Below are 64,354 nucleotides of genomic sequence, written 5' to 3'. Positions count from 1 at the left end.
TTTCTAATTCATGTTGCATTTTCTGAACAACTCCAGACCATACTCCAGTTTAGATGACACATATTAGGGCTTAGTTCAGCACAGCAGCAAAATGACCAGGAAGGAGTAAAACAGGCACAGTCTTCTGGAATCCGCATATGTGCACTATGTGTAAACCAGGAGTGTCAAATACAGCATCAGTGCTCAAAAAGTAAGGCCCAAGCTATGCATGATTCTCACACAGCAGTCCTATGCATTTCTTCTCAGAAGTAAACCCCACTGAGTTCAATAGGGCTTCCAAGTAAGTGTACACAGAATTGTAACTTTGTTTAACCCCCTTCCCCATTTCATACCCTTTCTATTTTTTGTTATTAATTTTAACTAAAACCATCCATGATACTGTTTTAGCAGACGACTAATAGGATTCTCCTTAATCCCTGTTCCGACTGTTTTTTCCTCACTCAGAATTGCCTCCCAGCTGCTTTTTGCCTCACAAGGAAAAATAGGTGGGTACCACTATTTCCGCCCCTGCATATGGATATGAAACATAGGGGAGATATCTTCTGCAGAAAAACAAGGGGAAGTGAAAGGTTTAAGCTACCCTTTCACCTGGCATTCCTCTGCTCTAATGCACTGGAAAAGTGGAGTGTGAGGCAGTGAGTGTTAGATGAAGCTTGGACCAAAGTCCAAGAAGCCAGCATATATATTTTTTCAACTTTACCCTCAATACGTTATCTTTCACCTGCTATTTTAAAGGCCAAACAACAACAAAAATCCTAGTAAAATCAATGTATATTGATTTTTTAATGTAATCATTCTTTTTTTTCTGTTGAAATGGGTGGTGCATACTTTATACATAAATGTCAATGTAACAGGTTTTTCTGCCCTGAGGACTGTACTACATGCTGATGATTATGTATTCAAGCACTAAGCTGTGTGGCTTTACCTTTCACCCAGTAACTAAGAGAAACCGGTTGGAATTTTTACAGCCAGACATGCAAAAGGTATTTTTTGGACAAATATTTTGTGGAAGCATCACTCTATTCTAATAAAGTATTATTTTGAGAACTAAACCATTATTTTAGGTAGCCGTTTGTACCTTGGCCCCCAAAATATTTAGATTCTCTGCCAACAAATTGGTCAAGACTCACTAGGTCTTAAATGTGATGCAATGCACTCTAGATGCAGCAACACTCATGGCTCCATTATCTCCAGAGGTCTTGCAACATTGCCTTTAGGGTCATATCGTACTTTTTGGCTATTAAAGCAATCAAAACAAAATGTTAGCAATGCACTGCTGAAGTAATTATCTGCAAAATAATTTATCCTTGTTTGACTTAGATATAGGTGGAACCAATAACAGACCAGGAGAAAGCACCCTGCACTTTAGGCTTGATCATTCAAAGCTCTGTCAAGGTTCCTGACCACAAGAAATCTCTGAAATAAATTATTCCCTATATGATTATGATTATGAAACTGTAGAACTAATGTATCTTTTCTGCTTAGACTTTGGTTTGGTTTTGTGGGAATGGGCACATTTGTGCTCAATCCCTGCTAAATTAAAATCTAGGATTATTCCATTGATTTCTATGGGAAACTCACTTCTGTCCCTGGATACATTTAAAAATACTGTAACTTTGTTGTGAACCAGGAAATATGGCCAGACAACGAGACAGTTCTCTGTACACTTTTTATATAGAAACATCTCCCCCCCCCCACACACACACACCCTGCCTGATTTTCTGTTGCTCCCTTGTTTCCCCACAGTCACTCAGCATTCTATACCTAATAAGCACGCTCAGTCCTCACTGGGCTATTTTTCTTCTCCCCACCCTCCAAAATAAGGTTCCTCCAAATCTGCCAATATATCCCCATTTTAGCTGTGTAAGCGCAAGGACCCTGAAGGCTGGAAATATATCACAAAGACAGCCTAGCAAAAAGTCATCAATGAAAGAGCATACAGTGGTACCTCAGGTGACATACGCTTCAGGTTACATACACTTCAGGTTACAGACTCCACTAACCCAGAAATATTACCTCAGGTTAAGAACTTTGCTTCAGGATGAGAACAGAAATTGTGCTCTGGCGGCGCGGCAGCAGCAGGAGGCCCCATTAGCTAAAGTGGTGCTTCAGGTTAAGAACAGTTTCAGGTTAAGAACGGACCTCCAGAACGAATTAAGTACTTAACCCGAGGTACCACTGTACTTGCACTCTTCAAATACATGGTAGAGAGGGATGGCAGAGGCAGGAGAATTAATCAGGCACCACCCAGAGGAAGTGGACAGAGACATTTTTCTCCCTCACAAAAAAAGGGAACCAACTCCTTCACAAAAACACTCAGAACCAACCTTAAACTTGGTTCGCAATAGATTCAGGATGCTCAGGATATAATTAAATGTGTGGAACTGGATACCCCAAGCTGTGATGGGGATCACTTGGTAAGATTGCTTTGAAGGGGACTGAGAAATCTTACAGCTTTATGAAACCCCTAGCTATAAAGGCAGTACACTCCTGAAAAGCAACTGCTGAGGAGGAGCAGCAGCAGCGACTTGCCTTCATGCCCTACTTCTGGCCTTCCTAGAGTCAATTAACTGCTATGGAAAGCAAGATGGATAGAGTAGATGGACCTTTTGGGTCTGATCCAGCAGGCCTTCTCTTAGGCTCAGCTAAAGAAGAATGTAGTATAAGCAGATGGATGCTACTCATCAGCAAATTCACAATTAAGGCGAACAAGATGTTTCCATTTTCCATAATATACATCTGCACAGAAAAGCATACATGTACCAGGGGCATCAGTGTAACTGAAACCGTTCTTGGGAGCAGATTACCACAACCCACTGAGCTTTGACCTAGATTTATATGTTTAGGATTACTAACTCCCCCTACTTTTAACTTTCTCATAAAATCTTGCCCTTGTGCTCTTTTTTTATCTAAATCGTTTTATCCAAATGCTTGATTATCATAGCCACATGCAGTGCCTTTGATTTTGAAGCAATGTTGATCGGGAACTCAGCCAGAACCCAAACACCCGCAGATTTGGTTGCATCATGGAAAAAAGAGGTCACATGTCTCACGATGTGAAAGCACTTCAAAAAGAAAGGAAAATGTGAATATTAGTCATGGATTTGTTTCAAAAACAAATGCTGGAACCTAGAGAGATGTGAACATGGGGGGGGGGGGACACAAAAAGAGCTCAGAACATCTGTGGCACCAGGCACCACAGTGTATATTATGTTGAAATCTCATATCATTTTGATAGTTTGAAAGAATGTCCTAGTGCTGAAACATGGTCACATTAAAAATTCCCTATATTGCTAAAATCCCAGCACAGTGATTTTAAAGAAATGAAATTCTGAAGCTGACAAGTGCATATACAGAGCTACCGGCTGCTTATACCATGAGTGGGGAGTTGCAAACCCAAAGTCTGAATGAAGCCCTCAGGCACTCCTAAGGTCACCCTGTCCTGTTCCAAACCCTCCTTATGTGCTTTAGTCTAGCTGGAATGTGTCATTGAAACCTGATAATGCCTCTTGCTTGCCTGCATAGAAGATAGAGAAGTGTTTATGTGTGTAGAAACTTGACTGTTGTGTAGCTGGAATACAGCCTACTGTACAAAGGCAAGTCACAAATATTGCTCCACCCACTTTTACCTCTGGTCCTGCCCACTTTTGCTTTTGGCCAACCTGCCACTGGCATGCAGTCTCCAGAAGGTTGCTTACTAGGAAATGTGGCCTGGTTTCCAGTCCCTGTTTATATGACATTTCTGTAAAGCAAAGCAGCTGGCTACTTACATGAATGTGCATCTATGTCCAAAGAAAGTTGGATTCTTGGCCAATTATCAAATGATGACATCACTTTTGCATATTATTCTGTGCCAAATTAAAGCTACTGCCATGTTGGATATTTACTGCAAGATAAAGACTACAACCCCATTCCCAGCACACACACTTACTAGTGAGGAAGCACCATTGAACACAGTAGGATTTACTTCGGAGCTAAACCTGCAAAAAAAATTGTGTTGAGTGACAAAAATGTTTTCAATACAATACTTACATACATACATTATCTGTTAAATTGCCAACAGGCCATATTTCTCCCCCTTCATTCTCCCCTGACCAAGCCTTTCATCTTCTCCTTAAAAAGCCTGATTCTTTGAAATCAAATTGCACAAAAAGAAGGTTTCAAATGACAGGACTAATTACTTCAGAGATGGAAGGCCTGCCTTTTATTTTACTTTCTCAAGTACTGAACTACTGGTTTTTCCAGAAGTGAAACAAAATACTTTTCTGTATGATTTCATCCATCCCCTTTGTATCCCTTTATCCAAGCAGCAGAGTAGTATACAGATAGCTCAGTTTATCTTCACAATAACCTTATGAGAAAGATGAAGTTGAGAGAAAGTAACTTGCCTAAAACTTTGCTGGCTGAGTAATAGATATCTGATTTATTATTTATTTATTTATTTAATAGTTTTCTATCCTGGCTTTTAGAAGAATATCATCACAAAGCATTAAACATGATACACAAACTAAACAGCAATCAATAAACAATATATAAATACACCTTAAACATTTAAAACACTCAAAATTTTTAAAATACCAACATAAAAAATAGCAAAAACAACATGAATATAACAAAGTATAAAGAACCCCACCACTGCTGCCGCCCAGTTAAAATCAATCCATGAAAGCAACAACAAAGATGTTTCAGAGGCTGGTCAAAAAATTATGCAGAGGGTACTCTATGGGACCACCTTCTGCAAGTGTGGGGCTATAGCAGAGAAGGCCGTGCCCCGTGTTGCCCTGCCCAACACTACCCAGGCCACACTGGAAAAATAGAGCACTGTTCACCTCAGGTGCACTCAAAGTGCCAAACATACACAACACTCCCCCTTCCACCAAACCCCATTTTAGCCTTTGCAGAATTTGCTCATGAAACCCATTTTTCTTTATGAAAATGAATCCACGTTGAATGAACACACTATAGACCCAGGAAACTGGAGGGAGAGGGCACATGTTCAGTGTCCCTTGTGAGAGCGAAAACCCATTCAAAGGTATTGATCCAGGGCTAGTCTCTGCTGACAGTCAGGATCCAGGGTGACCTCCTAAATAATTATTATTATTATTATTATTATTATTATTATTATTATTATTAGCCACCCATCTGACCGGATTGTGGCTTCCAACCCTTATAAAACCAGGGCAAAACATCAAACATTAAAAACTTGTGTGGCTAATTATCTGCTGGAGCTGCTCTCGTCTAGTGTGTTTGAGGAGTTGCACTGGCATTACATTCCGGGCCTGTACGGCCGACGTAGAGCTCGACGTCAGCGTTTCTCCGGGCCGGCTGCGAGGCAATGCACATATTGCCCAGACTACGGTGCGGTAACCGAGCTCCGGAGCCAGCTTCTTCGCCGAGGAGGCCGCCTGCATTACAAGTGACGGGAAATGCCGAAAGCAAAAAGAGACCCCGTAACTAGGCTGGCCGCCGCCGCCTCACGCGCGGGGACGCCGCGGCCTCCGCCTTGGCTCTGGGCCCAGCGCGACTCTAGGCCTTTGTGTACAAACCACACCCACCCGCTCCCCGTGCGAAGAAGCACTTGCTGCTGCCGGCAGCCGCGGCCGCACTTTACCTCATAGCGGCAGCGGCGGCGGCAGCGGCTCGCCTGTTCCCCGCCCAGGCCGAGAGAGGCTGCGGCCACATGTCGTAGCAGACGGCGGCTCTTCGGCCCTCGCTTGTCCGTTGCCGGCCGGCCAGGGCGCACTCGCTTTGCCCCCCCCCCCCTTCCCGCCTGCCCGCTATGTACGACTACGACCAGGGCACCGCCTTCCTGGGCGAGTGGGGCCCCTTCCAGCGCCTCGTCTTCTTCCTGCTCAGCGCCAGCATCATCCCCAACGGCTTCAACGGGCTCTCGGCCGTCTTCCTCATCGACACCCCCGAACACCGGTGCCGGGTGCCGGCCAGCGCCAACCTGAGCCGCGAGTGGCTCAACGCCAGCATCCCGCTAGAGGAGCGCGGCAGGCGGCAGGTCCCGTCGCGCTGCCGCCGCTACAGCCTGGAGGCCCTGGCCAACTTCTCCGCCCGCAACCTGGTGCCCGGGAGGGACGTCAACCTCAGCCAGGTGGAGCAAGAGAAGTGCCTGGACGGCTGGGAGTACAGCCGAGAGCCCTACCTCTCCACCATCGTCAGCGAGGTAAGGAGGCAAGGAGGGGCGGCTGCTGGCGAGGTGGCCTCTTCTGGACGGGGCATGGAGAGGAGAGCGCGTGCGTGGGACTTGAGCGGCGCTGGATCAGCCCTGAAGTTCACGGGGTGACCTTGGGCCAGTGGCCGGATCACCCCGTGAACTTTCCTAGCCCCACCTCGCAGGGTCGCTTTAGAAACCTTGGACGCCTCTCGGGGCTCCTCAGAGAAAGGGATCGGAGGGCACAAACCCAAGAGTCCTAAGGAGAGCGATGCTTAGAGAGAGAAGCCTCAGTTCGTTGTAGCACAACGCGCACCTGCTCTGTTGCCAACTTGACATGTCTTTGGCATTTTCCCTGCTGTGGTCGTTTCTTAAAAAAATTAACCTGCCAGGCACTTCTTTGCACACTTGCAAGATCTCCTCTTCTTCTAAAACTCAGGTATCCATAAAATTCCAAGATCGCCCTGGCCCATGCGTGATGGGGGGTGCGCTTTCTTCAGCACCCCTCTCTCTTCTCTAGGTCACCTCCCTTTTAAAAGTGAGCAAATAAGTCCAAACTTGCTATCTATTCCTATGGTGCCAAACATGACCAGTGGCTCCTTAGCTTCTCATGTTCATGACAGATACTTCTTGGTTTTTACCCCCAGGCATTCAGGAGGAAGGAGAAATAGCCTGAGTGACTTCTGCCACACAGGAAACGGAATGAGAAGTTGGTAATGTCCAGGCTCGTTGTTACAGAAAGCTTTAACACAATAACATAAACAGAGACCTGCTGGACCAGGCCAAAAGCCCATCTATTTCGGTCTTCTGTTCTTACATTGGCCAACTAGATGCACTTCTGGGAAGCCTACAGGCAGGACATGAGCGCAACAGCACTCTCCCTAGTTTCCCTTTCATTCCTATGTTGACTCTCCCTGCCATTAGGGTCCTGTGACTTTTATGGAGAAGTAACTTTTAGAGGAAGAAAAGAGAACCATCGGAACAAAATTGGAATAATGGCAATATTATCTCCCAGTGAACACATTATTCTTAGTTGACAGTGATTCTAACTGGCTTACTTTAAAGTTACGTTAAAGTAAGCTACATCATATATTTGCATGTAGAATGCTTTCTTCTCTCTCTCTCTCTCTCTCGCTCTCGCTCTCTTTCTATCTCTCCCCCTGGCAAACAGAAATGAGTGCAATTTGAATTACTCCAGTCAAGATTTTGTAATTGTTGTCTAGTAGCTTGTCACACAGTGTGCACAGGTGGAACTGCTGACAAATTGCTACAGATTTATGGCAGAAGAACTTAATAGTAGTATGATTTATGAAGTCACATAACAAAGGTCAATGTTCCAAACATTCCCTGGCATGTGATGGGAATTGAATTGCCACTCATTTTAGGGTTCATTTGGGTGCTGCAGTTGGGTTTAGAGTTATTAGTAGATTATCAGGGTTTGGACTGTGACCCTCTTGGCTCCTACCAACTTTACCATTCTGTGATTTTACCTACCTACTCATTTATTTGTATATCCAAGAAAAGCATGGAAAATATAGTGCAGTATTGTCCAATAACAATGAACACATCCTCACATACAATTGTTCTATTACTTGCTAAATTACTGCAGGTAATAGCTTCCTTCAGTACAATACAGAGAAAATTTGCGTGCTACCTTCTTTTTGGAAAATTGCAGAAGGAGCAGAGACAGTAGAACTGGCATGTTACTTTCCCATACTTAGAAACATGGGAAGCTGCCTTATAACAAGTTAAAGCATTGGTCCATCTAGCTTCCTGTGGTCAATACTCATTGGCAGGCTTGCAGCAGTTCTATTGGATTTCAGAGTGGGGAGATTTGCATCTCTATCTGGAGATGCTGGGGATTAAATCTGGAACCTTCTACATGCAAAGCAGTTGCTCTACTGCTGAACAACATCCTGGGCATTTCATATTTCTATTTTGTTTTTATTCTTAAGAAATTATTTAGCTCTTTAATTATATAATAGTTGTAGTCAACCTTAAATTATAATTGTAATTAAATGGGTTGAAATGGTTAAAAGAAAATTGAGGAACATGCCTTTCCCATAGCTTTGAAGTAGTTTAAGTTCTTATGTGCTTTGGGTTTAATTATCTCAGATTAAAATAAATGTGTTCTGGCACATCACTCTTATGTCTATTTACTTGAAAGTAAGAATCACTAGTTACAGTGGAACTTACCTCAAAGTGTTATGTTAAGGTTGGATAGCGTTATAAGTTTCTATAAACAAACTTTCCCATGTGTAGATGTGTAGCATTTTCTGAGTCAGTACTTTTAAATGCATAGTAACTTAGTGAAATATTTTACTAACATATGCCGAAAGTTTGCATAGTCCATAGCACTGCTTGAGAGTATCAGATCTATGCACTCTAGAAACTGCTCTTGATTGACCCTGTATGCAAAACTTGTTTTGCACAATCACAGGAGTTGGAATGGACCAAAGGTCTGTTTCGCTCAAAACCCTGCTTCAAGGCAAAATTGTTCCCGCTTCCTCCCACCTCCATCGTACCTACGTAATTCTGACTGCAGTGTCCACAACCAGGGAACAAGTGCTCTTCAGGAAGGAGAAATATGTTTCAGTTCAGACCATTAATACTAGCCTTAGTTGATAGAGGTTCAGGGCCCATGGGCGTAGCTGGGGCGGTAGGGGCAACCCCCCCCCCCCCAATCAAGTAAACCAATGCAAATAATTAACTACTTAAAAAACTGAGGTTCTGCCTCCCCTAACATAAATCCTGACTATTCCCATGTCAGGTCCCCTTGTTTGGTGGTGACTACTAGTCATTACAAAGTGCAAGTAGATAAATAGGTGCCGCTCCGGTGGGAAGGTAAACGGCATTTCTGTGTGCTGCTCTGGTTTTGCCAGAAGCGGCTTAGTCATGCTGGCCACATGACCTGGAAGCTGTCTGCGGACAAAGGCCGGCTCCCTCGGCCTATAGAGCGAAATGAGCGCTGCAACCCCAGAGTCATCCGCTACTGGATCTAACGGTCAGGGGTACCTTTACTTTTACTAGTCATTACTGTATGGCTATGCTCTGCCTCCATTGTCAGAGGCAGTAATATGAATGCCAGGTGCTGGGTACCCCCAGAAGGGAGAGTGTCCTTGTGCTCATATCCAGCTTGCGGGTTTCCCACAGGCATTTGGTTCAGCGATGTGAGAACAGGATGTTGAACTGAATGGGCCATTGGCCTGACCGAGCAGCTCTTCTGAGAGGGAAGAGCAGTGGATCAGTGCTGATGCCACCACTGACCAGCCAATCACCACCTCCAGCCCAGCCCCTATGATTCTAGGGGCGCTGCTGTCACATTGCTGTTGCAACACTCCTAAAGCATTTCATGTGCCTCACTCTGAAGAAGGGTCCTTTCTAAGAGTGAACCATTGTGGACAAAGTGGCCTGGAGAGCACCTGTTTGCAGTTCCACAGTTTACTACTGGGAAACCTCAAACTGTATTTGTGACTGCAAAGTGACATCAGTCCAGGCACATTGTGGGACTACCTTGCTCATGGAGGAAGGGACCCATGTTCCTTAGAGCAAGACATGGGTGAGATTGCCCCAGTGGGCCTTTAGAGCATCCACAAAGCAACAGGAAGAGCATATTGTGGCAGTGGCTGTAGAAGAGGTTGGTGCATGGAGACGGGTTGATGTCGTCTTGCATACTGTTAAATTCAGGTTACACAATTAAAAGTGGACCTGATGCTCGTGCACAACAAACCAGCTTTTATTCAGGGGTCAGGACCTGGACTTTATTCAGTGAGGAAAGTGATAGGAAACTGCACTGGATATTGTAGGACAACAACTGCTTGGCACGACGTCCAGGCAAACAAATTGGGTTGTATGCTCAGTAAACAGACAACATCATAATAACCTTTCCACAAACTTTATTGAACATTAGGTCATCTGAAAGCAACCTTTGTATTCAGAAAGGATCACATACTCAAAAAGCTTGCAAATTGCGGTCTACTAGGTCCCCTGGTACCAGCAAATGTATGCAGTGCTCACACTGAACACAGTAAGTCCTCAAATTCCATGGCTAGAATCTGGCTCAGAAGTTATTATGTTTGCTAGCTAATCCTTCTTGCAATTCACTGTAGGAGACCATGTCAGTGCAAGAGCCAAGAAGGCAGTTCATACTAAGGATAGTTCAGTGCGATGAAATACAAAGCAGGCAGTTCTGATCCAAAGGCTATTTGACTATTCACTTACTAGAATAATTCAAAGTTTTTGGGGGGTGTATTAAAAAACACCTCTTAACCAGGTATGCAGCGTTCATACTTTTATATTATTTTTGTTATTTTCTTAATAATTCCAGCATTATATTTGCTATGCTTCCACGATCTGTGGCCTTTTTCAGATCCAGGGCCCCACTGTTAACTGCAGTCTGCAAATGAAGCCCACATTTACCTTTTTAAAAATATATATGGCCACCTTCCTGCTTTTCTTTCTGAGGGCATGAAGTGCGCTGTATGCTTGTCCCATATAGTTCATAACATTGTGGACGATCCAGGGAAGAATGAATGCCATTTTACAAGAAGGAGTGGCATCAGAGCCTCAAAGGATACTGTAAGACTACTCATGAAGAAACCTTCTTAGGATCTGGATTTTAGGATTTTAACGCCTATTGGTTTGTCACATGTGGAATGCTCTTCCCAGGGACTCTTACGCTCCTTTGTATCTGACCACCTAGAATGACTTAAAGAAATGTTTTCGTAATATTTACAGGGCTTGTGGTAAAATATAAATACCGTAGTACAATTCAATCCAATAATCCCTCTTGTATGTCCATGTAAGACAGAAGATTCCAAAATTACATACATACACACAGACATTAATGCAATATTGGGAGGGTTTTTTTGCCCCACTTTCACGACCTGAAATCTACAAAGGTGAGCTGGGCAAAATATGTACAGTATATGCCCAGCATTAATTTAAGGAATTTAGCCTTCCCTTATTGGAATACAGTACTTCTAGAGTTCAGTCCTAAACACATTTACTAAGCCCCATTGAACACAATGGGACTTACCTTCAAATAAATATTCGTGGGATTATGCTGTTGCACTGTGTAGTCTCCTATATTACATTCCTTTAGTAATGTTTTGGAAATATGAACTCTGCTTGTCTCATAAATAGGTGAGACAAGCAGATATAAATAATTTACAGTTTGCCATATTCCATAGAATCTTAGTTTGGACCCTGGAGTTTCGTCAAATAGGACAAAGCCTAATATGGGTCGCACACAATCTTAAGTAAAGGGACTGGGGGAAAGGTGCATTATATGCCCATGCACTGAATTCAGCATAGTGTATAAAGATAACATAAAAGCATCTAGGAAACACAGTTCCCTTTAACCTACTTACATATCTTCTTTCCTGTAAAGCCATGCCCCACCCTACATACAAGTCTCTACCCATAAGTAATATATGCTCTTTGCCCTAGTTTTCAGAACTTCCATATACCTACTCCTATCCTCGCCTTAAATGACACTTATAAAAAAAACAAAAAAAAATTGTATAGCTAGGTAAAAGGACAGTTGGCAATTCATAGCCAAAGATGTGGAGCAACTAAACACTTTATAAAGGTGTTGTGTTTATGTTGTCTGGAGCAGTTGCATAAGTGGCCTTTCACCTACTTTCCCACTTTCAATTTTAAATGTGCTTAACTCTCTAATCTGTTGGCTCAGTCCTATCTTGCCTTACCTTGCCATTTAGTCAGGGTGACCTTTGCCTGAGATTCAGCCTTACAATAAATTTTTCGAAGGGGTGGGGAGTGTTCACGTTGGATGAAGAATGAGTCCCATTATCTGCATCCATCAAAGCCCTCTGTGCTCTACTGTGTTTAAAGGTCACTAAGGATACCAGCGTTGGATTTCTATGACAGGAAAGGAACCCTCGCTGTGTCAGATCTTAGTCCTTATATGTGCCAAAGTTACACACGTGGAGAGTTCAGATGTCATGATAAGCCAGGCCTTCATGGTTCCCTTCCCCTTTCCTCTTCCTCTGTAACCATAAAGAAGAGTCCAGAACTTTGGCTTCCATTTTTGATTGAACACAGTTTAGTGTTTCATCTGAACCATAAACGCTTGTTACTTTTAACTATGTTTTGTTGAAACAACCCTGCTTCATAAGTAATGGTTTGAAGTTGACCTGTTTATTTATTTATTTATTATGAAAAAAAGGTTTTCTAAAAAATAGTAAAGGTCTTTCTTAAAAAGGAAAGGAGGAAATCTGCTGTATTTCTGTTACAGCATTTCCTAATGTCCAAATGTTCTATAAAGTGAGACTGCTATCCTGTGGACAGTTACATTGGAGTAATTATAGTTGAATTCAGTGTGACCTATTTCTCTTACAGATAGGTAGCCGTGTTGGTCTGCCATAGTCAAAACAAAAAAAATTCCTTCCAGTAGCACCTTAAAGACCAACTAAGTCAGTTCTTGGTATGAGCTGGTATCTGAAGAAGTGTGCATGCACACGAAAGCTCATACCAAGAACTGACTTAGTTGGTCTTTAAGGTGCTACTGGAAGGAATTTTTTTTGTTTTGACTATTTCTCTTAGTTAGTAAAGATGCATAGGATAAGGATCCCAACCCAGTTCCTGATGGTTGGTTATCCTGCTGCTGACTTAACACCAGGCTATTATGTCTTTCTCCCTCCTGATCTAACACATGCACAGTCTACAAAGAATCTCCACTTCTGTCATGCATCCTATACATAATTAGGTATATCTGAGACAATTTGAATCAATGGGTTTAGGCATGCCTAAATCTGATTGAGATCAGTCTGTGAAAGTGTCTGTCACTGTCACAGAAAGTGTCATTTGGACCCAGGGAATTCAGGCTCACCAGACTGAAAAAACTACTCTTTGTTGAAGGTTTCCACTGAGTAATGTACCGTTTCCCCAGGAACTTGCTTTCTCACCTTCTTTTTCAGTGGCTTTAAACAGCCCAAATAGCTTATGATAAACGTTGGTAAGAGTGGGTCACATTTTACAATGCAATATTTCCTCCACACAAATGTAAAAATCTAATAACCTGGTAGTTCGATAGTGACTATTACCTTACGTATGATTCAGTGCTGTATTCACCTTGCGAATATCCACAGTGCATGTTGGCAGTGACCATTTTGACGATTGACCTTAGTTACTTACCTGTACCTAGGACTGTCAGTAAACAGATTTTAAAATTGGGTGTGTGTGTAGAAACACGTTATGATAGCAGGGTGAAATAAAAATGAATATATCAACAGCATGGTCCTAAGGTTATTTACTCAGAAATGAATTCCACTGAGTTTAGTGAGACTTACTTCCTTGGTTGAAAGCTCAGTTTTGAAAACATTTCCTGTTAGGTTTAGAATGAAATCATTTGTATGTCCCTGAAAATAGACATCACATACTTCAGTGATGATATTCAAGTTTATGTCATCAGGGTGGAATTGAATATTCGGAGGCCATTCTTGATACTATGTTTATAAGAGCTGCACTATGGAAACGTTTGTTAATATCAAGGCCACATTCTGCTATGCCGGGCCTGCAAGTTTTGTAACCTGAGAAATAGGTCTCCTTCAGGAGATGCCCTACACATCAGACCAGTGCTGTGCCACAATGCTTCTGTAACTTTCCAGTCCAAGGCAGAAGTGATGCAGCCCATTCTGTTAATTTATAGAATGAGAAATTTTTGACCATAGCCCCTGTGGAAAACCTGTTTGCGTAATTCAATCCGTAGAGTTGCAAGATGCCCATAGTTAATACACCCAATAGCTTGGCTACTGTGGTCTTGGCACTGGTGACCCCAAGACTGGAGTGCTGCATTGTGCTCTGTGGGGGGCTTCCCTTGGGTTTAACCTGGAAGCTGCAGCTAGGTTATTGACTGGGGACAACATCATCTAACCCTTAATAACTTGGGACCAGTTCACCTACAAGATTGCCTTACCCCATATGTGCCCACTTGACCACTTCGATTGGCGGAATTGGCACTACTACAGGTGCCACATAATAACTGTTCTGCATTTGTAAGAACTCAATCATTTAGTTTGACAGGATCTACACTTTGAAACTCCCTGCCTATTGATATCAAGCAGGTGTGACTTCACTGTATTCTTGTTTAGGCAAGCCTACACAGATGCTTAGAAATGCTGGTGTGAATTTTAATCTGTTTTCATATTTTAACTTTTTGTATCTTTTAATATATTGTACATTTTTCTTGATTTTATTGTTTTGTAAACTGCCTTGATGGTGTGTTGTTGTTGTTGTTTTTAACAATCAAGCAGCATACAAATTTTGTGAAATAAATAAAATAGATAAAAATAACACCCCTGTTGAGGGAACTGCTCTGGCTGCCGGTATGCCACTGGGTGTAGTTCAGCATTTTGTTTTTAGCATTTAAAGCTCTAAACAACTTGGAACCAGGTTACCAAAGTAACCACCTCACTCTATATATCCCTGCCTGGCAAGTGTGTTCCTTAGATGGGGCACTGCTAAGAGTACTGCTTGCCCAGGAGCTGTGCTTGTTCTAGAAAGAGGTATTTTAGTGTTGCAGCTCCAGCCCCATGGAATCAGTTACCAACCAATATTTGACTGGCACTCAGTGTCATGAAGTTTAGGCACCTACTAAATGCATTTTTGTTTAAGAAGGCTTTCCCTGAGGTGTGACCCAAATATTTCTTAAATATAAATTGTACACTTGTATTAATGGTTTTGCTGTTTTTAGAGTTTGTAGCCCTGTTTAGGGAAGTTTTTAATGTTTGATTCTATTTTTAATACTCTGTTGGGAGCCACCCAGAGTGGCTGGGGAAACCCAGCCAGATGGGCAGGGTATAAATAAATTATTATTATTATTATTATTATTATTATTATTATTATTATTATTATTATTAAATTGATTTTAGAATTTGTATTGTGTTTTGTTTTATCTCATTGAACCCCACTTTGATGGCCTTCCACTATCCCACATTGTCAGTCTACGTTATGAAATTTGTCTTTCATCTTAAGTGGAGTGCCCTGAGATACTTAATTAAGTGGCCACCACATGCTGAATGACTTTTTGTGTCACACCTTGCAGATAAAGCATTATCATCATGCGCAACGCACACTCTTCTAATCCTCTCTGACAATGTTTTATGCACTATCTGGCCTGATACACCAAGTAGCAGCTCTTGTGATTGTTAGGATTTGACATGCCTTTGGCAACTTTGAGTGGATTTCATCATCTGAATTATCTCGGTGGCAGGGAATAGACTAGTATGTGAAGGTCAGGAAAAGGTAGTCAGGTATATATTTTTCTACTGCTAATGATGTTACATGCTCAGCATAAGAAATGGCATTACATTTAGCATTATGTGAGACCTGCAGCCTAGCTCTGTGAACTTCAGTAACCTTGCCTAAAAGGTATCGGAGAATGAAAATAGCTCTTGCCTGAGTTGATTTGCTATATTCAGTTCTGAATCTGTCCCAAGTAATGCTACTAGGCTACACTGCAATTCTAACTGCTGCTGAGCTAAATACATGCTAAGCTTACACGGAAACAGCACAGTCTTACCTGTGCAAACACAACTTTGGGTGGCATTTAACGCCGATTCCCCTCCAATTTCAGGGCAGATGTCTCACTGATGCAGATTAGAAGGCCTTTGCACGTGGCAAAGTCAATATAGATAAGGCGTAAAAAAGCAATTTGAAGTTGTAACAAAAGTATGTTCTGTGGGCTACAATTCAAGAAGCATTTCTATGTGCCTTGGGGAAAATCCAGTGTTCATATTCTACAAGAGAGTTGGTTAATCAGGGGGTGAAAACTCAACCATAATTTGCACCCCCTAAAGCGGAGGTATATATTCTGTGGCTCTCCAGATATTGTTGGACTCCAGCTTCCTTCATCTCTGACCATTGACCATACTGCCTAGGAGGGCTGCAGGTTGGTCACCCTTGCCCTAAAGTGTTAAGCATTGGTCTCAGACTCTGCTGTTCTGACAGTCTGTTTTCAACTGTTCTTAGGAAAATGTGCACATTGCTAAAAAAAAAAACACATACTCACTGGCTCGGATCCTAACAGCCCTTACATGAATATACCAGAGTTTTTGTTCACAGAACAGGGCTTTCACACCTCTCACCTTCTCTCTGCATCCCCTGAAAATCTGCTCCTGGGGATTGGGGAAACCCTTGAAAATAATGTGTGATAAGGTGGTGCAGTGTGAGGCAGTAGTTGGCAGCAGTTGACTTCCCCCTTTCATGAATGGAGGAACAACTTAGGATCCAAGGCATTGCGCTTGCTTGTGTATCTAGGAATATATTGTCAGCAATGCAACATTCAAATTTAAACAAAAAAATCCTTTAAATTCCACTCATTTTTATCTGAATCACCCTATGCTAAGAATTCAGCTCTGTAGTTCAGCATCTGTAGAGCCTTGTTCTTTGATGGTTTAACCTAAGGCATGGGTAGGCAACCTAAGGCCTGGGAGACGGAGCTGGCCCAATTGCTTTCTAAATCCGGCCCAGGGACGATCCAGGAAGCAGCGTGTTTTTACATGAGTAGAATGTGCCTTTTTTATTTAAAATGCATCTCTGAGTTATTTGTGGGGCATAAGAATTCGTTCTTTTTTTCTCCCCCCCCCCCAAAAAAAAAATATAATCCGGCCGTCCACAAGGTCTTAGGGACAGTGGACCTGGCCCCCTGCTGAAAAAGTTTGCTGACCCCTGACCTAAGGCCTCAACAGATAAACCAAACAGGCATTTGGTGTAAGAGATTTTAGATTCAATCAGCATTGAGTTCTGATTTACACATAAAGGTACTTCTTAAATTTAAAAAGTCCATTCTAGTAGTAATCTGGTAGGTTACTGTTTGGTTGTTGTAGAAAATGGGCCATATATATTACATGCATGCCAAAAATATTGAAACTCTCTCTCTCTTACAGTGGGATCTTGTGTGTGAAAACGACTGGAAAGCACCTCTAACGACCTCTTTGTTCTTTGTGGGCGTACTGATTGGCTCCTTTGTATCTGGACAACTCTCAGACAGGTATATATTAATGGATTTGTGATTATTATTTTTTAGACACAACCCTTTAAAATTCAGTTAGAGCTAGGTTTCTGCATTGCGTGGATTTATTTTTCAACTGTAATGAATTAGCTGATTTCTAATTAGGTAACACCAAAATGCTTGGTTCTTCTTGCCATAATTGCATGATCTGTGATGGACTTTGAGAGCACAACATGCTTTCCATAATTATTATTTTTTGTTTCAGTTAAGCATGAGGTATTTCAACAAATTTTGTATTTACAGTAGTATATCAAACAATAATTTGAGTGATGCCATCTTTCCACCCTTGAGCAATCTTAAACAATCAACATAGCCATCAATTTAAGCTGCCAGCACAACAGAAACTAATATATTTGATATTTTCCTTTATCGTTCAGATATGCTTATCACAACTATGAATGATGCCATTTTGACATTATGAAATAAGTAAAACAAAATTTCATTGTGATGTGTTTTATGGCCAACCTTTATCTTAACTTACCTGCTTAGATATCTCTGTGTATGTATGGAATGCAGTAGCTCTGATGAAAATGAAACTGGATGTTATGTACTGAACATATTTAGGATACAATTGTACTTTTCATGCCTGAACCTCAGCTTAAATTCTACACCCGTTTTTTCAAGGGGCCAGGCAGGACATAAAACACAGTGTAAAGTGATATTGCCCTTGAACATTCAAATGTAATAATGCAACTTAGTATCTGCATAGACAACACAATTTTCTGTTTGGAGTACATGCAGCGCAACTGCCGCTCCCATTTTTCATCCCAATCCAGTTCACTCTCACAACCTGTTAAAAATCACTTGATAACAAGATACATCATAAAAGAAGTACTCAGGAACAGCAACAATGTAAAAACATCATATCCTTATTCTGTTTGAGTTTTCCATCGTATTAAAAAAGCAGGGCAAATTTGGTTAAAAATAAAATGTTTCCCTTTGGAGAAAAATGTTTACTGAAAATGTAAGAATTTATCCATAACCGTTAAAGCAGTAATTTGAAATACCTGCATATGTTTAAATAATTACAGAAAACACATCAAAATAGCCATGCTTTGTTTAAAAATAAAAGCAAGAAGTCATAATTCATATCACACCTGAAATGCAAAGTAAACATTGAATACATTGGACAGATGACAATTATTGGATTTTTACTCTAGTGCCAACCTACCTTACAAGTTGCTTTTTTATCGTGGCACAAGCCACAGTGTTTCTCAAACTTGGGACCCCAGTAGAGCAGTTTAAAGTAATGGGAACAAAAGTTTGAATCCAGAGAAACTTCCTCTGCTTCCAACCCAAAGAAATGTTTTGGTTCTCTTTAAGAACATAAGAAGAACCCTGATGGATCAGGCCAAAGGCCAACCTAGACTAGCAATCTCTTCTAATAGTGGTCAACCTGGTGTCTATGTTTAGCCCACTGAGTGGACCTGAGTACAACATCATTCTCCCCACTCACAGTAACTGGTATTCAAGGGCATACTATCTCTAGTAGGGGAAAGGGTCCCCATCAACCTACGGTTCCCATCAACCCCAGCTAATGCGGCCAGTAGTCAAATATTATGGGACTTGCAGTCCAGCAACATCTGGAAGGCACCAGATTGGGTACCCCTGATGTAGAGAGAAAACAAGGCTAAGGGAGATGTGATCAAGAGGACCCCCATGAAAGTTAATAGATATTAATTCCCACAAATATACACCCCAGACCCTAGATTTCTACTATTTTCATGTTTCATAAACTAACATGATTTTTATTTATCTTGGTCCCATGATAGGTTTGGAAGGAAAAATGTGCTGTTTGTCACAATGGGAGTCCAGACTGGCTTTAGCTTCCTCCAGATCTTCTCAACAACCTGGGAGATGTTTTCCATCCTGTTTCTCATAGTTGGAATAGGGCAGATCTCTAATTATGTGGCAGCGTTTGTACTTGGTATGTAACAGTCTTTAAGCAGAGTATGAATTCTCAGTATTGTTGCCAACTTTCTCAATGAGTGATGTTATGTTTAGGGGATCTTCCTCCTCCCACAATACATTCCTCCCTCTCCCAGTGGATGCTAAGCCATTATAAAGATTGGGCAAGCTGTACACCAGGGGTTGGCAAACTATGGCCCCTGGGCCGGATCAGGCCCACCTGGGTTCTAAATCCAGCCCGTGCCACAAAGCTGAGACTCCCGGTGATGGCAACAGGAGGAAGAGGCTGACCAGCGGCGGCTCTGCCACTCAAACACTGCGCCTGGTTTACCTCTGCAGCGTTTGATTGGCAGAGATGTCCCCATTCCGCGGCATTTGATTGGTAGAGCTGCCACTGCTCAGCCTCTTCTTCCCGTCGCTGTCGCCGCCCTGGTGCTCCTGTGGGCCAGAGAGTGGAGCGGACAGGCTCGCTGTGCCTACCCACAAGAAGCAGAAGCAGCAGCGATGGCGGCAGCCCCTGGGAAGGTAAGCGCAGCGCCTGGAGCTGGGGGCTGGGGAGGAGGACTACTTGTCCCCCTCGCCTCTTCTTCCAGCTACCACCCCCCCCCCCCCCGGTGCTGCTTTTCTGGCCCGCCACAAGGTTTGAGGGACAGTAGACCAGCCTGCTGCTAAAAGATTTTGCTGACCCCTGCTGTACATGTTTCCCCATCCAGCTCGTTCTCTTCACTCTGTGTAAGACACTCAAGCTCTGAGTTTTAAGTTACCAAACTGAAATGGCAACAGAGTCTGCAGTGGAAGATGTTAGGGTGTGCAGACCTTCCAGTCTTCGTAACAGCCCAACATACACATTGAACAGATAGAGAAGACAGGGTTTTATTAAACCTATAGCAGTCTTCCCATAAGCTAATTGTGCGTTTTGTCCTGTGGCTTCAGTCTTTCATGCTGTAGAATTGAATGGGATTTAAGCAGTGTAAGGGTCAAATTAAGTATTACGTTATAAAGGTATGACTGCATCCCCAGTGCCTTTTTATTTTTTACTGGAAAGATATCAAAGAGGCATTCACCCATCTATTTCTTTCTAACCGAATGAATATACTAGCCTGAAGTACTGGGAAAGATTAGATTGTGAATCCTTTGCTAACCATTCATTTGGTCTTGCATCCAGTGGCCATTAGAGAGTTAATAAATATCTTATGTGAAGGCTAGACTGTCTTTTTGAACTGTATTTCAATATAATACATCCTTTTAACCCAGAATATTATGTACTATCATATACAGCAAAATGCTTGATCATGAGGAACTCACACATCACTGTCAGTCTAAATAAATACTCTTCTTTATGCAGGATCAGGGTCAGAAGTAGAGGCATATCTTAAATTGTTTCCTGCTTGGCAGGGGGTTGGACTCGATGGCCCTTGTGGTCTCTTCCAACTCTATGATTCTATGATTCTAAATCCAAGGAAGATGAACTGGGCTTTTAAAAATGTTTCCCAAACATATTTGGGCAAAACAAGAGGGCTTTTTAAAAGTTAAAAGGCTAATCAACACTCCCTTGTTTTGAACAGGCACAGAAATACTTGGCAAATCAGTCCGTATTATCTACTGCACATTAGGCGTTTGCATATTTTATGCGTTTGGCTACATGCTGCTGCCACTGTGCGCTTACTTCATCAGAGACTGGCGGATGCTGCTAGTGGCTCTCACTATACCTGGCCTGCTGTACGTTCCACTGTGGTGGTGAGTGTATTTTAAATAAAAGTGTTCACATTTTGGAAGCTACACCAAAAACTAGTGCTAGCTAATGCCTTTATGGGGGCACCCTCTGTTGACTTAATTTTTTTCAGATTACATACATACATCATTTTATTTGTATACTGTATGGCCTTTCCATAGTTCAAACTGTGCTTACAACATGATAAAATGCACAGTTCCAACATAACAGAAGTAGTGGAAAATAATGAATAAAACATAAAAAATATACAACCAAACTGAACAGTTTCCACAGAAATAATAAGATCTGAAATAAAGATACAAAAAATTAATATCAATGGCAGCAACAATCTCCCCAGCAAAACTCCCAGCCCAAGTGTCAGTTCAACAGCCTCAGATTTTGTAGCTGGAGTCAGTCTGGGCCCCATGCTCCCAGGTACAGTGGAAAAGGCCTGCAAGACAGGAAGCAGATCTTCTAGGACTCACAGCCAATATATATATATACCCTTTTATGTTGCTAGGTTATTTAATGTATAGTCACATGTTAGAATTAGCAGGGTTGTTGCTTCCTGTAACCTCTGCCAAAAGCCCATTCATATGCATAGAATAAATTGCTACTTTTCATACAGGTTAATGACGCTAATCTTGCTCTGTTTATACACTGGCTCTTCAACATGCAAGGAGGACAGAGGATAGCATTGCAGTTAAAGTCTTTTTGACCATGGTGGTTTGGGATGTAGGCTTAACAACCCTGGCTGTTCTGTTGAAGTTACGTTGAAACATCACAGGTTCATTCCAGAATCGCCTCGATGGCTGCTGTCCCAAGGCAGGATTAAAGAAGCAGAAGACATCATTCGGAAAGCTGCAGAAATGAACCATGTTGCTGCTCCAGATGTAATATTTGACCTCAGTGAGGTAAACTTGCCCATGTGTTGCATCTGTTTACATTTTCTTCCCTGTGTCTGGATATGGCAGTGCCCATTAAAACGTTCTGCCTCATGAGATGAAATCTAGTTCTCCAATAATGAACCTATTGGATATACAATCATTTTCAACCCGTTTAATGTTATATGAAGAGCATTTTATACTGTGGGTTGACTCCAACTAAGTTATACTTAAGAGTGGACCCATTTAAATTAATGGGCCTCCATTAATAATGTCTTAGTAACTGTCTACTCTGAGTAAGATTAATATTGGATGCAATCCTATAATTTGTGATTTGGCAACATCCTGGATTTGCTACTCAACTCCTTTAAAATGCAGCACTCTACTTATTCTTTATGTTAGGCTGGCATATATGTTAAGCTAGGATCTTTTTAGATCATCTGTTTATAGTACAACAGGTGTCATTTGTATTTATCTTCCCTGTTTCAGGGATATTGCATTTTTTCAACAACACACAACTCATAGTAATTGTTACACGTCACAGTGGACTGGTCTCCCCTGTAACCCACCTTGCTTGAGATTCCTCAGGATGCCAGGAGATTCTTGCTTCAGAACAGATCTGGTAGGCCCTTGGTTCTCAGAACTCAGGAGCCAGCTTCATCCTTCCTATCGGCTTCTCCTCTCTTCCTGTGCCTAGATTCTTCCTCCATCCTTCTCCTAGCCTTCCCCCTGTGCACAATTAACACAGAAATTACTAGTGCTCCTTCCCTCAATACCACCCTCCTGCGTCCACCCCACCAACATTCCTTTTGACTGTTAAGAAATGAGGTTGCCACCCTCCTGCTTAGCCAGTCACCATTCTTGGCATCTACAGCATTGAGGTAGAGGGAACCACCCTCTTCCTTGTCTATTAGGCATGAACTGTGGCTCTATAATAAAGTACCAAACACCATGGGACATTTTCTGCAGCCATCTCTTCTTCTGTTCTCTTCCTCTATTTCTGTTGCCCTCAGACTCGCACTTCCGTCTCAGCATTTCTGGTTAATTTCTACATGCTGAGAGAGGAGAGAGGAGATATGTTATTGCTGCAGAAGCTTCCCGCAAGGACTCACCAGTGCCTCCTCACAATCCTGTTCTGCAAAAATGTAAATTCTTCCCAGTGAAGAGTCCATTATGTTTTGATGCCCTGAGTGAAATGAAGCTGTTCTTAGTTACTGCCCATAACAGTGCAGTTCTACTATGTCCATGTTACGCTGAGACTCAAATACCACTAATCATTTCTTCGGACTCACTGCTGGGGTGAATCTGATAGGGAGTTCTTCATACTTTACAGTGAGACAGTTTTGGATCTTTTGAGTGCCCTCTTTGCTGCTCTCCTGTTCTGGAGCATACAACCTCCAGCCTTTTATTTGCAAGGAGTGGCTCAGAGGAGCGACCCACCTACATAATTACACAAGGCAACAAAGCTTTCACATCCATTGCACGTGCACATGATGTCATGCTGTTAGCTTTTATTGAAATTGCTGGATTGTTTTACACAGGAATTTGCAGTTAGGGTCGTGGTTTGAACTTCTCATTAGAGGAATCCCCCAGACAAATAATTGGCAGTTCATCTTCCAACCCAGACATGGCAAGTGATGTTTAATAAGGCAGCTGACATGTGCCTGAAAACTCACACTGACCCTCCTGCTGGCTCCTGCCTGTGAATACTCTGGATTTTTGGCATAGTACATGAGATGTCATCTAATTGATTTATTTTTGGATCAAAAAGAAATGTCAGCAAAAATCTAAAGCTTCAGGATAACAGTACAAGAGAACAAGGCAACCGTGTTCTTAAAAAAAAAAATACACACCCATGACTTTACATTAAAATGGAATTAAGTTGAAAATGTAATTGCTATATTTAGTTTTACTAAATATATATTTACAACTGAAGGCAGCCCTGTTCAGGGAAGTTTTTAGTATGAGATGTTGTGCTGTGTTTTTACTATTTTTTGTTGGGAGCCGCCCAGAGTGGCTCGTGCAACCCAGTCAGTTGGGCAGCATATAAATAAAAAATATATTATTATTATTATTATTATTATTATTATTATTATTATTATTATTACTTTACATAGTCCCTTTGCAGTCACATGATTGGGTTAATATTAAGTGCAGTTGAGTATTTCAGTTGAAACTATATCATCATTTGCTAAGTTCATTTTTTTCTCCCCATTTCCCTCTAAAATTTGGACTTCTGTGATGCAGTATAACAACAGCATATTGATATTAGTTGTATTCGGAAACATTCTTCCGATATGGAGCCACTTGAGTTCTGCACTGTTTCTGAGGCTTTTCTCGTTGAGCCTTCTCTGGCTTAAGTGCTGCCAGTGAGCATGAGAGGTGGCTATTTCAAATGATGCCTAAACTATGGAATAGCCTTCCAAGAGAGGTTCATCAGCCCTCTTTGCCTGCTTTTAAATAGGTTCCTAAAACTGTTTTTCTATCAGGCATCTGGCCCTTTGATGTGAAATGATTTTAGTTGTGAATATTATATTTTGTGATGCTGAGGTTTTTTCAGGGGACTTATAAATAAGCCTCATTGAGTTTGATTTTTAATCAAAGAAATGTGAAATCTAAATACACGCATAAATAAATAAAATAATGGATATTGTTAAATAGTACATTTATCTTTTTCTAGTATTAACATGGGTACTTTTACTTGAAATGCCCTGGATTTATACATAAATGAATCTTTATAGCAGGGTTCATGAAGAAGATCCAACAAGATCCTTAGGTTCCCCACTCCTAGCAAATCAGTTTTGACAGGTTCACCCACCTGCTGATCACCTGATTCTATAGTAACATCAGGTGATTGACACATGTCAAAGTTTAAAACAGGTGGCTGTAACAGCAGTTTGGAAGGGTTAAATTTAGATTAGGAAAATGTAACAACACCACTCCTATCAAAATCAGAGAGCCACTGCTCCTCCATTTGCATTTAAGTAGAAAATAGAATTCTTGGGTGATCCAGTATTTTGTACTTTAGTCCTGAGTCAACTCCTGTACAATTTGTTGGCAGAAGTGGAATGAACTTTAAACTACAAAGCAACCTGCTTAGAATGCCAGGATGTTCTGTACATTGATATAAATTAGTCACACATGTACAGTTTTATGACACTTCCTACTGAACAACCTGTGGTTTGCAGCCTAAAATCTTGCAAATCTTCTACTGTTTTATTCAAAATCCATATATTAAACTTGCACACAGTGACTACAGTTAAACTTGCTGGATACTTTATACTGATCCCCAGGAGAAAGCCTGAAATATGGAAAAAAGACTTTTCAGTACAGCAATGGAAAATTAATATAGTGTCAGTCACAGAAACCAGAAAATGTAGTTTCACATTTATACTAAACAAATACCAGATCACACTACCTACGGCAAATACCAACATTTCCAGGAGCTGTCATTCAAATTAGCAGTGGCCGCTTCTGCACTGAATCATCAACCATATAATTTTTTTTAAAACAACAGCACTTAATGGCAAAGATTCCTTATTTACCTTGAACATGCAACTGAAATTTCCTGCTGCATGAAATGCCACTTTATTTTAGAGAAAGAAAACAGGTTTTCATGTGTGCATCTGTAATTTTTGTCTCTAGTTACAAGATGTGAATTCCCAGGACCACCGGTCATACAGCATTCTGGACCTAGTGAGGACCCAGAATATCCGATCGATCACTATCATGTGTGTGATTTTATGGTAAGCAGTTGATGAACAGACACAAAGCTTTCCTCTCCTTATGAGACAGCTGATTCAGAGCAGCTTCCCCCAAGCTGGTGCCCTCCAAATGTCTTGGGGACTGCAACTCCAATCATCCCTGACCACTGGCCATGCTTCCTGGAGCCGATGGGAATTGTGGTCCAAAACATTTTGAGGAAACCAGGTTGATTCACAGTAGCTGAGACTGTGGCTGTAATCACACACCTATAAACACCCAGCAGCCACATTGCATAACATTATTTACGTATAAATGCGTGTGTGTGGCATTTCACATAGCAGCATATTGAAATGTCTCTGCTCCAGTCTAAATCCCAAACTCTTATCTATTATTCCAGCTAGCATTTGCTTTGAGAATGTCTATCAAAGATTCACTCACCTTGGTTTTTTGTGTGTTTACTGCAGCAGATAAATCCTGCTGTTTTGGAGTTGGACGCTACGCTGTCATAACTAGCTTCACATAATTTGTCTGCTGCCGTTTTGCTTCCAATGGCAAGTTTAAATTCACATCCACATTAAAAGTTTATATATTAATATATAAAAACTAACATGTCAGGGGGACACTTATGGGCTCCACCTCTTTGATTTGCATATTTTGAATGTATAGGGAGATTTGTACACGAGGGAGCATTCAGAGACTGTGTTCCCCACCTGCAATCAAAAGTGGTGCAATCTGGTAACATGTGAAGCTGCAGATCCTGTGTGTGAGGTCTAGGAATCCCTTTAGTTCAGATACCTTAAGAGAAGTCGGTGGTGGAACTGGTATGTGTACCCATGCTCTTCACAACACAACTAAAATACCATTTGAAACGAGCAAACTGCCAGGAGGTCTAATTAATGCAATTCTTATGCCTGATCAGATTACTACAGATCCAGACCTCTGTTGGGTGTCCCCTTCTCATGCCACTTTGAGTGGTGGAGAGGAGAGGAAGGACATGTTCCCTCCACACTGTGAATGAGCCATTACCCCTGGCAAGGTGTCTGAGCCCCTGGGATTAATACAGTTGCGACTGGACAATAATGTGAACGCCAACAAACGGAGACAGATTGCATTTCTTTCTACTTGGGAACACTTGCTATCATGTGTAAATGTATGTGCGTTTCTTTTAAAAAATCTGTTGATTTTATCAATATTTTGATGATTTCATTATGTTTTTAAAGCCAGTTTTATTGTCATTTTTAATGAACATTTGATACCATTTTATGCAAACCGCTCAGAGATTTATTTATTTTTTATTAGGCAGTGTATAAATTTTGCTAAATAAAACAAAACATGGTTTTCAAAGCCTAGTCCAATGCAGCTCTTATTCTGAGGCCTCCCAATATTTATTACAATATAGCTCTGTCTTTCAGGATGGTCATTTCCATTGGCTACTTTGGCCTCTCTCTGGACACCCCTAACCTGCACGGAGACATCTATCTCAATTGCTTCCTTTCGGCAATCATCGAAGTCCCAGCTTACACCATCTCTTGGCTGCTCCTCCATTATCTTCCCCGGCGGTATTCAATGGCAGGAGTCTTGTTCTTAGGAGGATGTGTCCTTCTCTTCATTCAGTTGGTACCTGCATGTAAGAACATTTTGCTTGATGTGAACTGTCCCCCTCCTTTTGGAGATATAATCCACAAGGTCAAGCAGGTTGAACTGTGGGCATTACAGGTAGAATAGTGTGTGGGTGACTGTACCTGTCCATTAGTGCACAGTTTAAAATAGAAGCCTATTCTGCTTCTGTTCATTATATCTGAAGACCAATATAAGACAGAAAGGGAGCTTACAGTGCTGAGAATATGCTGTCAGATTTGGGGGTTTTATGTTTGATTCTGTATTTAAACTGTTTTTACACTTATTTCTTGTCAGTCTCCCAGGGACCATTATAACATGGCATGGCATACAAAGTTTGTACATAAATAAATGAGCTCTCTCATTTGTTCCTATTATACCAGCAACTGAACACTAATCTGACAATCTTTTTATTTGGGGTGGGGTTGTTCTATCAGCCACTTCATATTGTGATATCAGCTTTTGAAAAGAACAATATTGGATATTCTTTTTGAAGTGCCGTGTGATTCATAGTCTAGGTTTTGATTTTGGCTTTTTGCTGCAACAGACTAACATGACTAGTCTTTGTGAATCTATTTATTTATTACCGTATTTTTCGTCCCATAGGACGCACCGGCCCATAGGATGCACCTAGTTTTTTTGGGGGGGGGGAATAAAGGGGGAAATTTCCTTTATTCCCCCCCCAAAACCAGGTCGGGGAATCCAAACCAGGTCGGGGAACATCGGGATGGCGGTGCTCCGCCTCCCCGCTGTCCCCCAAGCTTGTGGGGCTGGCGCTGGGGAGAATCGCGCTTCTCCCTAGCGCCAGCCTCCAAACCAGGTTGGGGAACAGCAGGATGGCAGCGCTGTGCCTTCCCGCTGACCCCCGAGCTTGTGGGGCTGCCCGATGTCTGCCCGAAGTGCAGGGCGCTCTGCTTCAGCGCTCCCCGCGCTCCATGCAGCAGGCTGCTATCCGCAGCCTAGGGAGCCCTGTGGGATCTCCCACAGGGCTCCGTAGGCTGCGGGTGCGTTCCCGAAGCGCTGGGCGCTCTGCTTTCAGCGCGCCCCGTGCTCCGGGAAGCAGGCCTAGGGAGCCCTGCGGGAACTCCCACGGGCTCCCCAGGCTTGCTGATAACTTCCTGAAGCCTGGAGAGTGAGAGGGGTCGGTGTGCATCGACCCCTCTCACTCTCCAAGCTTCAGCGAAAGCCTGCATTCGCCCCATAGGACGCACACCGATTTCCCCTTCATTTTAGGGCGAAAAATACTGTACATATATGGACCACTTTTTCCTCCAAGCAGCTCAAGGTGGTGTACATGGTTCTCCAACCCAACCCAACCCAGTTTTGTCTTCACAACAACTCTGTGAGGTAGGTTAGGCTGAGACACAGTGTCTGGCACAAGGTCACCCAGTGAGCTTCTTGGCTAAGTGGGGATTCGAACCCTGGTTTCTCAAGTCGTAGTCTGACACTCTATCCATTACAACAGGCAGGTTTAAAAGAAGTAAGATAAAGTGAATGGCAGAAGGCAGATAAACTTACTGACACTTACACATAGCTTGATTGTCATTTGTAGACCTCACTGTGTTCTCCGTTACGCTGGTGATGATTGGAAAGTTTGGGATCACAGCCGCGTTCTCAATGGTTTATGTCTACACTGCTGAGCTCTACCCAACGGTTGTGAGGAACATGGGAGTTGGTGCCAGTTCAATGGCCTCCAGATTTGGCAGCATCCTTTCGCCTTACTTTGTATATCTTGGTAAGTTCCCAGCTATCTTATTTTCTGCCAGGCAAAATACCACTACTCTCCCTTTTAGTGCTACAAAGCCACTCAGTTCAGTATTATTGCAGGGTACAGTGAATAGTACAGGCAAAGTTGTACCATTAACCGATCTTTGTGTTGAGAGGCTCCAGATAAGCTTCCAAGCAACCTTAGAAGTCCTCAGAACACAGTTTGCAAAGAACTGGTCTGTGCAAAACATCGTGACAATAACTACTTATTACTTCCCTTTCCCCCCTGTGCTTCCTACCAGGTGCTTATGATAGATTTCTTCCCTACATTCTAATGGGAAGCTTGACAGTGCTAGCAGGAATTGTCACCCTGTTTCTTCCGGAAAGTTACGGCATGCCTCTCCCAGATACCATTGAACAGATGCTAAGAGTTAAAGGGTAAGGAGAAACCATTTCATCCATTATTTAAACAAACAGGGATTGCAGCCAGTATCATTGTGGGTCATGCTGTAAAAATGTTGGGAATCAAATTATAGAAGAGATTAGGACAGTATAGAAGAGATTATAGAAGGGATTAGAGCAGTATAAAGTGGTACCTCGGGTTAAGTACTTAATTTGTTCCGGAGGTCCGTTCTTAACCTGAAACTGTTCTTAACCTGAAGCACCACTTTAGCCTCCTGCTGCTGCCGCGCCGCCAGAGCACGATTTCTGTTCTCATCCTGAAGCAAAGTTCTTAACCTGAAGCACTATTTCTGGGTTAGTGGAGTCTTTAATCTGAAGCGTATGTAACCTGAAGGTACCACTGTATACAGAGCAGTCAGTAGTGTTGCTTGGAGATCTGAAAAAGAGGTTTCAACAAGATATAATGAAAACAAGAAAAACAGATGGCTTAATTCCCGAGAAACAGTGGGGTGGTATGCCAGCTAGATAAATATTAATTACTTGTCTCTATTGTAGCTTCTTAGATACAAACCAAACACTCTAATTTTAAAAATATGCTCAAGCCAACCAATTTATTATGAAGGAGAAGCAGGCGATTGGATCCCTCTCTGGGTCAGAGCCCCTCTCCAGTTTCCCAGTGGAAATTCACCGCACCCCCCTCCCCGATGCTGTTTGCCTCCAGAGATGCAATTGGCAGTAGCAGTTTAGGGGGTAAATATCACCATGGCAGGGCGCAGGACAATTTTCAGAAAGAAGCTGTTGTAAGAATCTAATCTGGATTGGTGCTCCATATGAAGTGGCCAGTTGAAGCATACTTTTTACAAATTAAAGGTCTGATTAATATACTATGTTCTTTGGGCCGTGGGGCTAACCAAAGTCAAAGTTTGGTTTTACATGTAGATGACAGATCTGCCTATTGAATGATACATTTCCTTGAATGTAAATGTGAAATGTATGACAGCATTATGCAAGCTTTTGCTTTAACAGTTTCCTGTTTTTCTTTCTATTTATTTACAGAATTAATTACAGAAACGCATCTAAAAGCAAAAAGACATTAAAGGATGATGAAGAAAATTCAGTGATTATAAAAGGCACGACTTTCTGATCAAGCTGCATACCCTGTTATGAACTAAATAGTACCTAGACATACCCTTCAATTTACTTCCAGAAAGGACTAATGGAAACACTTTTTCTATAATCAACTTATTTATTAAACGCACATTCATTTTTGTGAATGTAGATACTGTGTATCCCACTGTGGGATCTCTGCCAGTAATTGTACGGGTTACAAGGAACAATATCCGAAAAGGTAGGGGCAGGGAAAGCCTGTTTCCCATTAGGACTGTTGGCAAATGTCCTTTTTGTAAGATTAAAACATGCTTGAAGTTCTAGATAGATGGACTGACTTTACTATTCGGTTCATTCAGTGCACAATGGCAAAAGGTGAAACATGTTACTGAATTTAAATATTGTTAAGTGTCGTCACCCAGCTTGGGATGCTGCTTCTGTTCAGAAAACCTGAAGCTTGAAATTATGTGGATGCTAAATACTAGACAAATGATTTTATGCACTGCTTATGCTGGTTTTTAAAAATCAACATCAGTTTTAGAAATGGAGAGGTGGTTTTCATGTGCAAAACATTGGCAGTCTAGTTTTGCTTGCAAGCCTACTTATTTCAGATGTAGTTTTAAATATTAACCACTAGATGCAGTTGTTTACATCTGAGAATGATGCCTTATTTAGGCTTATATTTATTTTTTAAGGATTACATTGCATCTGTAATCCATCTCTTTCAATGTTCCATTAGTCGATTTTTCTATAATTTGCCTCTAATTCTGAAAGGCACTGGAAACTAATATATATCTGTATTTCCAAATAATTTGGTCTTTTCCCATCTCTGCCTGAAATGTCTTCAGTTACATACTAGGTATGTAATAAAGTTACTTTATAATACAGAGCTTGCTCTAAATGTACCAGTCAGGTGCCTTCAGCTTGCTTAAAGACATAACTGTTGCCTTTTGGGAACAAAGTGCATTATTTTAAATGAGTATCATGAATTATAAAAACAAGTTTTGTGTGAGAGCAATTGTGTCAAGTCTACCAAGAAACACTACCCGTTACTGGGGAAGGAGTTACCTTGATTACGTTTGTTACTTTACATTATGACACAATTTAAAAAGTATGATACAAATATGGTGCATTTTAAATAGTTTGATATAAAGTCACATGATATTGTATTATTGTTTTAATAATTTGTTAGCTGCCTCAGAGGTTTTTAATGACAGAAAGGTGATACATATATATCTTAATATAAATAAAATGTGATTTTTATAACCAGAGTTGCTAGACAGCACTTACTTCTTTTAACACAGCTGTTTGCAGACATTCCAGAAATTGTGATATTATGTGAAAGTTATCCTATGAATGTAAAATTCTTCCCAGTTCTTACCAACTGCTGCTAACTCCACTTTTGACTGATGCCTACTGTAGTGCTGTCCATGTGATGGTAACATATACAGGGCCAGCAGACAATTTTTGGTACCTTTAGGGTATAAGTATCCTAAATAAATGGTGAGGGAGACTGTAAATTTCCCAGCACTCAAGTTTCTGATTTTCTTAAAACTGGCATTCTTATCCCAGAGAGAGCAGCTACCTACCATACTTCTTTTATTGTGGAGATAGGAATTGCACTAGTGTTAACGTTACCTGCAGAATGGTACCCAGAAGGTCACTGCCCGTCCTTCACTTGTGGAGGATGGGGCAATGGCAAGTGATGTAGGATGTTGTTTATGGAGCTCCTCAGCCTGCAGAAGCAATCTGGCCTTCACCTGGAACCTTTTGAGGCCCACCTTCAGCAAAACCCCAGGATTCCAGACTAGTCAAGCTGGCCAGCATCCTCTGGAGTACTTAACATTTCAAACTTGTTAGAGTCTTAAAACAGAGGAGTGGCCTGCCAGCTCTTTATAAGGACAAACAACAATATCCACAACTCAGAAAACCTCAAAAGAGGCACAAATGGAGACTCTTGAATATAGTGCTGATGACATGACTCTCAAAGAAGAAAATAGTGGAGTGGATGGCTGAGATATTGGACAAGAAACTGGCAGAATTGAGGACCTACATATTTGGCAAGTGTATCATTCATGCCACAAAATGACTTCTTGCAAACTCCTGAGCTGTAGCAGGCAAGTTAAGATTTCTGGGGAAAGTGAACTTGGTGCAGGTAGAGACTTCAGATAGTGGGCATTGGATTCCATTCCTAGACACAAACTGTGTTCTTTGCTGTACAGTGTGGCAGGCAAGCCACAGCTAAGCAACGATGCGAGAGGGAGGCTAGGAACTGTCCTCCATGACACTGGTAGAGGAAGAGAAGTGGGGATGCCCTCCCAGCAAAGCTCTTCCATTGCCATCACATGAGCCCAAGGCAGTTCTATTCTGTCCATGGTATTTCTTCTAGTCCTTGTAAGATGTTATCTCCCCCCCCCCCCGCCAATTGTTGCTGTTATCTGTCATTCCTTGGGCAGAGCTGATACTGCATTGTTCCAGAAATTTCTCCATCGCTCTGTCCCGTGCTGTGTTATTTTGCACCAAGAACTTTTAACAACAGCTGCAAAAGTCACTCTGTCCCAGTAAATAAACTGTTTTCACCATTTTTTCTCTCAGCCTGGGAAGAAGAGTGGTCCGTCGAACTGCACATGACTCAATAAAGAACCTTAGAACCTTATCAGTTCCTTGACAGCTCACACCTCTCCCCCTACACACATCTTTTGCACCAAATGAAGTCTTATCTCAAATTTAAACCTTAAAGTCTTCTAGCACACACCTGTACTTCAGTCCAACTAAGCTCTAATTATCAGGAGAGGCTCTGCTTCTTAATGGCGGTGCTGGAGGATTTTCAGCAGGCGAAGTGCTTTTTCATTCAGCGCCTCCCTCCCCCCCCCCCCCCCGGATTCCATGCTGGAGCGAGAGTCAGGTACCAAGATGAACTGCGATTGAAGCCCGTTCCCCCCCTCCTTCCCTGGGGAGAATTTGCATGGATAATTATCCTCAGTCATCCTTGTTTTTCCTTCGCCTTTGATCTCCCACTGTCGTGGGGGCTGCCTCCATTAAGACAGAGGAACCGGAAATGTATCCCTCACCAACTTACAACCCTTTTTATCAGCAGATGTTGTTGCACAAGTCTCATCTTCATACCAGGTTAAAAAAAAACTTGTTGAATGTCTACTTCAGTTTCTAATGAATTTCTGCAACTATGAAAGGCACAGGACACCTTCAAAGAGAAAGATTGGCAAGCCTACCTATCCAACACTGAGCTACAAGGAAGTATACTCATTTTGTCAACACCAGATCCCAAAAAGCCTATTGTGTATTTAATATCAGCCAGGAAGGGAAAGAGCCCTTGTATCAAATCAGGCCATTGATCCATGTACCTTAACTTTACTATGATGGCAGTGGCTTTCCATGATTTCAGGCAGGAGCCTTTAGGCCTACTGAACATTACATGGCCGGAAAGGAACTCTTTATAAGCCAGAGACCCAAATGGTGAAATCAAATTATTACATGCAGTCAGTGGCTTTTGTATCAGACTTCGGTATCCATCTGATTTCTGGTCATTGCATTTTTCTGTCTATGTTTTGCATCTCAGTCTCTACACATTTATTAAATACAGTGGTACCTCAGGTTACATATGCTTCAGGTTACATACGCTTCAGGTTACAAACTCCGCTAACCCAGAAATAGTGCTTCAGGTTAAGAACTTTTCCTCAGGATGAGAACAGAAATTGTGCTCCGGGGGCGTAGCGGCAGCAGGAGGCCCCATTAGCTAAAGTGGTGCTTCAGGATAAGAACAGTTTCAGGTTAAGTACGGACCTCCGGAACAAATTAAGTACTTAACCTGAGGTACCACTGTATATATTTTCTTCTAACCCTTTATGGTGCAGTTCTGTGAACACTGTATTTTCTTCCTAATCCTTTCTTATTCATTTGCTTTTCCCCTGTTTGCAGTTTCAAGGTAAGTTCTGGATGGAGGAGAACACAAGGACAGGAGAAAAGTGTTGAATTGGGCCAAAGGCTAGCATTTTCTTGCCGACAAAGGTCAGATAGATGTCTCTTAAGAAGTCCACAAGCACAGCATGGCCTGCCCACATCATTTTCTCCCACACATTGGGTATTCAGAGATATACTTCCTCTGGAATTGGAGGCTCCCCTCAACAGCAATGTCTAATGCCACTGACAATGGCTAATGCCACTGTCCTGGAAAGCCTTCTCCTCAATACCAGTTCTGTAGAGCTGGGATTAGTTGCTCTGTTATGAGGAAACAACACTTTGCAGATGCTCAGGAATTATAATCTTTATTGTAATTTTCCATCACCCATTTTCCATCATGGGTGACTGCAGGGGAAAGCACAAGAGGAGGCACATGCCCCCTCCGAAATTCTAAATGCTGTTGTCTTTATTCCATTTTGTACATTGCCTTGAGATATGTATGTGGAAGGTGACTGCTAATCATCATCTTAAATTCAGTTTCCACATTTCCAAAGCAACTTGCCATTAAAAAAAAACAACTCATGAAAATTTGTCAGCATTTTAAGACGAACGTATCCTAATAAGCAATTTTTTGTATGCAATTTTGATGAGTGTACACATTTTTGCAAGCAATTTCCCCTAATACGGGCATTTTTGTACATGTTGAAAAACTGCATTGCAAAATTCGGAGAAACGCAAAATTCCAATCAGAAATGTGTTTCTGTTCAAGCACTGGTTTGAGAAGCAGGTGTTTTCCCATTCAAGTGCAAACAAATGTAAATTTAATAAACAAAGAACACCAAGAATTATGTTTGTGAACATGGCAATCTTGTTTGCCCATAGCTGAGCATGAGTGATAAAAATAAGTTTTGAAACTAGCCTTGACTTGAGGTATACACTTTTGCTTTCTCAAACTACTCTTTTCCTCCATTATCCCAGCCTCCTTTTTTCTCTCTCTTTCATTTGACGTTAAGGTCTGAAGCAGAGCAGAAAGAAAAGTGAAAGCGATAGTAATATGCTTTATGTTTGAACGGCAACCTGAGGTTTGAGTGCATTTGTTATGGAAGATGGAAGCATAACAGAGAATGGGCCTTTTAATCATCTAGAAATTGCCAAAACCTGTAAGTTCAGCAAGGATTGCAGTTGCCAGCTGTTCCTGTTTATTCCCCACCCCTGCCTGACCAGCTAAAGGATATTTGAAGACTGTTGGGGGGAAAGAAACAATGCCTATATTGTGTGGTACTAAGGCTGAAAAAGGACACAAGCATTATTCTGGAGCTGGAAACCATCTTGAAGAGCTCTGAACCAGAAGAAGCTCTAAAAAGGTAAGTTTTGTTTTTTATGTTTTTTAGTAGATCCAGAAATGGGAAAGGGGGGGAAAGCAGGCAAGCTTGAAAGCCTGACACAGACACCCACCGACCCACCCCCCAACTTGCTATAGTTGGAGGCCTATCCTTGAGACAAAATAATTTTGTGATGCTCAGAAGCTAGCTCATTGTTTTCTGATGTTCAGATGATTCTGACCACAATGTGATGGTCCTTTTCCTCTTTGGATTCTTTCTTCCTGTAATCTAATTGCATGGTGTACAAGAGTACATAGCAGCCAGAAAGCCTTTGTCACTGTATTTCTGTTTTTATTTGAGAGTATGTAAATCATTTTCTGACCTGATAGTTACTTTCTAGCCTTTGGAGCCAAGTTAGTTTTTTTCAAAGTGTGTTCATTTGCTCTGTCTGAACCATGTGTGTGTGTGTGCGCGCGCGCTTCAAGTATAAAAGAGAGGAAGGGCTCATCTATACTGTTGTATAATGTGGAGAATAAACTTCCTGTATTTCCATTAATTCCCAGTTGTCCATTTTACATTCTCCTCCAGCCTTCCAACACTATTCCCTCCATCAATCTTGATTTTCTCTCTCCTTTTTGGAGTATCCTTAATATGAGAAAATCCAAATGGAGAGATTTTATCATCTGTAGCTTTTATATTTTACTTAACATTCAAGTATGCAGCGTTCTTGGCCTTTGTAAAATGATTTGAGCAGCTTGTCCGATCAAGCACCTCGGGTATTTGCTTCTTTGTCTACGTGGCTTACAACTGGAGCGAAGCATTTGCTTCAGATTCTGAATCGTGGCTGGAGCAGTGCCTAATGTTCAAGAATAAATCTTCTCTGTAGGCTGCAGACCCATGTGTGCAAGGCTAGGCCCACTGGGATGAAAGCAGAAGGGAGAACTGTCAAAACTGTACCCAAAATTAAAAGGCTGGTGGGGAAGGGGTTAAGCAGCCTCTTCTCTCCACCCACCTCTCCACTTTTCTATATAAATATTTAGAACTGTTCCCTCGAGATGCTGCTTTGCTTTTCTCAAACCGGCTGCCAGGGCTTTGTTTCCCTATCTGACATTGTATGTTAAAGGTTCTGCTTTGCTCCATGACCTCTCTCTTGAAGCAAATAAATATTGCTTGAGTCTAAAGAGAAAGCCCAGGCAATCTGCAAACAAGTGAAAGTGGCAGTGGGCACAGTGGCAAGATTACTGGCTCTTTCTAGGGAAATGTCTGGAGTGTGAAGATTTGCTATGTTTTGCCTGAGGATGGATTTGGGACTCTTCCTCTCTTCATCTAATAAGTGTAGCTCTGCTGGCTGGAGTATTGTGTGTGATGTTAATTTGCCAGGTTGTGCTGCACACTAGCACAGCGCAGGGTGTTTTGTGCAGAAAATGTCCGAATAAATCACGATGCCGGCATTCTTTTCTAAATGAAATTACAGTGCTGAGAACTGTGCTGTGTGTTGTGTAAAATTACTGCTGTACTGTGTTCTTTCAGCTCAAAACACAAGGTGTCAGACATCACAGAGCCTTTCATCTGTTTCCAACAAGCTTTATGATTAGACGTATTTTAGGGGTAGGTTATTTGTTATCAATTTTAGCATTTTTTTTTTCATTTGCAATGAAGCCTTCAGTCCAGAGTAGGTTTCTCAAGCCTGAGTACAGTGCTACCTTGGCTTACAGACACTTCAGGTTACAGACTCTGCTAACCCAGAAATAGTACCTCGGGTAAAGAACTTTGCTTCAGGATGAGAACAGAAATCGTGCCGCCACAGCGCAGCAGCAGCAGGAGGCTCCATTAGCTCAAGTGGTACCTCAGGTTAAGAACAGTTTCAGGTTAAGAACAGACCTCCGGAACGAATTTTCTTAACCCGAGGTACCACTGTAATAGCTTCATTCTCCATTGGTAATAACATTTCCAACAGTCTGCTCTTCAGTAAACAGTAGCAAAACATAACAGCTTTAAGTAGTTAGAAAACAATTATTCTCCCTAACATAAACCAATTCTCTAACACACATCCAGTGCTTTTGTGAAATGCACATGTAACATGTAACAGTTTAGGAGTGAAGCCCTTACTTCTTTCGTTATCTAACTCTTTTGAGAATGGAGCATTTGCTTTTTATCAGCACTCTTCTGTTTACTAGAACTAGAGAAAAATACTGGGATTATTTATTTTCTTTTTCTGGCATTCCAAATGGCTTTAGATGAGGGGCGGCCAACATGAGGTTCTCAAAATATATTGGACTACAGCACCCATCATTCCTGACCATTTCCCATGCCGGCTGGGGCTGATGGGAGTTGTGGATCATTTCCAGACAACCTCCTTCTTGAACATGCATCCTGATTTATTTGCACAAAGCTCTCAAGGTGATGGAACATTGGCTGTTTAATGAGCATTCAGTCTGATTTGTTTGCAGGGTGGTTATATGCTGTTGCGCCAAGAAAATCTTATCCCACACTTTCCAGTGCATTTTCCTGACACTTTCCTTATTGCAAAAAGTCTGTTTTGAATTTGCTGGTATGTGATTGAATCCCACCCTGGCCTGAAAGTGCCTATAGTCCAAAACTATGTTGACTCCCCCTGCTTTCAACCCATTAGCTCAAGTCAGTCATCGCATTACACCACGGTTTGTGCTAACTATACAGTGGTACCTTGGGTTGCAGACGCTTCAGGTTACAGACTCCGCTAACCCAGAAATAGTACCTCGGGTTAAGAACTTTGCTTCAGAATGAGAATATAATAATAATAATAATAATTTATTATTTATACCCCGCCCATCTGGCTGAGTTTCCCCAGCCACTCTGGGCGGCTCCCAATCAGTGTTAAAAACAGTACAGCATTACATATTAAAAACTTCCCTGAACAGGGCTGCCTTAAGATGTCTTCTGAACGTCAGGTAATTCTTTATCTCTTTGACATCTGATGGGAGGGCGTTCCACAGGGCGGGCGCCACTACCGAGGAGGCCCTCTGTCTGGTTCCCTGTAGCCTCACTTCTCGCAATGAGGGAACCGCCAGAAGGCCCTCGGCGCTGGATCTCAGTGTCCGGGCTGAACGATGGGGGTGGAGACGCTCCTTCAGGTATACAAGACCAAGGCTGTTTAGGGCTTTAAAGGTCAGCACCAACACTTTGAATCGTGCTCGGAAACGTACTGGGAGCCAATGCAGATCTCTCAGAACCGGTGTTATGTGGTCCCGGCGGCCACTCCCAGTCACCAGTCTAGCTGCCGCATTCTGGATTAATTGCAGTTTCCGGGTCACCTTCAAAGGTAGCCCCACGCAGAGTGCGTTGCAGTAGTCCAAGCGTGAGATAACTAGAGCATGCACCACTCTGGCGAGACAATCTGCGGGGAGGTAGGGTCTTAGCCTGCGTACCAGGTGGAGCTGGTAGACAGCTGCCCTGGACACAGAGTTAATCTGCGCCTCCATGGACAGCTGTGAGTCCAAAATGACTCCCAGGCTGCGCACCTGGTCCTTCAGGGGCACAGTTACCCCATTCAGGACCAGGGAATCCTCCACACCTGCCCGCCTCCTGTCCCCCAAAAACAGTACTTCTGTCTTGTCAGGATTCAACCTCAATCTGTTAGCCGCCATCCAACCTCCAACCGCCTCCAGGCACTCACACAGCACCTTCACCGCCTTCACTGGTTCTGATTTAAAGGAGAGGTAGAGCTGGGTGTCATCTGCATACTGATGAACACCCAGTCCAAACCCCCTGATGATCTCTCCCAGCGGCTTCATATAGATATTAAAAAGCATGGGGGAGAGGACAGAACCCTGAGTCACCCCACAAGTGAGAGCCCAGGGGTCTGAACACTCACCCCCCAACACCACTTTCTGGACACGGCCCAGGAGGAAGGAGCGGAACCACTGTATGACAGTGCCCCCAGCTCCCAGCCCCTCTAGACGGTCCAGAAGGATGTTATGGTCGATGGTGTCAAAGGCCGCTGAGAGATCCAGCAGAACTAGGAAACAGCTCTCACCTTTGTCCCTAGCCCGCCGGAGATCATCAACCAGCGCGACCAAGGCAGTTTCAGTCCCATGGTGAGGCCTGAATCCCGATTGGAAGGGATCCAAATGGAGAACAGAAATCGCACAGCAGCAGCAGGAGGCCCCATTAGCTAAAGTGGTACCTCAGGTTAAGAACAGACCTCCAGAATGAATTAAGTTCTTAACCCAAGGTACCACTGTAATGATTTGAGTTTGAGACCCATTACAGTGTGAGGGTTGGTTAGAGCATCAGACTAGGACCAGGCTTCAAATCCGCAGTCAGCAATGAAGCTCACTGGGTGACCTTAGGCCAGCCACTTCTTCTTAGCCTTACCTCCCTCATAGGATTGTTGTGGGGATTAAACGAGAAGGGGGAGACGTGTATATACCACCTTGAACTCCTTGGAGGAATAAACAAAGAAATAAACATACAATGAGCAAACCGTGGTGTGTGAGTAGGTGTAATGATAAACATGCTTGTCTGCTTGCACAGAGTACCTGAAATCTGCAACAGCACTGCAGTCACCCAGTTTTCTGGGCTTTGTGAAGAACTGCCCACTATCCTCTTTTCATGGAGTGAAATGATAAGACCTCTGCATTCTGTATACAAAAGAAAAAAGTGTACCTATACTGCACACCAAAGAAACTTCAAGTAAGCTTTAAATCGAAGAGTGTGTGGGTTGTACTTAGCACAGGCCCTCCGACTGTTGTTAAACCATCATTCCCATCCTCCCCAAACACTGGCCGTGTTGGCTGGATCTGATCAGATCCACAGGATTCCTCACCCCTGACTTAGCATGATGCTTATTCTGCACTCAGCAGATGGGCATTCTTCTGTGGGCATGCACTGTGAAACAGGGGCACAGTTTTACCTCACCTAAAAAATGTTGTTTAGCTGAAGTGGCTAATCAGAGGCAGCTGCTGTTTTCTCCAAGGGTTGCATAACAGTCCTTGCTTAGTGTAATCTAAAGTAAACAGGAAGGATCCTCTTGTTGCATTGTCATGCTGGCGGAGGCCACAGCCTGGAGAGGCTGAAGGCTGCTGCACACAAACACGCATTTCCTCCACAGATACTGTCGCCTCCATGTAGCAGTAATGCTTTATATACACCATCATGTGTTTGGTTCTGTGGGTGTAGCAGGCACAGCAGGGGGGCTTTTATGTGATAGTACGGCAAAAGAAGAGAGAGGTACATAGTGGTCTATGGGGAGGTTCTCCCACATGGCGAGGAACTTGGTATAAAAAGGCATATGATGAAAAACAGGCCTAACTAGCAAATTGGCAGAATCCAGGCAGGAGTTACATAACCTTTCTGATTAAGAAAAGGTGCTTTAGTGGGTGGTCCGGCTAAATCATTCTGCAGATATCAGGCAGCACATTACACAGCCCACAAAAACATAGAGCAGTGTGGGTTCGGAGGAGAATCCCAGTCTGCATAGGGTGGGCCTAAGGCTGGAGGACTTGGAGGTGGAGAAAAGATGCCTTGAAATGGCATGTTCTCCCCTCCCCTATTCTGAAGGTAAAGGGAATCGTGGGGTTGGGAAAGAGGGGTTGCTAGATGTTGTGGTTAGACATCTTTGAGAGAGGTGGAATAAAGACCCCTTAATGGCATTTTGGTGTCTTAAAATATATATATATACACCAGGCATGCCTCCCTGGAGAGAGCATTCCACAGGCCTGGAACCACTAATGTGAAGGCCTCTCATTAATGGTTTTGCTTTACTGACCCTGTGAATTTTGTTGCAATAGAGCAGTAGACCAACACAGGAACCTGGCTTTTAGCTATGCGCTTGTAATGTATTTGAACCAGCAGGTGGCAGCATCCAACCATAATTTGTATGTAGTTTGTGCATGTGTGTCAAACGTCTTCTGAATTACGGGTTATTTGAGTGAAACAACCCATAATCCCTTGTTTGGAAATAATGCCAAGGGTCAATGTTTGCTGCATGCGGAGGACCAAAGCAAGCATTCATGATACTCTATTATTAAACACTGCTTACCTGTAATATGTGAATGAGGCCAGTGTGTGGTGCATGTATGTAACTGAACACAGCATGTCATGCATCTGGACTGCATTCCATGAGATCTTGTGGCCTAGTAAGCCTGTTAGTCTTCAAGGTGCCGTAAGACTAATTTTTTTATTTTCCTTCAGCGTCTTGTTCTCGGAGTGATGAACCAGATGCTTGTGTTTTTTTTATATATAAATATTTATTAAGATTTTTTGTGAAAGAAAAACATAAGTAATAAACAACATTGCTTATATCATAACAAAATTTCATAACTTGTTTAGACTTCCTCACGTCTCCTGCTCCTATTTACATTGCTTAAAAGTTTTTTCAAGCAAATTATCATCTTGTTTGCAATCTTATATCCACTCATTTAAATATAATCTAATAGTTCTCCCAAAAGGTTTGTCTTTTCCTTAATCTCACTTATCATCAAATTCCAATCTAATTTAGTGGAGGCCAATTATTTATGATCAAGCATCCTTCTTAACATTCAATCAAGTTACAATATTTTTGTAAATAAATTTTAAATTTCTTCCAATCTTCTTCAATCCTTTCTTCTCCCAGGTCTCGGATTCTGCCAGTCATCTCTGCCAGTTGCATATAGTCTATCAGCTGCGTCTGCCATTCTTCCAGTGTGGGAAACCCACAAGCAGGACCTGAGTGCAAGAGTGCTCTCCCCTCTTGGGGTTTCCAGCATTTGGTATTGAGAAGCATTACTGCCTCCGACCAAGGAGACAGAGCTTAGCCATCATGTCTAGTAGCCACTAGTAGCCTTTTCTTCCATGAATTTGTCTAATCCAAACTGGTGGCCTTCACTGCCTCCTGTGGAAGCAACTGTGGAGTTCGTACGGAGCCCCCAGTCGTCTCACGGACTATTGACCCATACACCACTAATCCGCTGCCACCAACCAGGTCCTCCCTGGTAAAATCACTTCAGTCTCAGTCAAGTTCTCAATGAATAAAGAAGAGTGTATTTTATTTCAGACACAAACAAACTTTTACAGCTTTCCAAACGTTGTTGCTCTTTACTTTCTTAGTCTTATTTCCCTCTCTCTATCTCTTCTACCTCTCCACACTCAAGAACCCACTGCCCTAACTGTCTCTTTATTACCAACTGCCTTTCCCAACCAGCCAACCCACTAAAAATACCCACCAACAACTCCCAACCAACTCCTCCCAGAACTGGTTTTATAGTCCCACTGACTCCACCCCACCGGGTCCTGTCTGTGCAACCTATTTAACTATTTCCCCTCCAGCACACTCTCATATATGTTAACGTCACAGCAACTTCTGCCACTTATGTGCTGTGTGAAGAAGTCCTTTATGTTAGAGTTTGTAAGGGACCCTGAGGGTCATCTAGTCCGAGCCCCTGCAATGCAGGAATCCCCCCCCCCCAATGTGGGGCTTGAACCTGCGACCATGAGATCCTCATGCTCTACCAAATGAGCTGTCCCAGGTGACTTCCAGTCTCTTAGGTATCCTGGTCCTGAATTGTTTAGAGTTTGAAATGTCAATAACAAAAGCTTGAATGTTGTTTGATGGCTGGTGCAGATCTTTCAACCCTGGTGTAATATGTAATATGTAATAAAGCTGGGTGTTCCACTGAGCATCCTAACAGCTACATTTTATACTAACATCACCTTCTAAACCAACAGGAGCACTCAGGAGCGCCCTAACTGTGGATCACTGTGGAAACACTACATTGAATTGCAGCACCAAAACCAAATTCCTAGGATCAGAATGTGCTCGGCCTCAGAGGCACCTTGTTCCTTCATTCTCACTATGTATCCCCACTTGGTAGATCTTGCACTTTAAAAAATAACAAGAAGACTCCGCAAGCCTCAAGTCTGCCCACCTTTGCTATGAAGGGAGAGGCACAGAAGAAAGGAACTTCCTGTGTGATTTGCACCTTCATCTGCTGATTTTGATGATATGAGACAGAGGTCTGGAAAGTCTGTTTTTATTTCTTAAAATGTCCCTTAAACGTATAGTAGTGTGCAATTTCTTTCCTGCACACCCCCCCACCTATCTTTTGCACTGAACACAATACTTAGGGAAGCCTGAATTTCTCAACAACTTGTCATTTCTCTCCTTCTGCAAAATCTCCCAGGATGATAGCATTTCCTATTTATAGGCTTCTTTGAACTAAATATGTTGAAATATCCAGTAAGTGTTACATTTGAACAGCACTACTTTTGTGGAGAGGGGTTATAATAAAAACCAAAAACAACATCAGTGATTCATGGAGGGTCACAAAAGCTCTACAATGTGACCTATATTAGGAATATTCTACAGGCAGTGGAAATCAGCAGTAGATAATAAATTGGTCTTAAAGTACTTTATTTTAAAACACGAAAGGCTTGAATTGAAAGAGAGTGGTAGGCTCATAGCGACCCAGTGGGTTTCAGGGCTGAGTGGGGATTTGAACCCAGAACTCGCACGTCCAAGTCTGTTGCTGTTTTCACTGCAGCTCACTCACTCTTCCTTTGTGGTGTAGTACCTTGGGTTAAGAACTTAATTCGTTCTGGGGGTCCGTTCTTAACCTGAAAGTGTTCTTAACCTGAGGTACCACTTTAGCTAATGGGGCCTCCTGCTGCCGCCACCCCACGATTTCTGTTCTCATCCTGAAGCAAAGTTCTTAACCTGAGGTACTATTTCTGAGTTAGCAGAGTCTGTAACCTGAAGCATCTGTAACCCGAGGTACCACTGTACTTAGTGTTGCACTGGGACCTGGGCAACCAGAGTTCAAATTCAAGGAAGCTCACCGGGTGACCTTGAGCCAGTCACTGTTATGGTTGTTATGAGGGTAAAATTTAGATCCACGAATGCTGCTTTGCGCTGGGGTGTGTGTGTAGATATAATATATTATATAAATAATATAATCCCTAAGTGAAGCAGGTTACTACTTAGACCCATCCACATCTTCCTCAAAGAACTATAGTCCCCTTGCCCTGCCTTCAATGTCCTTCCCCATTTCCTATCCCCAGGATGCCAAACCACGTAAGACGCAGCTAACAAAATTAACCACTGAGCTGTAGTTCAGTGGGTAGAGCACCTGCATTGCATGCAAAGGTTTCCAGGATCAGTCCCCAGGCAAGGCTTGGCAAGAGCGCTGCTGCCAGCCAGTTTAAACAGTGCTGAACTAGATGAGCCCAATGGTCTGGCTATAAGATAGGGTGTAGAATGCACCTTCATGTGCTCAACCAACAATCAAGAGTGGACTTTTCCTGGTTTAAAATCTTGACCCTGTTACAGGAGGGCCATTCTCTGTTTGCCTGGGTAGGCAGGCATGAGCAGGAGTCACCTAGGTGTCTTCTATATTACTCCTTTGATGCCCTAAAAACTGTGCTGAGTTTGTCTTTGTTTATTTATATGTCCTTCTCTGGTCTGCATTGCACACTGGTCCCTGATTAAGCAAATGGGCATAATGGTCCCTGATTAAGCAAATGGGCATAAAGATCCTATGAATCTTGTGACAGTGGGTGCTTCCCATCTGACACCAGTCCAGTGGGTGACAGAATTGCCCCAAACCTGACAAGGGGAGCCCTGGTTGAGATGTGTATACTTGCCCCACCCCCCAGAAAGTCTATAGTAAATGTTGTACAATGTGCGACACCGGCTGTGTGGAGAAATCACCACTATAAAAGCCAAGGCTAACTCTTTCTGCCTTCCTTAAACAGCTGCTGTGGTGTAGAGAGCCAGCGTGGAGCAGTGGTAAGCGTGTCAGACTGGGACCCGAGAGACCAGGGTTCAAATCCCCACTTGGCCCTGTAGCTCATTGGGTGACTTTGGGCCAGTCACTCGCTCTCAGCCTAACCTGCCTCACACGGTGGTTGTTTTGGAGGGACTTAAATAAGGAGGGGAAGAAACATGTAAGAAGAAAAAGGTGGACTGTAAATGCAATAAATCAGGCATGTCCAAATTCAGGCCCGGGGGCCTAATCTGGCCTGCCGGTTGGGTTAATTTGGCCTCTGCAACAGTTAATTTCAATCCTAAAAGAAGCTCAACAACTTTAATCCTATAAAAAGCTCAACAACTCTGAGGTAAAATCCTTAAAAAACAACTTTGGTCGACCCTCACGCATGTTCACTTCATCAAATCTAGCCCTCTTTGAAAAAAAAGTTTGGACACCCCTACATGAATAAGCTATTTCACTCTTCACAAAGCGCCTTTTCAATAGCTCTGATAATTCAGTGACTTGAAGCTCTCAGCTCCTATGTTAACCATAGTTTGCTGTCCTCAAGAATAGCTTCTCCACCCTTTCCTATAATCTGGAGATTATTTATCAGAAGGGAACCAAAGCTGCCATGGGTGCTATTTATCGCTTCATACAGGAGGGTTCCTGGCTACAGATGAGGATTCTTTCATTTTTATTCATTAATATATGGTTAAGTATAGCAGGGGTCTTCTGGCCTTTAGCCCTTAGGCATTGTTGGTGTGAGTAAATTTGCTTATGCCAACATAGGTCAAATTCCAAACCTCTTGCTACAAATGGGACCAGGCAGTATCTTCTATATGTCTTCATGGGTGGCATAAGGTCAATTAACTGGAAAGATGCAAAACCTGCCTTGCCACTTTATACGAGAAGAGGTAATATACCTTCTGCTTTATATGCCAGCCTTATCAGAGTGGACCTTCTTATCGGCACGAAAGCCTTTGCTCTGCTGCTTTGCGTGTTGTCTCGTTTTCCTTAAGACTGGCAAGCTTTATTATAACTTCATGACTGATTGTGTACAAACTTGGAATGCCTGCTTGTTTCTGCATGCAGGTGAGGTTGAAAACAAGGCATCATTTCCCCCTTTGTGAGTTTGCAGATATTTGATTGTGACTAGTTTTGGGCCTTTGCCTAGGAGTCATCCATGCGGAGCTGACTGACCCAGGTCAAAAGCAGACGTTCTCCTCAGGGCAGTAGTAGAGCTGTACAAATGTGTTTACTCAGCTGGTTGGACACATACGAAGCAGGAAGGCAAGCAAATGGGCAGGAACTTGATAGAAGTATATACTAATTTTGTGTGGTGTGGAGAATTTAGAATTTGGGGCTACCTGGTGAGGATGAATTGGAAAATTCAGGTCGAAGAAAATAAAGCACTTCTTTGCACAGCACATAAGAGAACTGTGGAACTCACGCCCACAGGACATAGTGATGGGCACCAAATTGGATGGCTTTGAAAGAAAGCTGCTTATGCGAGCTGCACATGTGTAACGTAGCTCTGTTTAAAACAGTCAGAAGGTTTTGAAGATAGACATTAAGAGAAAAAGAAGATTATTGAACCTTACCTGTGAAGCTGGAAAGAGAGAGGAGGAAAACACTGCAATTTGTGGTCAGAGTAGTGTGATGAGATAGAATTTGATAATTCAGAGTAGGGCTTTCAGTGTGGTTGCCCCCATTTTGTGAAACAGGATTTCTGTTGAAATATGGCAGGCACTCACCATTTGCACTTCCCATAAACAACTGAATAATTTTTTGTTCTGACGAGCTCCCCCAGCTGAATGAATAGGTTACTTGCCCTCACTTTGTACTGCACTTTTTTTATTATGTTTTGAACGTCACCCTGAGACACATGTGCGGAAGGTGAAATAATAATGATAGAGATGGTGTAGAAGAGGACATTTCAACTTTTCATTAATACTTCCTACTAAACGTTCTGTCTTCTAAACAACTGTCAATAGCTCACAAATGTTGTACCACAACCTTTTAATGCTATTTGTATATATGAGACAGGATTTTCTGCCTCTGGTTTGGTGACATCCCACAATTACCACACTTTGCCGTGTATAAGACGAGGTTTTCTTACTGTAAAATAATCATCAAAATCGGGGGTCCTCTTATACATGGATAGTGCAGATGGGGGATTGGCAATTGGCTGCAGCCGCAAGCAGGAGTTTGTCAGTGGTGATTGTGTGTGTGATTGGTGGCTGCAGCAAGGGCTGCTTTGGATTGGACATGTGATTGCTGGCTGCTGGTGGCAAGTGGCCAAATGCTTGTGATTATCAGCATCTCCCCGCCCCCCTCCACAAAGAAGATGAACAACGGGGGCGTGTTATACACGGAAAAATATGGTAATCCACATATTTCCAAACAAAACCAAAAATGTCAAGCATTTATTAAAGTGGCAATTAGTCCATTTGCATGGCACCTATTAGCTTGCATGGAACTCACAAACACACCAATGATGTGAGATGTCCCTGATATTTGCAGCTTTGTTGTTGTTGTTGTTGTTTGTTGTTTAGTTGTGTCCGACTCTTCGTGACCCCATGGACCAGAGCACGCCAGGCACTCCTGTCTTCCACTGCCTCCCACAGTTTGGTCAAACTCATGCTGGTAGCTTTCCCAACATCAGAGTCTTTTCCAGGGAGTCTTCTCTTCTCATGAGGTGGCCAAAATATTGGAGTCTCAGCTTCAGGATCTGTCTTTCCAGTGAGCACTCAGGGCTGATTTCCTTCAGAATGGATAGGTTTGATCTTCTTGCAGTCCATGGGACTCTCAAGAGTCTCCTCCAACACCATAATTCAAAAGCATCAATTATTCGGCAATCAGCCTTCTTTATGGTAGCTCTCACTTCCATACATCACTACTGGGAAAACCATAGCTTTAACTATATGGACGTTTGTTGGCAAGGTGATGTCTCTGCTTTTTAAGATGCTGTCTAGGTTTGTCAATGCTTTTCTCCCAAGGAGCAGGCGTCTTTTAATTTTGTGGCTGCTGTCGGACTTCCGGTGGAGCGCGGAACCTAACGCAGGCGAGGGTTCTTTCTGCGGAGGTAACCCCAGCTTTTTCGCCAGTTTTTGGAGGATTTGAGGGCGCCAGTACCTCCAACCAAGCCTCTGGTGGGTGTCTAGAGGTCCAGGTACCCGGCAGTGCCAGACAGCCGATCGTTCTGTCGTCAGGTAGCCTTTGAAAAAAAGGTGAAGAGTACGACGGTGCGGGCGGCAGGCAGTCGGGCAGCCATTACAGCGGCGATTTAACGGCGATTTAGCGAAGCCCCGAGCCTGCAAGGGATAGCGCTTTGCTCTCAATACGAAGAGACCCGGACATATAAAACAGACAGCGAACTGAATAAAACAAAATAAGGAAGTCTCCGGGTAAAAAAAGGGGAGAAGGTTCGAGTTCTGCGTTGGTTTGACTTCAGCGGAAAAAGACGCAGCGTTGCGAGCAGAGCTTAAAGAGAAAGTAAGTTACCGCCAGCGGATACTGTTTCCGTCTCCCTCGGGTAGCTATAGTTTAAAAGGAAAAAAGAAACTCCTTTCTTGGTAAGGGAGAAAGTTAAGAGGGAGCAGAAAAGAGGGGTGATAGAAAAGAAATCCCAGCCGGCAGGGTAACTGAAGAAACGGAAAAATAGAAAGGATTGGAGCTAGAATATTTTCCGGAAAGCTAAAGCAGCGAGAGAGTGAGAAGACGCTCCGACGCCATCTTAAGAGGGGAGGCAAGGAGAGGCGCCGTGGAGGTTGCACCAAACGACTCAAAAAAGTGTTAAACACGGGGATACCGGGTACTACAAACATACCGGCTCAGTTGTTGGAGAGGTTACGTCGCAGCTTATCAGACCCCTGCGGGGTTGCTACCCCCCGCCCGGGAAGCTAACTAAGAAACTTTGGTTGACGCGGCAAACAGACGGGACAGACGGATTCCCATGGAGAGGTGCGCCTAGTAGTACACTGCACTATTTTATGACCACATTGGGGCCACTTTATTACTCTCCTCTGAGCCTTCGGGCCGGTGTCAGCCTCGGAGAGTAGCCTCCCTCCTTGCAGGACTGAGCTTTAGATACTTCCAACTTAAATGCTTACGAAGTAGGTACGGACCATCTCAAAATAGCTTAGGTCATTCAAATCGATATCAATACTGACAGTCAAATCCTTCTTTCATTTGTGACATTCGGAGTAGCCCCTTACAACTCTGACTCACTCCCCAGCTTATCAATATTAGGACAGTATGGGTTATCAGCCCGCAAACTGAATTCACGGACATCGAGATATCGGTTGGATTAGCCCGAGTGGGGGCAAGAAGCTTATAGACTGAACACTTTCGATTAAAAACGGCCAACTAACCCACCCTGAGATTTGGGGGGGGAAAGGACAGAAGTCAAGTATATCAAGCATACTAAGCAGCGGGGAACGGGGAACGGACTGGGCTATTCCCTACACTCATTTGTGATTTAGTTTTCTGTTTGGTTAACGTAATTCTCCGATTTATTCACTTGGGGCTGTATTTCCTTTCCTCTGATTGTGATGGCCAATGTGATATTGATTAAGGGGTTTCGGTACTAACTTAAGACTGTGTTTGAAGTAAGGGTAGAAGCCCTAAAACATAGAAACATCAGATCAGACAGGTCACAACCTGACCCCCAAAGAACTGCGATAATGGCATATAATCAAAAAAAAGGACCGGAGGGGGGTACCCCAACAGATAGGAAAGCCTCAAAACAAGAAACAGAATTTAGAACAGAAATATTGAGAATGTTCGCAGAAATAAAACAAAGCGAGAAAAATTTAGAGACAAAATTAGAGCAGGTAGACAATAAAATTGGAAAAATGGATAAAAAGATTGAAGAGACAGTAAGTGAACTTAAAGGTCAGATTAAGGAGGTATCAGAAAGAGTGGATGAGGGGTTTAAAAAGACCAAACAGGAAATGAAAGAAATGAGACGGGAAGAAGATAAAATGAAAGATGAGATAGTAGACCTATATAAAAAACAGGAAGAATTAAAAGACTCTATCGCGATGAATGAACTTAAACAAAGAGAAGCGAACTTAAGGCTGAGACAGATTCCAGAATTACTAAATGAAAATATAAAAGAAAGACTAACAAAGGAAATGGCACAGTGGTTAGAACTAACGGAGGAGGAGGTGGCAGGAGCAATACAAAATGCATACAGAATGAAAATTAAAGCAAAGAAAGCAAAGAAATATCCAGGTGACTGTTTAGTCACATTCAAAGACAAAGAGATGAGAAATCTGATTTTGCAAAGAAATAGAGAGAAGAGACTCTACATTGACGGAAATTACATAATCATATTTAAAGATATTTCAATAAGATTATTGAAACGAAGAGAATCGTATAAACCACTCGTGCACTTGCTCAAAAAAAATAGAATAGACTTCCGCTGGGAATTTCCGGAAGGTGTTACTTTCTTTTACAAAGGAGTCAAAAGAAGACTGACTAGTCCGGAGGAAATAGGAAAGTTTACAAGAAGATATAAAGAACTGCAACAAGGAGAGGAGGAGCCGAAAGGAGCCGAAGGCGGAATCAGACGGAGGGAAGACTCAGAGCCGGTAGAAGAGGAAGAACAGAACGAAAGAAAGACAGACGAAGAGGAAGAAAACGAAGAAGAAGAAGGAATAGAAGGATCTTAGGCTAAAAATTTGAAATTAATAAAGATGACTTTAAAACTATGGAGTTGGAATGTGAATGGGATGAATGATAAGAAAAAACGGAATTGTATTGAACGCATTTTAAAAAAGAAAAATCTAGATATTACATGTTTACAAGAAACGCATGTCGCAAAGAAACATAGGAAAATTCTGATCAATAAGAGGCTAGGGAACGAATTCATCTCCTCAGATAAAGAGAAGAAAAGGGGAGTAGTACTATACATTAAAAACAAAATCGAGGCACACCAACTATTTAAGGATGAGGAAGGAAGAGTGATCGCGGTTCATATCAAATGGCAAGGTGAAGCATTGATAATAGTGGGGATTTATGCCCCTAATGGGAATAAAACAGAATTCTTTAGCTCACTGGAAGAAAAATTATTTGAATACATGGACCAAAAAATTATAATAATGGGAGATTTGAATGATGTGACCTCAATTGAGATGGACAGACTAAGAAACTCTAAGAATAGAGAAGGGAAGCTACCTAAGACATTTTTCACACTGATTGAAAACTGTAACCTTATCGATATCTGGAGATTAAAACACCCTCTAGAGAAACAGTTCACATATCACTCAGAACCAAACCAATCATTTTCAAGAATAGACCAAATATGGATATCGAACGAATTGACACCAAGAATAAAAAAAATTGAAATCCAGGCCAAAGTACTATCAGATCACAACCCAATTGAAATGGAAATGAAGGGGACAGAAGAACGAACGTTCAGATGGAGATTAAATGATAATCTATGGGATGATCAAAAATTTGTCGATAGAATCCGGAAAAAACTAGGGGAATACTTCCTAGACAATTCAGATAAAGGGGTGAAATCAAGTGTGGTATGGGACGCGAGTAAAGCGGTAATGAGGGGTCTTTTTATCCAGCAAAATGTTCTGAAAAAAAAGAATAAGGAAAAGAGGTCAAAAGAAATTCTGAGACAGATTATGGATAATGAGCAGAAATTGATCACAGAACCGAATAATGTAAATATAATGCTGGAAATAAAGTCCCTTCAAACGCAATTTGCAATGATGATAAATAAGGAGGTCGAGTGGAACATAAAAAGGTTAAGACAAAAAAACTTTGAATTTGCCAATAAGTCAGGTAAATGGCTCGCGTGGCAAGTTAAAAAGAGGAAAGAACAAAATACAATCAATAAAATACTAATAAATGATGAAGAAACAACTGATCCGAAAGAAATTAGAAAAGGTTTTTTAGACTTCTATGAGCAACTATACCGACATAAGGAAAGGAATAATAAGAAAAAAATAGACAGATACTTAAAAGAAAAGATGGTGAAGAAGATGTCATCTGAGCAGAAAGAACAACTAAACGCCCCAATCTGTAGAATAGAGGTGGAAGAAATGATTAGAGAACTGAAAAGAGGGAAGGCCCCGGGTCCAGACGGGTTTACACTGAGCTACTATAAAGAAATGAAAGACACATTGATGATTCCGCTTATGGAAGTAATGAACAACATCTTAAAAGAAAGAGATATGCCCAGATCATGGAAAGAGGCCTTTATTACCATCATCCCAAAACAAGATTCGGACCTAACCCAAGTTAAGAATTATAGATCCATCTCCTTATTGAATACGGACTATAAGATTTTTGCTGGCTTTTTAGCCAAAAGACTAAAAAAGATATTAATAAGGACGATACATGAAGACCAGACGGGCTTTCTCCCGGGTAGGCTAATAAGAAACAACACAAGATGTATAATTAATCTTATTGAATACTTATCAGATAGACACGACAAACCAGCTAGCCTAATTTTCATAGACGCGGAGAAAGCCTTCGATAATGTAACTTGGGACTTCATGTTAAAAAATCTGGAAGTAATGGATGTGGGACAAGAGTTTTTAAACGGCATCAAGGCGATTTATACAGAGCAGAAGGCGAGGCTGATAATCAACAATGTCATCACTGAGGATATAAATATATGTAAGGGAACAAGGCAGGGCTGCCCGCTCTCGCCGCTGCTCTTCATAGTGGTGTTGGAGGTACTATTGAACGCAATACGACAAAATAAGAAAATCAAAGGGGTAACATTAGGTTCAAATGAGTATAAAGTCAAAGCCTACGTGGATGATGTTGTTCTTACGGTGGAAGAACCTATAGAAAGTATAAGGGCGATCCTGAATGAGATGGAAGAATTTGGGAAGCTCGCAGGTTTTAAATTGAATAAGAGTAAGACAAAAATGATTGTCAAAAACATGGATCAGGATACGGTGGCAACAGTGCAACAACAAACTGAAATTGAGGTTGTTAAAAAGATAAAGTATTTGGGAATCTGGATTACCAACAAAAATATTGACTTATATCAAAACAATTACATCCCGGTTTGGAATAAAATTAAAAAAGATCTGGAGGTCTGGGCCAGAATGAAATTATCATTCTGGGGAAGAATATCCATGGTGAAAATGATGCTGCTACCCAAACTGTTATTTCTGTTCCAAACATTACCCATACTAAAAGGATCCAAAAACTTTAGAGAATGGCAAAGAGCGATCTCTAGATACGTTTGGGAAGGGAAGAAGCCCAGAATTAAATTTAAGTTGCTAACCGACACAACAGAAAGAGGGGGCTTTGCCCTTCCTGACATGAGATTGTACTACGAAGCATCCTGTTTGTGCTGGTTAAAAGAATGGGTTAAGTTGGAGAACAGAGGGTTATTAGATCTGGAAGGGTACAATAACAAATTTGGGTGGCATGCGTATTTATGGACGGACAAAAAGAGGGTGCATAAGGGTTTCAGCTGTCATATTTTTAAGGGTCCACTAATAGAGGTCTGGGACAGATATAAAAACATACTGGAGCCGAGAATACCACACTGGCTATCCCCGCAGGAGTTAACAAGTGTTAAGAAAGTTAATATGGAAGAAGAGTGGGGGAAGTACTGGGAGATGGTCATTAACGAAGGGGGTAAATGGAAAATCAAACCATACGACCAGGTAAAAGCGCTCACACAGGGCTGGCTTCACTATTTTCAGATAAACGAGATGTTTAAAACAGAGGTGAAGGAAAGGGGATATGAGGAGAAAGAATCTATATTTCAAAAAGAGATAATAAATAGTGAATATAAAATCCTCTCCAAAATGTATAAAAGCTTATTAGAGTGGCACACAAAGGATGAGGAGGTGAAGTCAGTGATGGTACAATGGGCTAGGGACTTCGGGTATAACATTCAAATGGAAGATTGGGAAAAACTCTGGAGGGAGAATATAAAATTTACGGCCTGTTCGTTACTGAAGGAAAATATCATGAAGATGCAGTACAGGTGGTATATGACACCCGTTAAACTGGCCAAGATGTATAAGATAGACAACAAATGCTGGAAATGCAAACAAAAGGAAGGGACATTTTACCATCTATGGTGGGAGTGTAAGAAGGTTAAAAGTTTCTGGGAGGAAATATATAATGAATTGAAAAAGATCTTAGGTTATACCTTTGTTAAAAAACCAGAAGCATTCCTACTATGTATTATAGGAAAAGACATTAGGAGAAAGGATCACAAATTCTTTCAGTATGCGGTGACGGCAGCCAGAATAGTAGTAGCCCAGAGGTGGAAACAAGAAGAAACCCCAACGGTGGCAGATTGGAGAGGAAAACTGATAGAATATGCTGAGTTGGATAAGTTAACAGGGAAAATAAGGTTCCTAAAAGATCAAAAATTTATTGAAGACTGGGGGAAATTCATAGGATATCTGGAGAACAAATGTATGGTAAAAACAACGCTTGTGGGATTCAAAGAGGCTCTGTAAAGAACTAATAAGTATTGCTTAATAGAAATAATGTATCAAAGGGGTATGAATGGCAATGTGTAATTTGAAATGTGTATCTAAGATTTAAACACGAATGAAGGTTCAACGACGTCGAAGGAAGTCCTAAATGTATGCGAAAGGTTGAAATTTGGAAATAATGTATATATAAGGATATCAATAAAATTTTAAAATGCAAAAAAAAAAAAAAAATGTGGCTGCTGTCACCATCTGCAGTGATCATGGAGACCAAGAAAGTAAAATCTCTCATTGCCTCCATTTCTTCCCCTTCTATTTGCCAGGAGGTGATGGGACCAGTGGCCATGATCTTCGTTTTTTTGATGTTGAGGTTCAAACCATATTTTGCGCTCTCCTCTTTCACCCTCATTAAAAGGTTCTTTAATTCCTTCTCACTTTCTGCCATCAATGTTGTGTCATCTGCATATCTGAGGTTGTTGGTATTTCTTCCAGCATCATATAAACCTTAGGGTGCTATCATATCCCTTTGATATGCATTCCATCCATATGCATGGCAGTTGCTGTACCATTCCCTACCTTCCAGCTAACATTTTCTATCACAATTAGGCTTGTCAGGCCTTGTTTAATAGCACCAAACCTGTTTTTATGTGTAGATTAAAATGGATGTATTCTAAGTTAGGAATTCAAAAGGAAGAGGGCTTGATTGTTTTGACAATAGCATCCATTTGGTAGCAATTAAGGCTGGCAGATACATCATGTTATATGTGGCACCCGCTAATCTGGGAGTGGGGAACCTGTGTCACCCTCCTGGTGTTGCAAAACAACAACTCCCATAATCCTGGATCAAAGGCCATGCTGGCTTGAACTGATGGGAATTGCAGTCCAACAACACGGACACAACTATGACTCCAGTCCATATACGTGCAAAAATGCAGCAGGCATTTTGCACCTGAACCTCCTGAAATTTGAACCCTGGCTATTTAGGGATGGCAAGCAATAAAGTAAAATAATTAGCTCTGTGGCACGTTAAAAATAGGAAATGTATTGTGGCATCAGCACTTTCATCGATTTGTTGCTATGAATGGTAATAGTTCTGTTAAGAAACATCTCTGATACTGTGGAATGGACTTTCATTTGCAAGTTAATGATTCCCCATACGCAATCAAGATAAAACAGAGACAGTCCCAGGTAAGGTGGTTGACTGCCACATTATCCTCTCTTACTACTGAAAAGCGCTAAGTTCATTCACCCATGTTGGAAAAAGAATTAGAATATACACTGTGAGGAGTTGGGAAGTGGGTCTGATCTGAGAGCATCTCCTCTCTGAGGCAGACATAGGTACCATACAGACATTATAGCACTCCCTTAACTTTTCCATACATCTTTGAGAGCCAGTGTGGTGTAGTGGTTAAGAGCGGCAGTCACATAATCTGGGGAACCAGGTTCGTGTCTCCGCTCCTCCACATGCAGCTGCTGGGTGACCTTGGGCCAGTCACACTTCTCTGAAGTCTCTCAGCCCCACTCACCTCACAGAGTGTTTGTTGTGGGGGGAGGAAGGGAAAGGAGAATGTTAGCCGCTTTGAGACTCCTGAAGGGGAGTGAAAGGCGGGATATCAAATCCAAACTCTTCTTCTTCTTTGCTGTAGATGTAACTGCTGGGAACACTCATATCACTTGAAAGTAGTAGGAAAAGTGGTCTCAGTTGAAACAGAAACACTTATCGGTGCTATGTCTAATTGAATAGCCACTGAAGAGTATTTTATTTGCTGCTGAATAACTGCCCAGTTTTGCATCTCTGTGAAAATAAATTGTGGGTTGATTTTAAATTTTGAGTTGCTATTATAGTTGTTGAATTTGCTGAATGTCTTCAATATGTATCTTTAGGATAAATATTGTATTGGCTGGGGTTGTAAACTGATCCTTTTAGGGTGGAGAAAGAATTGTGCATAGGGAAGACTGAAGAGGCCACTTTTGATTTTTCGGTTTCTCTTTCTTCCAGTCTCATGTTCAGTTTTCCAGATCCGTTCGTGTTTTTTTTTTGTTTTGTTTTTTTTACGTCCTCATGAAAATTAGGTAGCATTTTACTGCAAATTTTTCCTAACATACACATTTTGGCAAAGCAGCTATACCTGGCACTATACATTTTTGTTATTTCTAGTAATATATGGGGGTTTTTTAATGCACACTTTACCTTAGTATATGCATTTTGTATGCTTAGAGGGATAATTACAGTGCAAGACTTGGGCAATTGCAAATTTCCAAGGACGCCTGTGAATAAGTTTGCGTATTATTTCAGAAAGTGGAATTTAGGAATCTTTGCCTTCCAATGTGAACAGAATCAAATTCCTCTCTAGTCCCTAGTGTGCACCAGACGGGCAGATGTAGCAGTACTGAATGTACTGTACTGTACTGTACTGAATGATGACACCTTTTAGGGCACAGAATTATGCTGAAGATCCATTGGCATGGTGGTTGTAGGGTTGTAGGGTGTAGAAGTACACATCGCATATCCTGTGATGCAGTGGGTTAGTATGTGTTGCTGTTAACCAGAAGATATTTTGAATCAGCGAATAAAACGGGGAAATTTCTGGCCTGGCAATTGAGAAAAAGACAAAAACAAAATGTGATAAACAAAATAATGGTTGAGGAAGAACTGATAGTAGATCCAAAAAGAATACAAAATAATTTCCTTAAATTCTATGAGGAGCTATACAAGAAAGGAGAAGAGGATCCAATCCAAATAGAAAGATATTTAGAGAAATGTAAAGGGAAGATTGTTACAGAGGAAGAAAGACACCAATTAAACAGACCCATAAACACAGAAGAGATACAGAATGCGATAAAAAAAAATGAAATTGGGTAAGGCACCAGGACCGGACGGCCTTTCGGCCAAATATTACAAAGTTTTGGAAAGCCAACTGACATCAGCGCTCTGCGATACGATGAATAATATCTTGAGAGGAGGGAGGATACCCGAGTCCTGGAGGGAAGCCTTTATAACATTAATCCCCAAAGTAGACACAGATAAACTGAATATGAAGAATTACAGGCCAATATCTTTGCTCAACAATGACTACAAAATATACGCTGAAATTATGGCAAACAGATTGAAAAGATGTTTAACAAATCTAATCCACAAGGACCAATCGGGTTTCCTCCCAAATAGATTTCTGAAAGATAACGTGAGACATGTTATAAACATAATTGAACACTTGGAGATTAATAATGATATCCCTGCAGCTCTGGTCTTCATAGACGCCGAGAAGGCGTTTGATAACGTCTCTTGGTCGTTTCTATTAAAATCCATAGAAAAGGCGGGGATAGAGGGAGAATTTATGAAAGGAATACAGGCAATATACTCAATCCAATCTGCTAAACTGGTGATAAATAATAACCTTACAAACAGATTCAAGATCGAGAAGGGAACAAGACAGGGTTGCCCTCTCTCCCCGCTCTTATTCATCATAGTTTTAGAAGTTTTGGCGAATAAAATAAGATCAATGCCTGAGATACAAGGGATAAAAATTGGATCAAAGGAGTTCAAACTAAAAGCTTATGCGGACGACCTGATGTTATCTTTGGAAGAGCCGCAAGGAAGTCTGGGCAGAGCGCTGGAAGTCTTAGAGGAGTACGGTAGACTATCTGGTTTCAAACTGAATAAATTTAAAACCAAAATGCTGATAAAGAATCTGAGTAACGATATAAAAGAAAAATTAGAGAGACAAAACAGAATTAAAGTGGCAAAAAAAATAAAATATTTAGGAATATGGCTCACACCAAAAAATATAAACCTGATTGAAGACAACTATTCGGCAACGTGGAATAAAATCAAAAAAGATCTGGATGTTTGGAACAGAGTTAACCTCTCCTGGCTGGGTAGGATGGAGGCTATAAAAATGAATATACTCCCTAAGATGCTGTTTCTGTTTCAAAATATTCCCGTTATTAGAGGGTCCAAAATATTTAAAGACTGGCAGAAAATTCTCTCAAGATTCATTTGGCAGGGAAGAAGGCCAAGGATCAGGTTTAAATTACTCACGGACCGAAAGGAGAGAGGAGGGCTCGCAGTCCCCAATCTAAAACTATATTACGAAGCTGCTTGTTTATGTTGGGTTAAGGAATGGATAACCTTGGAGAACACCGATTTATTAGATCTCGAAGGGGCAGATAATAGGTTTGGCTGGCACGCCTACCTTTGGTCAGATAAGGAGAAGCCCCATAAAGGATTTTCGAATCACATTATCAGAGGCCCCTTGTATGAAGTTTGGGAAAAAAATAAAAAATTGCTAGAGGGGAAAACACCTTGGTGGTTATGCCCAACAAATATCCTAACAATTAAAAAAATAAACCAGGAAGATCAAAGATTGACATATGAAGATCTATTAGTTAGATCTCAAAATAGCTGGAAATTAAGGCCATACGAGGAGTTAAAAGAGAAGCTGACGGGTTGGATACAGTATCATCAGATCAACGCAAGATGGACGGAAGATAAAAAAATAGGAATGAACGAAAAGAAATCTAAATTTCAGATTGAGATAATCGAGAGTAAATCTAAATTATTGTCTAAAATGTATAACATATTATTGGAGTGGGACACAAAAGACGAAGAAATTAAGGAAGTCATGGTCAAGTGGGCGATAGATTTGGGATATAACATAGAATATGAGAAATGGGCAAAATTGTGGAATGAGGGAATGAAATTCACGGCAAGCGCTGCAATTAGAGAAAATTTAGAAAAAATGATATATCGATGGTACTTAACACCAGAAAAATTAAGTAGGATGTATAGGACTGGAGATAAGGCCTGTTGGAGATGTAAAACAAAAGAAGGTAATTTTATACATATGTGGTGGGCATGTGAGGTAATGAAAAATTTTTGGAATCAAATATATGATGAGTTAAAAAAAATATTTAGATACACATTCCCCAAAAAACCAGAGGCCTTTTTATTAGGGATTGTTGGAGATGAGATAAAGAAAGAAGATAAAACCCTATTTCAATATTCAATGGCAGCGGCCAGAATGCTAATCGCCCAAAACTGGAAAAGTACAACTATACCAACGGTGAGGGATTGGCAATTAAAACTATATGACTTCATCGAATTGGCAAAAATGATGCAAAGAATTAGAAACCAAAAAAGTGCAAAGTTAAATGAAGATTGGAATAAATTTATGGCTTATATAGAAGGACATTTTAGAAACTTACCAACTATAGCAGGTCTGGTATAAAACTTCCGGTGTACAAACTAAATACCAACACCAGCTGTTAAAAGGAAACTATTAAAACTGGAAACCCGAAATCAGCAGGGAAGGAGGTCAGGTGATGGGTGTTAACTGTTATATACACTAAGTTTTTTCTTTTACTTTTTTTCTTTAATTTTCTCGGTTTTTCTTTTTAGTGTCTTTTTTTTTTTTCACGGGTTACTGTGCTCAGTGTGCAGCTGTATTTTGTGTTGTTTTTTCTTTAACTGTTTTTCTTTTTTCTGTTTTGCATATGTCTGTGTTATGAAAGCTATTTAATAAAAAGAATTAAAAAAAACAAACAAAAAAAAACAGAAGATTGGTGGTTTGAGCCCACCCAGGGATAGCTGTGGGCAGGATTCCTGCATTGCAGCGGGTTGGACTAATGACCCCTGGGGTCCCTTCCAGCTGTCCAGTTCTATGAGTCTACAATTCTATATGCCTGATGGAAGAGCCACTCCATCAGCAAGGATATGTTGGCAGAACAGCTAAAATAGGACAGAACTGTGGGCAGGAGGTATTTGTTTTTCATTAAATGCACACACACCAACCAGAATTGCATGTCTCTTTCAACAGCCTCATTCACCCAAACACAATCCTTACTTTTGATTGAAGGTTTGCTTGCTGTGGTTATTTGGTACTCTCCCAGAGCTGGGATTGACCAATCGATTGGTATTTTCCCAGGGTAGGCTTATTTCTTGCTGCATGCAAAGTAAACTATATGGTGCAATATTATGGTGGAAAAACCATCTGAACAGAACTCCACTGACTCATGTGGAGCATGCCTCATGCTCTTCACATTCATGCAGGGGGATTTTAACATCTAGCTTTGAATTTTGATTCTGGCCATGTGGAAGAGCTCAACATCTTTGGGGATGGTTGCTCCAGACAAACCATGATAATCTCTGTTTGTCTTCCTAAATGTGTTATGGCTTCCGTAGCCACATGTTGTGTAGCTATAGAAGTAGAAGGCTTCTTTAATTAAGGAAACATTCCCATATCCTTGTCCAAATAGCCAATTCTTGTTTCATAACTACTCACTCCTGTGCTTATGGCGAAAATAAAGCAGTAACAGCAGTTGCATTTGTTTTGCCCCTTAAATTATATTGCTTAAACAAATTGTAATTTAAAAAACAGCCCTTCAGTTAAGGGAAAGATGTCACAAAGGCTGCACTTGCATTTCATGGTGTTTCAGCTCCACAGTTTATAACCCCAGTTTCACGTCCATGTATATACCAACAAACTAAGTATAACATTTCATGCATCCAATAAAATAGGACCTAGACCACAAAAACATTTGCCAGCACAATCCTAGAGAGTTTATGTAGAAGAAAGTACCACTGAATTGTGAGACTTACTCCCAGCGAAGTGGATACATATTGAAGCAGAGCAGTCCTGTGAAGGCCAGGGAGTCTCTCATGGAGGAACTGCCACTTCGTAAGAGACCTTTTTTTTTATCTCTTTACTTGTGGGCTGCATTGTTGAAACTTTTGAAAGCTGCTTTACTTTGCTGTGCAAAAACACCACAAACCCCTTTTACTGTGTTTGTGAGAGCTTTGTGAGCTTTAATACAGTGGTACCTCGGGTTACATACGCTTCAGGTTACATACACTTCAGGTTACAGACTCCGCTAACCCAGAAATAGTGCTTCAGGTTAAGAACTTTGCTTCAGGGTGAGAACAGAAATCATGCTCCGGTGGCACGGCGGCAGCGGGAGGCCCCATTAGCTTAAGTGGTGCTTCAGGTTAAGTACAGTTTCAGGTTAAGAACAGAACTCCGGAACGAATTAAGTACTTAACCTGAGGTACCACTGTATAGACTCTGCAGGGAAGAAGACAAAGATGATGATGAAGAAGAAGCCTTTTAAGAACATAAGACTTGTGCTGGGCCAAGAGGTGTTGGGGTGGCTTCTCCCCACTTTTATACTTAGTCTTCTTTTTGTTAAAAATTTCCCTTCCCTTATTTTCCCTGTGTCTTTTATTTAGGGTGACACAGATTCTGCATTTGTGTGTGTCAGGAGTAGGAGACCACTAAGCCATGCGGAATAACTCACTGAGTTTTAAGCATTTTCCTGGAACTAATGTGAGGTGTATTCTGTTACTTAGATGACAAGTTAACTGATTTTTAAATGATCTTATTTACAAATAGTAGGGGGCATGCCAAATGATAAAAGAAAAGGCAGACCTCACCTTAGTTAAAAGTTAAAAGCAATAGGTTACTATCACAAGCAGATGGATATGGTAAGAGATAAGAAAGAAGAGAAGGCCCAATGCAGAAGAAGAAGAAATAAATGAATGTGAGCTTTGCAACTGACTCATTGCTGAGTTTTGAACCTGTGTTTCTCAGCACATATTGCTGTCTAACTGTGGCCACAAGGAGTGATGTAAGCCAGCTTGAGTTGTGAGCTGGCAGTTTGCCTCTGAAAGCAAATCACGTGATTTTGAGGAAAGCTCAGCAGCCTGCTGGGTGTGCTTGTTTGTTTTGCACTAAAGCGGGCGAGGGAAACCCAGTTAGTGTACAGTAGATGCAACAATCTTCTATCTTTCATTTGGTTTTTTGTGTTTCCAGGGTGCAGAGTGTGTAGGTTAAATGGAAATCACGTCCCACAAAGAACCTATGATGTTCACTTTGGACAATTAAAACTGCAAACACGCTTACTAAGCAGTAAACAACATATAACTCAGTGGGACTTACTCCTGGGTAACCTAGCTTAGAACTGGAACTGAGCTAACAATATACAGTGGTACCTCAGGTTACATGTGCTTCAGGTTAAGAACTTTGCTTCAGGATGAGAACAGAAATCGTGTGGTGGCGGCAGCAGGAGGCCCCATTAGCTAAAGTGGTGCTTCAGGTTAAGAACAGTTTCAGGTTAAGAACACACCTCCAGAACGAATTAAGTACTTAACCTGAGGTACCACTGTATTGTTTCAAAAGTCAGGTGCTTGGCCCTCTCTCTATCAAGTGGCAGCAAGAGCCCATAGGGACACACAGGCAAACACACGGCGTCTGTGTCCCTCTGGAGAATACAGTCATACCTCGGGTTAGAGACGCTTCAGGTTGCGGGTTTTTTTTGGGTTACGGAACCGCCGAAACCTGGAAGTACCAGAACGGGTTACTTCCGGGTTTTGGGGGTCGCGCATGCGTAGAACACCATATTGCGCTTTACGCATGTGCAGAACCACCGAATCGAAACCTGCGTGTGTGCAGATGTGCCGCTGCGAGTTGCAAACGCTGCAGGTTGTGAACACTGCTCGTTGCGGACATTCATCCCGCATGGATCACGGTCGCAACCCGAGAGTCCACTGCAGAAGACATATGGCTTATTCACCTATTTACACCTTCACTCTGCATGGAGGGAGTCCAGATCTTACACCATGGCCCATGGCACTGGTGGCAATCTTCTCTCTGTCCTCCTTCCTCCTCCTTCCCAGGAATCCCTGCTTCAAAACTCCCTTTTCCTGTCTGCTCAAACATATACCCCATCACCATGGTAACATCTCTCACACACCCCAGGCTAAAGGATTCCTCTCCTCAGTGGTCCATCATTGTTCCCTTAATGGCTCTAGTTTGGCCAGGCTGGTTTACATAAGCCAGCCCAGAAATTTCCTGAATTCCCTGTCTGGCACAGTTCTGCACTTTAATCCATATCCCAATTAATCAGAACCCTGGTGTTTATTAATTTCTAGGGTTTGCCATATCTATAACAATATCAACATCAAATGCAGTCCTTTCCCCCATGTGACTTAATGATGAGAAATAATCCAATGACTGACTGTAATCCACCATGGTGAATTCTCTGCTTTAAAAAATGCAGGTTGTTTGGGTGTTATTTTGGGAACAAATCGCGGATGCAACGCTGCACACGGTATTTCAAATTTTGTCACACATTGACAGCACTTACACATGGAATAGAAGGGAACCCACAAGGTTGTAGACCCCATGTTTTCAGAAGGAGGGTTCCTGTGTTAGCATCCTATGAGCTGTAATAAAAATTTTAAGGTCTTACATATATAATAAATGTTCATAAATGTACCAAGCAAACACGTACATAAATATATAAACCACATGTCTGAAGCAGCACAGGAAGACAGTCCTGAAACCATTTTGACTCCTAAACTGACCAAATGTTTCTCTGAAAGGAGGGAGGGGGTGAGGGAACCTTCCCAATTGTCTCAGGAAGTGGGTAATCACCATCTTAAAGGAATGGCCAGACTACCAGAAAAGGCAATCAGATAAGGCATTATCAGATAACCTGGCAGACAGGAAAAACAACAACATTCAAATTTCTGTTGTAGACCACCTTCTCTGTGATGTAGGTGTGTTTGTGGGGGGTGGTCTTGGGCTACACCCCTTCTGTGATGTATGTATGATATATGGAGGGGTGGTCTTGAGCTCCAGGGCAGGGAATTTCAAAATGTCTATATAAGGGCAAGCACACATGGTTCAGGGTCCTCCTCCTCTCTCCTGCGTGTGGGGGGAGACTCTGTTGCA

General features: G+C 41.9%; 2 protein-coding genes across 3 annotated transcripts in view; both read left to right on the top strand.

Moving 5' to 3' along the window:
- Window positions 1-5,118: 5,118 nt before the first annotated feature.
- On the top strand, window positions 5,119-31,756 carry LOC310839680 (organic cation/carnitine transporter 2-like). 2 transcript variants are annotated; one of them, XM_083728497.1, is made up of 10 exons: window positions 5,119-6,172; window positions 17,071-17,174; window positions 18,968-19,122; window positions 20,669-20,840; window positions 21,554-21,728; window positions 25,344-25,444; window positions 26,816-27,030; window positions 28,573-28,755; window positions 29,030-29,165; window positions 30,186-31,756. In XM_083728497.1, the coding sequence occupies exons 1-10, from the start codon at window positions 5,780-5,782 to the stop codon at window positions 30,271-30,273; spliced, it is 1,722 nt and encodes a 573-aa protein (XP_083584623.1). In that variant the 5' UTR covers window positions 5,119-5,779; the 3' UTR covers window positions 30,274-31,756. The 2 variants fall into 2 exon arrangements, with proteins under 2 accessions (XP_083584623.1, XP_083584624.1); XM_083728498.1 differs by having other exon boundaries at window positions 5,121-6,172; window positions 21,602-21,728.
- A 3,459-nt stretch (window positions 31,757-35,215) lies between these two features.
- RAD50 (RAD50 double strand break repair protein) overlaps window positions 35,216-64,354 on the top strand; it is a 147,568-nt gene continuing 118,429 nt past the window's right edge. The window contains exon 1 of the mRNA XM_083728365.1: window positions 35,216-35,518. The gene's annotated coding sequence lies outside the window, so the exon portion shown is untranslated. The remainder of the gene's footprint in view (window positions 35,519-64,354) is intronic.

Source organism: Podarcis gaigeae, assembly GCF_964106915.1.
Source record: "Podarcis gaigeae genome assembly, chromosome: 2".
In the NCBI taxonomy this organism is placed as follows: Eukaryota; Metazoa; Chordata; class Lepidosauria; order Squamata; family Lacertidae; genus Podarcis; species Podarcis gaigeae.
This window is presented reverse-complemented; position numbering and strand designations above follow the sequence as displayed.

Excerpts from the sequence above, each read along its gene's own strand:
- LOC310839680 (XM_083728497.1), top strand. The coding sequence starts at position 5,780 with ATGTACGACTACGACCAGGGCACCGCCTTCCTGGGCGAGTGGGGCCCC. Across the intron at positions 6,173-17,070 it reads TCTCCACCATCGTCAGCGAG|TGGGATCTTGTGTGTGAAAA; the intron begins GTAAGGAGGCAA and ends TCTCTCTTACAG. Across the intron at positions 20,841-21,553 it reads CTGTACGTTCCACTGTGGTG|GCTTAACAACCCTGGCTGTT; the intron begins GTGAGTGTATTT and ends TTTGGGATGTAG.